We start from the raw sequence: 60,948 nt of genomic DNA on the forward strand, positions 1-60,948 counted from the left end.
CTGTCTCCAAAAGGTACTCCCAGCTCGTCATTCTTCAGCCGATGCAGCAGACCTTCCGCCTCTTCCCTACCAAGAGTACTCAGATGTATTCAGCAAGTCTGGCGCTGATGTCCTACCTCCTCACAGACCGTGGGATTGCCCTATCGACCTTATCCCAGGCAAAGAACCACCCAGAGGTAGAACTTATCCTCTCTCTCTTCCAGAGACTCAAGCCATGACCAATTACATCAAGGAAAATCTGGCAAAGGGATTCATCCGTCCTTCGACTTCTCCTGCTGGCGCAGGGTTCTTCTTCGTAAAGAAGAAGGATGGAGGCCTACGTCCCTGCATTGATTATCGCGGCCTCAATGACATTACAGTAAAGAACCGATATCCGTTGCCCCTCATCACCGAGCTGTTTGACCGTGTCAGTGGTGCAACCATCTTCACGAAACTCGACCTGAGTGGTGCATATAATCTCATCCGCATACAAGAGGGCGACGAGTGGAAGACGGCGTTTAATACCAGAGACGGCCACTATGAGTACCTCGTCATGCCCTTCGGGCTCAGCAATGCCCCAGCCGTGTTCCAGCACTATGTCAATGAGATTTTTCGGGACATTCTGTATCGTCATGTAGTTGTATATCTCAATGAAATTTTAATCTACGCCAATAACATCACAGAACATCGTTATTGGGTCAAAGAGGTTCTGTCCCAGCTGCGAGCAAATCATCTCTACTGTACACTGGAGAAGTGTGTCTTCGAGGTGAAGTCTATACCCTTCCTAGGGTACATTGTCTCCGGTTCTGGTCTTCAAATGGATCCAGGAAAACTACAGGCCATCCAAGATTGGCCAATTCCCTCTTCGCTGAAAGGTATTCAACGTTTCCTGGGTTTTGCCAATTATTACAGAAAATTCATTCGTAATTTCTCGTCTATTGTGGCTCCCATCACTGCCTTAACGAAAAAGGGGTCTAATCCAGCGAAGTGGCCGGCAGAAGCCATCGAAGCCTTCCATCTGTTGAAACAGTGGTTCACTTCCGCTCCTGTTTTAAGACAACCTGATACCACCTTGCCCTTTATTCTCGAGGTTGATGCCTCCTCCGTGGGTGTTGGGGCAGTCCTCTCGCAGAAAGCGCCCGATGGTCGTCTTCATCCCTGTGGGTTCTACTCCCGTAAGTTCCTGCCTGCAGAGCGTAACTATGCCATCGGTGACCAAGAGCTCCTCGCCATCAAGTTGGCATTAGAAGAATGGAGATATCTTCTAGAGGGCGCTGTTCATGAGATCACAATTATCACAGACCATAAGAATCTTCTGTATCTCAAGTCTGCTCAATGTTTAAATCCCCGTCAAAGCCAGATGGACACTTTTCTTTTCCAGGTTCCGTTTCAAGCTGTCGTTCTGTCCAGGGACACAAAACCAAAAAGCTGATGCCCTTTCCCGCTCATGGGAGCAAGAAAGTGAGTCTAAGTCCACACATCAACATTTTATTATTGATCCAGTGGCCTTCTCCGCAACGAGAGTTTCAAATCTCACGCCCCCTACAGGGAAAAGATATGTAAAGCCAGCTCTAAGAAAGAAGTTGCTCTGTTGGGCGCATTCTTCAAAATTCGCTGGCCATGCAGGCATTCAGAAAACTTACGAGTTTATCACCAGGTCCTACTGGTGGCCGTCCCTCAAACAGGATGTACAGGACTTTGTTTCCTCTTGTGCTAAATGTGCTCAGCACAAGACCAGTCGTCAGTTTCCTCCTGGGCAATTGATGCCACTGTCAGTGCCACATCGTCCTTGGACGCATATCTCTATGGACTTTGTAACTGATCTTCCAGAGTCTGACAGGTTCACCACCATCTGGGTGATTGTTGACCGGTTCACCAAGATGGCTCACTTCGTTCACCTCACCGGTCTTCCGTCAGCTTCCAAGCTGTCCCAGCTCTTCATCAAAGAGATATTCAAGCTTCATGGGCTGCATCTTGAAATCATCTCCGATAGAGGAGTCCAATTCGTAGCCAAGTTCTGGCGAAGCCTGTGCTCCCTGCTTCAAATCAAGTTTTCCACAGCCTACCACCCTCAAACCAATGGCCAAACGGAGAGGGTGAATCAGGACCTTGAAGCATTTCTCCACACATATGTCTCTTCTTCCCAAGATGACTGGGCTCAACTCCTTCCATGGGCATGAGTTCTGCCATAATAACCAATATCATTCTTCATCAAATGTCACTCCATTCCTTGCCAATTATGGGTTTCATCCTCGAGTTCCTGACTTCACTCTGCAACCTGTGTCCTCTGTTCCAGCGGTCGACACGACCATCCGGCAGTTCGTCAAATCCTGGAAGCTCATTCGTTCTTCACTTCTGAAGGCTTCAAGCAGGTACAAAAAATTTGCCGACAGGAAATGCAGAGCTGTGCCAGCCCTCCGTCCAGGAGATCGTGTCTGGTTGTCAACCAAGAATCTTCGATTGAGAGTGCCATCGATGAAGTTCGCTCCCCGATATATTGGTCCTTTCCCAGTTGAGCGAGTCGTCAATCCAGTAGCTTACAAGCTCAAGTTGCCGCCCTATTTGAAAGTGCCAGCTACATTCCACATTTCGCTGCTCAAGCCACTGGTTCTGAATCGCTTTCATTCCAAGCTCCCCAAGGCTCCTAAGGTTTGCACCCAGCGTGGAACAGAATATGAGGTCAGTAAAATCTTGGACTCTCGCATCCGATATGGTCGTCTGCAATATCTGATCGATTGGAAGGGCTACGGCCCCGAAGAGCGATCATGGACCAATGCCATCGATGTCCATGCTCCCAGACTCATCCGGGCGTTCCACTCCAAGTTTCCCCGCAAGCCTAAAAGGTGTCCTGGGGCCACCCTTAAAGGGGGGGGGGTGCTGTCACGATCCGAGCTGTCAGACAGACTTTCTTACCGGCTAAGTGCCTCCGCAGGTTCAGCTTGCGGTCCAGACGTCATCTCTGCCGGCCTCCTGTCTCCCAGTGACAGTCCCCAGTGCACGGCAATCCACCTGTCCGCCGCCATTGCTCCCAGTATCCAGCATGGTGTGCACAAACACACTTTCCCGCCATAGCAGACATGGGGGCTGCCATGTTCTTTCCAGTCACATGTCTGTGCTGTCCAATCCTGTTGGTTCTGATCTCCCTGTCATACTTCCTCGGCCAATCCTGGCCACCCAGTGGGGATAAGTATGCTGGGAGCTCTCAGAACCATTGCTAGTGCTTCAGTTGTCTCCAGTGTATGGTCAGCTGTCCTTGTCTCCGTGCAAGTGTATTTCTCTGCTGGTGTTGTTTTCCATGCTGCAGTGTGTTCCAGGTTGTTCCATCTCCTGTGAAGTCCAGGTTATTCCACCGACTGTGATCCTGCCTCTCAGCCCAGCGACCAAGCCTAGCTCCGGGACTCTGGTCCTTCCGATGCTCCAGCATCATCCACCATCGATGTTTCATCGCTAGTCCGATATTCCGGATCTCCTGCTTCCGTCCGTCATTCCGGACCCACAGTCATCTCCCGTCCGTCATTCCGGACCCACAGTCTCCTTCCATATCCGATACCCGAATCCAATGTTCCCACATCATCATCGATAGTCCGATATTCCGGATCTCCAAGCCAAGCTTCCGTCCGTCATTCCGGACCCACAGTCAAGCTCAAGTCTTCCGTCCGTCATTCCGGACCCACAGTCTTCACATCCGATGTTCCACCATCGATCCCACATCACATCACATCTGTAAAGTATTGCAATCTGCATGAACTCTGTTATTTCTCCTGCATACTTTACTGTCTGTTTATATTACAACCATCTGCAAATAAACTCCGGTTGTATTTTACCTCTGACTGCTTATTGGCTCTGGGTGCACTGTCGCGCCCTCCATGCGCAAGGGTCCTCTCCAACCTCACCGGTCCAGGTCCCCACCAGAGGTCTCAGTCTCGTCGACTGAGCCCCCCTGGTGTGACATTTGATATGATATGATGGGGGCAGAAAAGAGGATGATGAAGCCAAGTCATTGGCGTGTAGGCAGAGGCAAGTGGAGTTCTTGTAAATATTTAATTAAGGTGGATTGTCCGAGATGTCCTCCGTGGCAGAGCGGGAGAGCTCTTTAAGATAGGCAGCAGCGTCATTGGGGTCTGAAAAATCTTTGAAGGTAGAGCCATCGTATATTCTCAGTTTGGCGGGGTATAAGAGCTCAAATTTGCGGCCCTCTGATGCTAGAGCAGAACAAATCGGAGAAAAGCCTTTTCTGATTTTGGACAATTCGGCTGAGAAGTCCTGAAAGATAAATAATTTGTTTCCTTCCCAGGTGAGGTTTTTAACCTTGCGAGATGCAAACCATATTTCGACTTTGTGCAGATAATTAAGGCACTTAAACAAAGTGACTCGAGGACGTGGTCTGTTTGGGGTCGGCGGTGGGCCCACCCTGTGCACCCTCTCAATAACCATATCTTGGCATGCTGTTGTGATGCCTAGTAGCGAGGGGAGGGTGTTGCGGACAAATTGGGCCAGAGCGGGGCCCTTCACAGACTCAGGGAGCCCTACCAATCTAATGTTTGATCTGCACGACCGATTCTCCAGTTCATCAACTCTGTTTCAGAGCTGGTGATTTTCCTTAGTGAGTCGAATAATATCTACCTGGGATTTGGCTATATCATGGGAAGCTGCACCAATCTGGTTCTCTGCTATGGAGACTCTCTGTGACAGTTGCTTGATCTGTAGTGTAATTGTTGGATTATCAGCAACAGCTATACACTTACTTTGTATGTTGGAGGAATTACATTGAACTGACAGTAGATGGCGCAGTGTTACTATGAATACTTGTTAGTGTGTGAAGTAGTTCCTTCTGTATATTGTACTGTCCTCACTGGTTATGAGGTAATCATTTTTTTTTTCTCTCTCTTCTCTGCATCCTCCATCTTGCCATGATGTACATGGTTGCTTCTGCAGTTTATCCCAAGTAAACAGTTGATTCTCCCACAAATGTCTGAGTGCTGATACTTCTGCTGTGAGCTGATAATCATCTGCAACAGGTTATGGGCCCAGACACAGACCCAAGCACAGAAAGAAAAGACAGCACAACCTGGTGAAGAGACTCATACAAGGAATCTTCCAGAACTACTGATCTCCTGAACACAGTAAGGAATACATGTTATATGTATAAAGGAGGGAAGAGAAATGGCTGCTAGCTCAGAGTTGAAACTTACAGTGGCCAAACTGAACAATGATAATTACCAGCTATGGAAGTTTAAAGCGGAAATGTTATTATCCAGAGATGACTTGTGGGAGGTGATTATTACAGAGAGACCAGATAACAATAGTCAGGAATGGGACAAGAAAAACAGACAGGCGAGGGCCACCATTAGCCTGTTAGTGGAGGATGACCAGTTAATCCACATAAGACATGAGAACACTGCAAAAGGCATGTGGCATGCACTGCAAAAGCTGCATGAAAGATCCAGCCTTAACAGCAAGTTATTTCTGCTAAGGAAACTGTACAAGATGAGACTTAGCAAAGACAAAGATATGCAGGAGCATATAAATGCAATGCTGGAGGTGATTGCACAGCTAAGATCAGTTGGTGAGGACATTAAAGACAGTCACGTTGCAGCCTTACTGTTATGTAGTTTACCTGATTCATACACTGCACTGATTAATGCACTGGAGACAAGACCTGAGACTGACCTGACACTGGAATTTGTAAAGACCAGGTTAATTGATGAATATCAGAGAAGAAAGGAACTTGTGCAGGACTCCACGGATAGTGACAGTGGAAAAGCTCTTAAAGTTATAGATAAAAGGCCCTACAATAAGGAAACTAGAGCATGCTTCAGATGCAAGAAGCAGGGACATTTAAAGAAAGACTGCACAATATGGAAAGCAGAACAACAGAAACAATCACTTAAAGGGACTAAACAGAAGGTGAAAACCACAATCTGTGATCCATGTGCAGATAATTGGAATGGCACATTTAAAGTGACAAACAATCAGACATTGCAAGGGTGGTGCATTGACTCAGGAGCAACAAGCCACATGACAAGTGATAGAAGCTTTTTCACAGAGCTAGACTTAAATAACAAGGAAACAATCTATCTTGCAGACGGAAGCAAAATAAATGCAGAAGGAACTGGACATGGAATCCTAGTGTGTCCCGGTAAAAATGGTCACAACTTAGCCATACCAGTAAAAGATGTACTGTATGTTCCTGGTCTAGAAGGAGGATTGTTATCTGTAAAACGCATGACAGCTAAAGGACTCACTGTGAAATTCCAAGGTGACGAATGTGCTATTTTGGATGGAAACAGAGTGATAACCAATGCCAAAGCAGGTGAGCACTTATATCATCTCAACACAGTGAAGGAACAGGCGAGACTCTGCACAAAGGGACACAATGACTGTATCCACATGTGGCATAGACGTTTAGGCCACAGGCATCCGGAAAGTATAAAGGAACTGCAAAAGCGGAATCTAACAAAGGATCTTATAGTGTCCACTTGTCCAATTACTGTCAGATGTGAATGTTGCATCAAATCCAAAGCTACAAGGGCAACAATTCCTAAAGAAAGTGAGAACAGAGCTACACGACCACTCGACCTAGTACACACTGATGTGTGTGGACCCATGAAGCTGCCTACACCTGGGGGGAACAGGTACATAGTGACCTTTATAGATGACTACTCAAGATACACAGTCACCTACCTAATGAAGAACAAAAATGAAGTTTTCAGTAAACTGGAAGACTATGTAACAAAGGCAAGTAACAAGTTTCAGAGGAAACCACTTATTCTTCGAAGTGACAATGGAGGTGAATTCACAGGACATCAAATAGAAGATTACTTAAGACAACATGGGATAGAACACCATAAGACAGTCCCATACACACCTGAACAAAATGGCGTAGCAGAAAGAAAGAATAGAACCATAACAGAAATGATCAGATGCATGCTGACAGATTCTGGTCTACCCGAAAAATATTGGGGTGAAGCAGCAATGACAGCTACTTATTTACAAAACAGACTCTTTTCCAGAAAGGTGGAGAAAACTCCATATGAACTATGGCACGGTGAGAAACCAAGCATGAAACATATAAGAGTGTTTGGGTGCAGAGCATTTGTGTTTATTCCAGTGGAGAAACGTACCAAACTCCAAAACAGAGCAGTAGAAGGAATCCTTGTTGGGTATAGCGACAACTGCAAAGGATACAGAATCTTAGATCCCAAAACCGACAGAGTTACCGTCAGCAACAGTGTGACTTTCATTGAGGATCTGAATAATGACATAATGACATCACTGGAATTAACGCAAGAGAAAGCTGAAAATAAACAGCCTACATGTGTATCTCCTGAACAAATAGTTGAAGTCAATGCAAGCCAAAATACTCAAAGTGAACAGATACAACCAAACCCGGACACAGAATCAAGGCGTTCAACAAGAGAGAACAAAGGTAAACCCCCTGTACGTCTCTCATACAAGGCCAGCACAATTAGTGTATATGAACCCATATCATGGGAAGATATATCTCAGCTCCCAGAAAGAGAAGCCAGTGAATGGTTAAAAGCAGCAGAGGAAGAGATGAAATCCATGCACGACACCAAAACATGGACTCTAACAGAGCTGCCACCAGGAAGAAAGGCCATAGGATGTAAATGGACTTTCAAAGTTAAATGCAATACAGATGGCTCGGTTGAACGGTATAAAGCAAGGCTGGTAGCCAAAGGCTATTCTCAAAAATATGGAGAGGACTATGATGAGACATTCGCCCCAGTAGTCAAACATGCTACAATCAGGACTTTACTCACAGTAGCAGCTAATAAGAAAATGCAGGTGAAACATTTTGACGTGAAGACAGCATTTCTACATGGTGAGTTAACAGAGGACATTTACATGGAACAACCGCCAGGATTCAAAGATGAACAAAGACCAAACTTAGTATGCAAACTTCACAAAAGCATATATGGCCTAAAGCAAGCCGCCAGGGCGTGGAACGTCAAAATTAATGAAGTGCTTACAAATGAGAACTTTCAAAGAAGTAAGGCTGATCCATGTCTGTACATAAAGAGACTGACAGACAGATGGATGTTTATGCTCATTTATGTGGACGATCTCTTAATCTGTTTCGAACGAGAAGGGGATGAAACAGAAATACTACAGACCCTAAATCAGCACTTTGAGACCAAAGATCTTGGAAATGTGAAACATTACCTGGGCATACAGATTGAAAGGGAGGAAGATGGCAGCTTCCTTCTTAACCAAAAACACAAAATACAAGACATAATTGAAACGTTTGGATTGAAAGACGCAAAACCAGTAAAGTCTCCAATGGAAACCAACTACTTGAAGGAGATGAACAATGAACATACTTTACTACCAAATGATAACCACTACAGAAAAGCAGTAGGAAAATTGCTGTACCTTACCACTGCTACAAGGCCAGATATTGCAGCAGCAGTAGGAATACTATGCAGAAAAGTATCAACACCAAGTCAGATAGACTGGAATGCCGTAAAAAGAGTTATACGCTACCTGAAGGGTACATCACACTTTAAACTGAAGCTACCAGTAAGTGATGATTGTAGCCTGACTGGATACGTTGATGCTGACTGGGCCGGAGACCCCTGTGACAGAAAATCCACCAGTGGTTATCTGTTTCTACTTTCAGGGGGTGCCATTAGTTGGAATAGCAGAAAGCAACTGTCTGTAACGCTTTCATCGACAGAGGCAGAATATGTTGCTGCAGCGCAGTCAAGCCAAGAAGTTATATGGCTACGACAACTATTGACAGATCTGGGTCAACAACAATTAGGACCGACAAAGATCTTCGAGGACAATCAGGGATGTCTTGCACTTGCACAGACGGAAAGGGTTAACCCAAGAACAAAGCATATCGATGTGAAGTACCATTTTCTGAGAGATCTTCAGGAACAAGGACTTCTGGACTTACAGTACTGCCCAACCGAAGACATGACAGCAGATATCTTCACAAAGCCTCTGACTGTGGACAGACACATCAGGTTAACAAAGAAGCTTGGACTAACTGACTAAGCGTTAGCTGTTGAGAAGGGGTGTTGGATTATCAGCAACAGCTATACACTTACTTTGTATGTTGGAGGAATTACATTGAACTGACAGTAGATGGCGCAGTGTTACTATGAATACTTGTTAGTGTGTGAAGTAGTTCCTTCTGTATATTGTACTGTCCTCACTGGTTATGAGGTAATCATTTTTTTTTTCTCTCTCTTCTCTGCATCCTCCATCTTGCCATGATGTACATGGTTGCTTCTGCAGTTTATCCCAAGTAAACAGTTGATTCTCCCACAAATGTCTGAGTGCTGATACTTCTGCTGTGAGCTGATAATCATCTGCAACAGTAATTTCATCCACTGCTCTTGTCAGGAGCGGGGACATAGTGGCATTTATGGCCTCCACTACCTCTCTGAGCTAGCCCCCCCCCCCCCCCCCCCCCCCCCCCCCCGTTGGAGTACCTTCAACTGCTGTTTTCTTTGTAGCAGGGAGAGCAGGGGAGTCAGCGTCTCCGGGCGCCATATTGTCTGCCCCACGCCATCTGTCTGTTCGCAGCGGCGTTTGCTGTGCGGGCTGGGCGAGAAATTTCTCCATCTGGCCGCGTCTCCGGGTGCTGGGGAGGTTAGTGTCGCGGGCTGTGTGTTTTAGAAGCTCCAGGAGCCTTGTAATAGCGGCGGTAAGGGATACGGGAGCAGAGCTCAGTGCAGGAGCTCCGTCGCCATCAACCCGGAAGCGGAAGTCTATGTGTTATTTCTTTTTTGATTGACAGTCAAATGAAAATGTACTAAATGACTGATAAATAAATAATTAATGACTGCTCCGTATATTTTATAACAAGAAGTTCATTAAAAGTTATGTTTTAAAGAAATAACCAAACCATATAAATTTACCGAAAAAAAGAGTGCGCCCAAAAAGTCACATTTGTCTTTCTGTTTGCCTCCTGCAAACAAACCCCCTTCTACATTATAGATTGTAAGCTCCACTGGGGTAGGGACTGATGTGAATGTTCAAATATTCTCTGTAAAGCGCTGTGTAATATGCAGGGGCGTAACTAGAACTTTGGGGGCCCTATAGCAAAATCTTGAAAAGGGCCCCCCCCAACCCCAAATCACTGAAATGTCCCTTAGTAGGAGAGTGAGGAGCAAGATACAGAGAAGGGGGCTTTCATAGAAAAGGAGGAAATGAGGGATACAGCGAGAGAAATAGAGGAGTAAGAGAGAGGGAGAAAAGCGGACAGGAGGGGACATAAACAGATGGAGAGGACTAAAATGGACAGACAGAAAGGAGGAGACATAGAGAGAGAGATGGATGGGAGGTGTCCATGAGAGAGGAATGGATGGAGGGGGCACAGAGAAAGGGATGGCCAAGAGGGGGAACAGAGAGAGGGATGGGCACAATGGGGCAAAGAGATAGGGACGGACAGGAGGAGGCACAAAGAGAGGGATGGACAGAAGGGGGTACCGAGAGAGCAATGGACAGATGGGGCAACAAAGAGAGAGGGATGGACACATAGATAGGGACTACGGGAGGTGGCACAGAGAGAGAGGGATGGACAGGAAGGGGCACAAAGAGAGGGATGGACAGGAGGGGTCACAGAGAGGGATGGATGGGGGCACAAAGAGAGAGGGATGGACAGATGGGGCACAGAGAGAGAGAGAGAGAGAGAGAGAGAAAGACCCTGGGGTTTTAACTTTTTCATGCTCAGTTACTGCAGCTTACACAGCCCCTCACTACCAACTCTTATGATGCGCGTGGTGCGCACAGCAGCAGCCCTCCTACAGACCTGATCCTCCTGCGTGTCTCCCCAGGGCTGCCGAGAGAAATCCTGGGCCCCGGTACAACAGCGTCACGGGGCCCCTCTGGAGTGGCAAGCAACAGAAAAGTGGTGTGGCCATTAAAGCCATATAGGGGTGTGTACCACACCATATACCCTTTATGCAACACAATAGTAGACCCCTTATACTTGCCCCTTACACATTATGCTACACAGAATGAGCCAAAATTCACATGGAATGTCTTAAAATTCACATTATGCCACATGGATTGACACAAAATTCAAATTATTCCACAGATTGAGGCAAAATTCAGGGAGAGTGAGAGGAATGGTGGGGATGCAGGGAGAGAGATGGCGGGGACAAAGGTGCATAGAGCGGGATGCAGGGACAGAGACGGTGCTGACGAAGGGCCAGATGGTGGGGACAGAGATGGTGGGGACGCAGGGACAGAGACAAAGTAGGTCTAGAAGGTCATTTCTATGTAAGGGATGGCAACAGAAATCTTGGGGCCAGTACACCAATATCAGCAGGTTCCGGTGTAGGGTATGATGTGGGAGGCCCAGCGGCGAGCAGGTTCCGGTGTCGAGTATGATGTGGGAGGCCCGGCGGCAAGCAGGTTCCGGCACTGGTGGTCAGCGCTGCGGCCTGCGCAGCGTGACCTATGACCGAATCACACAGCGCAGGCCGCACGCCAGGTTGGGAACAGCTGGGCAGTGTCTGAGTGTGTGCTCAGATGCTGCCCGGCATTAGACTGCACATGCGAATGCGTGAGTTGGTTCATGGACACAGCTAACCCCATGCCCGCTCTCCTAGTCATTGGTCTCCAACCTTAATTAAGCGAGAGCTATTTGTGACAAGAAAAGAAAAAAAAGTCCCCGAGAGCTACTCAAATTTGAACAATGCCCCATATACTATGCCGCACACCGTAATGCCCCAGCGAAATATGCTGCACACTGTAATGCCCGATACATTATGCCACACACCGCCATTTCTCTGAAACATGATGCAGCACACCGCAATGCCTGATACTATGCTGCACACTGTAATGTCCCTGACACATTATGCCACATATTGCAATACCCCTCACACCTAATGCATACCTCCCAACTACGGCAGTGGAGAAAGGAATATATGTGCTTGCCGCAGGCACGCGTCAAAAATGTTTGGGCGCCGTTTTGTCGCTGTGAGGGCATGGCCAGTGTCTAATTCCCACAGGACCGTCCCAAAAAAATGGGATGTCACACAAAAATCAATACACACTGACTATGCCACACCACGTTGCTCCCCACAGTAAGGCTTCTAATACATTATAAATTACCTGCTTGTTGCCAAGGGAGTTAATGTCCGTTGCCAAGGGGTTAATATGCATTGCCAGGGGTTATTGCTTGTTGTCAAGGGTAGTTAATGTCCGTTGCCAGGGGTTCTTGCTCGTTGCCAAGAGGGGGGTTAATGTCCGTTGCTAGGGGTTCTTGCTCATTGCCAAGGGGTTAATATACATTGCCAGGGGTTATTGCTTGTTGCCACCGGGTTTATATTTGTTCCCAGGGGTTAATGCTCATTCCCAAGGGGGGTTAATGTACGTTGCCAGGGGTTCTTGCTCGTTGCCAAGGGGGGGTTAATGTCCATTGCCAGGGGTTCTTGCTCATTGCCAAGGGGTTATTAAATGTTGCCAAGGGGTTAATATTTTTTGCCAGGGGTTCTTGCTCGTTGCCAAGGGGGGTTTATTTCCATTGCCAGGGGTTCTAGCTCGTTGCCAAGGGGTAAACATGTGCCCGGCCACCCGCCCGTCAGCTGCTGCTGCCCCCTGCTTTACCCTGCCTTCCCCTGCGCACAGAGAGACAGACGCTAGAAGTCATTTTTCACTTCCAGCGTCTCTGACAGGGAGCACAGCCTGGCAGCGTGACCAGGAAGTGCAGAGCTGTGCTTCCTGTCAGACGCTAGAGGTGAACTATGACTTCTAGCGTCTGTCTCTCCATGTGCAGGGGAAGGACAGACAGGGGAAGGCAGGGGCAGCCGCAGCTGACGGGTGGGTGACCGGACACATGGGCGGGCGGGCGGACAGGTTCTTGTCCTCCCGACGCACCCGCAGCCCAAAAAATATATTTTAAAGTGTGTGTCCGGACCCGGGCCCCCATGGCAGGCCCGGGCCCAGGTATAATGTACCCGCCCTCTCGGCGGCCCTGTGTCTCCCACGAAGTGTCCTCCCCCGGCACTTGCAGAAGCCTCCAAGCCCCCAGATCAGACTCTAGCTGCAGCCTTTCCTTTCTCCATCTCCTGCTGAAGCCTCCGACCCCGCTGGACTGGCTCCCACAGCAGCAGCCTCCAACCTCCACGTGATGCCTTGCACAGACATACAGCAGTCGCCGTCTTGCAGGTTCATGCTATCCAGCACCTGCAGTAGCGCAGGCTGTGCTCAGCTAGCAGAAGCCAAGAAGCGCGCTGCTTGTGTTTGTGTACGACCGGCGCCGCTGAGAGGATTTTTAAAAATGAAATGAAGGGAAAAAATGTAAAGGGTGCAGGGGATTGCCTCGGGCCCCCCAACCCGCCGGGCCCCATAGCAGCAGCCCCTGCACCCTCTATAGTTACGCCACTGGTAATATGTATGCGTTATATAAGAAACTGTTAATAAATAATAAATAAATAATTGTCTGCAGTGTCCCATTCCTGGCTTAATACTGGTACTGGTACCCCGTCTCGCACGCTAATTAAATGGCCACCTGTGATGCCATCTCCCTGACTTAATTGTCACCCCCTCTGCGCTCGTTAAATGCCTGCCTGAGGTGCCACATCCATGGCTTAATACTGGTGCCCCTTCTCCAGCGCCAGTTAAATGCCCACCTGGATTGGTCCATCGCTGGCTTAATACTGGCGCTGGTCTTCAGTCTCCAGCACTAGTTAAATGTCCCCCTGCAGTGCCTAAGCCCTGGCTTAATTGCCATGCCCTCTGCGTTCGTCCAATGCCCACCTGAAGTGTCCCATCCGTGGCTTAATAATGGTGCCGGTGCCCCTTTTCCAGCGCTGGTTAAATGCCAGCCTTCAGTGCCCCATCTTTGGCTTAATTGCCACCCCCTCTGTGCTCGTCCAATGCCTGCCTGAAGTGCCCCATCCCTGGATTAATAGTGGCGCTGGTGCCCCTACTCCAGCACTGGTTAAAAGCCTGCCTGCAGTGGGATACGGTCTTTGGTCGACAGTCAAAAGGTCGACATGGGGTTTTCACTGTTTTTTTTGAGCCGACATGTGCCGACAGGCAGTATTTCATGCCCTACCATCCACTAGGGCTTGGTTGGAGAATAAAATAGTGTGCCGAAGCATAGCTAGTGAAGCAAATGATGCGAGGGGATGCAGTGCATTGAAAAACTGTGTCCATGTCGACTGTGTCAACGTCTGGGTAAAAAAAAAAACAGTGAAAAACCCCATGTTGACCTTTTGCCTGTCGACCAGTGGCGTAACTACAAATTTTGCCCCCCCTGCCCGAAAAAATTCTGGCACCCCCCCCCCCCTTTCCGCTAACTTTTCAGACAGACACCCGACAGGCAGTATTTCATGCCCTACCATCCACTAGGGCTTGGTTGGAGAATAAAATAGTGTGCCGAAGCATAGCTAGTGAAGCAAATGATGCGAGGGGATGCAGTGCATTGGAAACTGTGTCCATGTCGACTGTGTCAACGTCTGGGTAAAAAAAAAAACAGTGAAAAACCCCATGTTGACCTTTTGCCTGTCGACCAGTGGCGTAACTACAAATTTTGCCCCCCCTGCCCGAAAAAATTCTGGCACCCCCCCCCCCCCCCTTTCCGCTAACTTTTCAGACAGACACCCTATAATATATTTTTAATGACACCCCCGTTATGTCTTTACAAAGTGAACTCTTCAGGAGCTAGTCTACGCAGCAGCCCCAGTGCCAGCGTGTATAGTAAAGAGACCTCCACCAGCTCCTTAGTATCTCAGCAGCCCCAGTGCCTGCCCCGGTGTCTGCCAGTACAGAGCAAGCAGCGCCGCGGATACAGCCGCACGCATTGGGATCATTTTACCTTTACTAGTAGACTGCGGTGCTGGGAAGCAGCAAATTCTGCTGCTGAAGTCTCTCGTCTGCATGTGAGCAACATCCCACTGCGTTAGTGACCCTGCGCCCTGCACCCGGTGGAAAGGGGAGCGGAGTGCACCCAGTGGAAGAGGGAGCAGCATTCAAGGGCAGCAGGTCAGCAGACAGTAGACAGCAGACACAGGGGTGTTTCTCTAAGACAGAAATGCAGTAAAAATCCAGTTATCTGGGTTTTTACCGCATTTCTGTATGCTCTAACCTCCCTCCGCAGTGGCAGCGTTGCGGAGGGAATCGCCAGCAAAAGCTGGAGATTCCCTGAAGAAGCCTATGGGCTTCTTACCGCAGCGCTGTTTGAGGGATCCATCACGGATACTTCCCAGCATGCCCTGCGGCCGGCGTGTCACTCTGCACATGCGCAGATGGACTCCCGAGTCACAGACCCGGAAGTCCAGTGCCGGCACCACATCGCAAGGGACAGCTCTTATCGCAAGAGCTGTCCCTTGCGTTAATAACCGCATATGTTAGAATAACATATGCCGTTACTAATAATGTGGTGGCCGGTGGGGGGCGAACAGGGCTGCGGATGTTACAACATCCCGCCCACTGCCAGCAGACAGTGCTCTGACATCGTGCGACACCTAGTAGTCCACTGTGTGGGCAGCGACTGCAGCTGCTGTTGTGTGTGCTGTACAGTGGCAGACTGCTGCAGATCACACAGGAGCACCATGACCCTGCATCCCATTGGCACCGGCTCCCCCCGCCAATGCTAGGGCTGCGGAGCACTAATTACACCACTGCTGTCGACCAATTGCTTGTGTTGACCTGTCGACCGAAACCCATGTCAACCTAGACCCATGTCAACCTTTCCACATATCGACCTAATGGTGTCAACCTAACACTTGTCGACCAACTTGCTGTAGACCAAACGATCCCAACCCTCCACAGTGCCCTCTTCCTGGCTAAATACTGGCGCTGGGGCCCTGTCTCCAGTGCTAGTTAAATGCCCCCCTGCAGTGCCACATCCCTGGCTTAATACTGGTGCTGTTGCCCCATCTCCAGTGCTAGTTAAGTGCTTGCCTACTGTGCACCATCCCTGGCTTATTTGCTGGCCCCCTTGCACTCGTCCAATGCCCACCTGAAGTGCCCCATCCATAGCTTAATACTGGTGCTGCTGCTCCAGTGCTAGTTAAATATCTACCTGCAGTGCACCTTCCCTGGCTTAATTGCCATTCCCTCTACCCTCGTTCAATGACCCTTCTCCAGTGCTGAATAAATGCCTGCCTGCAGTGCCCTATCCCTGGCTTAATTTCTGAATGGGTGCCACCCCCTCTGCGCTCGTCCAATGCTCGCCTGCAGTGCCCCATCCCTGGATTAATTCTGGCCCTGGACTCCCGTCTCCAGCACTAGTTAAATGCTCGCCTGCAGTGCCCTCTCCCTGGCTAAATACTGGCGCTGCTCTCCCGTATCCAGTGCTAGTTAAATGTCTGCCTGCAGTGCCCTCTCCCTGGCTTTATACTGTTGCTGGTGCTCCATCATCAGCGCTAGTTAAATGCCCACCTGCATTGCCTTATATTTGACTTATTTGCTGCCCCTATGCGCTTGTCCAATGCCCACCTGAAAATACCTTAAAATATGCCTCCAATGCCCCTTCCCTGGCTTAATTGCCATCCCCTCTGCGCTCATCCAATGCCCGCTAGAAGTGCCCCATCCCTGGCTTAATACTGGCGCTGGTGTCCCTTCTCCCGAGCTGGATAAATGCCCTATCCCTTGCTTAATTTCTGGATGGGTGCCACCCCCTCTGCGCTTGTCCAATGCTCATCTGCAGTGCCCCATCCCTGGCATTATACTGGCGATGGTTCCCCATCTCCAGCACTAGCTAAATGGCCACCTGTGGTGCCCTCTCCCTGGCTTAATACTGGCGCTGGTGCCCCGTCTCCAGTGCTAGTTAAATGCTTGCCTGCAGTGCCCCATTCCTGGCCTAATAATGGCACTGGTGCCCCATCTCCAGCACTAGTTAAATGGCCACCTACTTTGCCCTCTCCCTGGTTTAATTGCTGGGTGGGTACCACCCCCTCTGCGCTCGACCATGTTATGTTTGTACTATGCAAAACCAACCTGAACACACACTACTATGTCTCGAAGAGATCTCCCATCCACATACTGCTCATTCCATTAAAGCTTGTAATTACCAGTGCACTGAAATGTGGGGAATACCACAAAAAAAAAACAGATTTGCCTCCAATAGTGAAATACCATTTTATTCAATAAAATACAGTTAAAAATCCAAGATGGGTGCATACAATGGACTCTCACCAGAATTTTTCTGTCCACAAAACTGCAGACAAAAACAGCGATATATGGTATTTCACTATTGGAGGCAAATCTCTGTTTTCTCCACATGGTGATTTATTCGCAAGGGACAGATGACTGTGGTTTGGAGTTGATCCCTCCCTCCCATTGAGCACAGATTGTCTACTTAAAATAAGTGGACAACAACAGAGGGCACGGTTCCGCACTTAGGGACTTCACGTGTTTTGTCCATATGAAAATAGGGTAACACATCGGGGGACATTTACCAAAATGGATTCGTAGAAAAAAGGTGTATTCGTAGGGAGAAATACACCTTTTTTTTACGAATTTGTATTTTCGGGATTTACAATCCCAAAAATACAACAATTCGTAGTCCTAAAGATGGAACATTCGTATTTGTAGTTACAAATACGAATTCCCTACACCATCGATAGGATACGACAGAAATCACCATTCAAAAGAATGGTGGTTTCTGATTTACTAAGCAGCCGTACTGACAATACGGCTGCTTAGTGGTGTGAAACACCCACGCAAATACGACAGGAAAATAGAACACCATTTTCCTGTTCTATTTGCGTTTTAGCCTGCACGGATCAGTCAGATCCGTGCAGGCTACAGTGTAAAAAAATAGAAAAATAAATAAATAAATAAAAAAACGGCGTGGGGTCCCCCCCACAGCTGTAACCAGCACCAGGCTGAAGGAGCCGGGGCCGGTAATTAAAAATCAGGGAACCCGACAAATAGGGGTTCCCCGATTTTTAACAACCAGCCCCAGGCTCCTGCTCTGGGGCTGGTTCCCAAAATACGGGGGACAAAATGACTAGGGGTCCCCCGTATTTTAAGAACCAGCCCCAGGCAAAACCAGCCAGCAGGCTAATGCCACAGCCGGGGGGAGACTTTTTATGCAAGTCCCCCCGGCCAAAGCATTAACACTACCGACCAGTCAGCCTGGCCAGGGGCCCTGGGGGAGTGGGGACCCCCCCAATAAAGGGGTCCCCCCCCTCCAGGACTTACCTGACCAGGCTGAAGCCTGGTGCTGTCCTCGATGCCCCTGGGCGGTGGGCATCGAGCTGATAGTTGTGTAAAAAATAGAAGAAACCATTGTTTTTTACTGTGGCACTACAAGTGCCAGCAAGCCTCCCCAGCAAGCTGGGACTTGGAGAACCACAAGTCCCAGCCTGCTGGGCATTAAAGGGCCCGCTGGCACTTGCAGTTCTACAGTAAAAAAAATAGTTAAATAAAACACACTGACACACATTTTAAATAAAAGTTTAATACATACAAAACACACATACTGATACTTACCTAGCTTGATCCCGTTGGTAGGTCGCTGGCTCCGGTGTCGGCGGCTCCGTGTCGGCGGCTCCGTTGTCGGCGGCTCCGTGTCGGCGGCTCCGGGGTCGTCGGCGTCCTGTCCGAAGATAATCCATGTTGGACCTGTGGAAGGAAATCCTACTCACCCAGGTCCTGCATGGATGGTCTTCGTTCTTCATCCGTCGACATCCCGGTCTTCTGACAGCTGCTGGCGACTTCCAGCAGCTGTCGGCATCTTCCGCGACGCTCCCCGGCTTTCAGAGCCGGAGAGAGAACCTTCCTGGTCGGCGTCTGGGCTCAGAATGAATTCTGGCCAATCAGGAGCCGCCTAGCCGCCTAGCGGCCAATCAGGAAAGGTCTTTCCTGATTGGCCGCTAGGCGGCTAGGCGGCTCCTGATTGGCCAGAATTCATTCTGAGCCCAGACGCCGACCAGGAAGGTTCTCTCTCCGGCTCTGAAAGCCGGGGAGCGTCGCGGAAGATGCCGACAGCTGCTGGAAGTCGCCAGCAGCTGTCAGAAGACCGGGATGTCGACGGATGAAGAACGAAGACCATCCATGCAGGACCTGGGTGAGTAGGATTTCCTTCCACAGGTCCAACATGGATTATCTTCGGACAGGACGCCGACGACCCCGGAGCCGCCGACACGGAGCCGCCGACAACGGAGCCGCCGACACGGAGCCGCCGACACCGGAGCCAGCGACCTACCAACGGGATCAAGCTAGGTAAGTATCAGTATGTGTGTTTTGTATGTATTAAACTTTTATTTAAAATGTGTGTCAGTGTGTTTTATTTAACTATTTTTTTTACTGTAGAACTGCAAGTGCCAGCGGGCCCTTTAATGCCCAGCAGGCTGGGACTTGTGGTTCTCCAAGTCCCAGCTTGCTGGGGAGGCTTGCTGGCACTTGTAGTGCCACAGTAAAAAACAATGGTTTCTTCTATTTTTTACACAACTATCAGCTCGATGCCCACCGCCCAGGGGCATCGAGGACAGCACCAGGCTTCAGCCTGGTCAGGTAAGTCCTGGAGGGGGGGGACCCCTTTATTGGGGGGGTCCCCACTCCCCCAGGGCCCCTGGCCAGGCTGACTGGTCGGTAGTGTTAATGCTTTGGCCGGGGGGACTTGCATAAAAAGTCTCCCCCCGGCTGTGGCATTAGCCTGCTGGCTGGTTTTGCCTGGGGCTGGTTCTTAAAATACGGGGGACCCCTAGTCATTTTGTCCCCCGTATTTTGGGAACCAGCCCCAGAGCAGGAGCCTGGGGCTGGTTGTTAAAAATCGGGGAACCCCTATTTGTCGGGTTCCCTGATTTTTAATTACCGGCTCCAGGCTCTGTCAGCCTGGTGCTGGTTTCGGCTGTGGGGGGGACCCCACGCCGGTTTTTTTTTTTATTTATTTATTTTTCTATTTTTTTTTACACATTGCAGCCTGCACGGATCTGACTGATCCGTGCAGACTGCTAGAAATAATTCGTATTAGCGGCCGTATATACGGCCGCTAATACGAATTCCTACGACATCGGTGGGTTACAAAGCAGTCGTATATGACTGCTTTGTAAATCCCCCTCCGGAACACGACTTTGCATACGACTTAAACAGTCGTATGCAGTCGTAGGGAAAATACCAATACGAAAAACTAGGTTTTTCATATTGGTAAATTTCCCCCATCATGTATGGTTTCTTTCTCTTTTATGTACATTGAGAGACGTCAATAGAAACTGTACTGGATAAACCAATCGAGAGCGAAGAGCGCCTGAAAAAACTGTCAGTATATTCTTTTGAATCTATGTTTCTGTATATGTGGTGACATATCAACTGTACAGTGTCAGGCAGCACTTAGCGCATTCATTTATTCCTAAAAAACACATAACCCATTACCCTAACCCCAATACTCTAATCCTATAGCCAGGGGCGAATTTAGGGGTCAGGCCGCCCCTAGGCACAACATTTTTGTGCCCCCCCTCTCCCCCTTTTTTATTGTAATCATATATGTATATACATTGTTATTTATATATTTCATACAAATTTAACTGTAGCCCACCTTAATATTTTGTTAAGCACTGTGGACTGCTCACTGCACGGAGGACCCGGAGGGAGGGAGGCACTTATTAGTACAGTGATTAGCACAGTGTCTCCGTCAGTCTCTCTCCGGCTCACACACTGTGACTGAGCGCATGGAGGATCTGCGCGCCGCTCAGCTGCTGGATACACAGCAGCCAATAGACTGTATGTGTGTAGAGTAGCCAATGGGCGGGAGCCGGCAGCAGTGAGCCTGAGCCATTTCTGGACGTGCAGGGGGACCGTCGGACCCAGCCACTAAGTGGTGATGTAATGTGCATGGCAGAGTGGGTGGGAAGTGGTGGGTGACGAGCGGCGCTGCCACCGACATATGATAATTCATGTCTGCGGCGCTCGTCACTCGCCGCTGTCCACCCACTGTGCCATTTAACAGAATGTCAGCCTGCCTGCCGCCCTTAATTGGTGCCGCCCTGAGGCCGGTGCCTCACGGGCCTAGGCACAAATCCGGCCCTGCCTATAGCGTAGACTGGGTGGGCCGTGTGGTTCTTACCTGCTGTGAAACTCTATGTTTCTGTGCAACCTTTCCATTGTTAATGTTTCCCACACCAACATCCTTGCTATGGGATCTTAACCTAATTCTGCTTATGTAAAATAATGATAAAAGTTTAAATAAAGATGAAACAAAAATCACTGCTAAATACAACTCTGTTAAAACAATGGTAAAATACACAGTTCTTTTTCATTGCTGTAGCATGGTAGCATGGAGGAAGTTGTAGTGATGTCATCTGCAGTCACCAAAGGAAAGAAATCTGGCAAAGGTTTAAAAATTCTATACTGTATGTTGTCTAAATGACACCAATGATATTAATATGGGCAGATTTGTAACCCCTTAATGGGCATATGACTAACTGCACATGGAAAGTAAAGAAACCAAGAATTAGTTTTGAAAAGAGGCATTAATTTGCCAATGTATTATAATATAGCATGTTTAGTCCGGCCTGAAGTGGATTGGGATAGAATGGCAAGTATTTATGCCAGTACTCAACTAGGCTACTGTTAGGAGCTGCACGGGCAGCGCCTCCGCTCGCCCGGCAGTCTCCTCTGTAGTTCTTCCGGCGGTTGCCGGGTTACCGCGACGCCGTCGCGTCATCAGCCGGGAGCTTCCGGCAGGCAGTCAGGCTGCCGGCGTACAACCCCTTCCTCCCCTGCCGCAGCGGTTGCCAAGGCGACGGGGGACGCCTGGCGGCCGCAGGGAGGAAGGGGTGTGCATGACGCCGCACGCAGCGTCAGGGTAGCGCTTGGCGCGCTATTTAAACTTGGTTGCTGGGGCACTCAGACGCCGGCTATAGCTCTTGATTTGGCGTCCTGAGTGTTTCCGGTTCCAGGCTCCTGCCCACTCGTGGTTCCTGTTTCCAGTACCTGTTCCTGGCTGCCTCCAGGATCCTTGCTTGTGTCTGCCTGCCGATCTCTTGGTTTTCAGATAAGTTGGGAGATTCCCACTCCTTGCCTCCCTTATTGTCATTTATCTTTTGTCTCATCATATTGTGTATTGTTACACCCGTCAGCAGTTCTTATTGTGTCAGCATATTGTGTATTGTTACACCCGTCAGCAGTTCTTATTGTGTCAGCATATTGTGTATTGTTACACCCGTCAGCAGTTCTTATTGTGTCAGCATATTGTGTATTGTTACACCCGTCAGCAGTTCTTATTGTGTCAGCATACTGTGTATTGTTACTCTTGCTTAGCATCTGGGTACACCTCGTGTACAGTGATACCGGTCAGCTTGGCCACGGTACATTGTCTTGCCTGTTGCCCACAGCATTAGCACCGCGGGTCCCAGCTCAGTCCGCTATCCACTGACACCCCCTCCGTGGGGCAGGGTGGTTCTCGCCTCCTTGGTTGTTAGATAGATTTCCCCTTGTTTACCTCTGGCCTTGGCGGCTGCGTTGTCACTAGTAAGACCAGGTGGCATCGAGGTGGGAGCCTGACTAACGGGCTCCCACGAACGCGGCTATTATTGGTGAAGGTTAGCTTAGCACGCATCCGCCAACTCCAAGGGGTGACAACGGAGTTAGGGTGGGCGAGATCTCCCTGTTCCTAACATTATAGCCGGCCACATACTTCACCCAACTTCCAGTCAGCCATCATGGATCCGGCCCAGCAGGCTGCTAATCACGCTCTGGCGGGGCAGATGCATACTCTTACTCAAGAGCTTCAGAAATTGACCCTCCGGGTAAACTCACAAGAGGAACGGGTACAAGGGGTCGTATCCTCATCTAGAAACCCTGAACCCAAGCTGAGTCTCCCGGACCGGTTTTCCGGGGAACGTTCCCAGTTTTTTAACTTTAGAGAGTCGTGTAAACTTTATTTCAAACTCCGCCCGGCCTCCTCCGGTGTGGAATCCCAGCATGTGGGAATGGTCATCTCCCTGTTACAAGGGGACCCTCAGACCTGGGCGTTTGGCCTTCCCGCAGGGTCCGAGGCCCTTACCTCTGTGAATGCTTTTTTTTTCTGCCATGGGGTTGCTTTACGACGACCCAGACCGTGCTGCCTCAGCTGAAGCCAACCTGAGGGCACTACGGCAGGGTCAGAGTAACGCAGAGGCTTATTGTACCCAATTCAGGAGGTGGGCCATTGACTCTGGTTGGAATGACCCAGCACTCCGTAGCCAGTTTCGCATCGGTTTATCTGAAACGTTAAAAGATGCATTGGTTCACTACCCTACCCCGACCTCCCTTGATGAAATTATGGAGTTAGCCATAAAGGTAGATCGGAGGTTCCGGGAACGCCAGAGGGAGAGGGTCTCTGGGGTATATCCCTCCACATCACTGGGGGAGACCTCGGAGGTTGCCTGTGACGAACCCATGCAAATTGGGGCTACACGTTTATCTGCCGCAGAAAAGAATCGTAGGAGGTTGAAGGGTCTCTGTCTGTATTGTGGAGGTCAGGGTCACCGTGCAGTGGTCTGTCCGTTGAAGGCGGGAAAAAGACAGGGCCTAGGTGGGTTTGGGGAAACTCACTTGGGCCTATCTTGTTTTTCTCCCCTAGACTCAATCATTATTCAGGTTTCTGTCACCTATAATAACTGCACTGTCGCTACCACTGCCTTTGTTGATTGCGGTGCAGCCGGCAATTTTATTGACAGGGGGGCTGGTTTGCTCGTTGGGGCTCAAACCCATTTCCCTGGTCAATTCCTTGTCAGTTTGTGGCCTGGATGGTCAGCCACTCGCCAACGGCAGTGTTACCGCATGCACCCCTTCTCTCCAGCTTTCGGTGGGGGCTCTTCATTCAGAAGAGATTTCTTTTCTGTTGTTTCACTGTCCGCTCACGCCACTCGTCCTGGGGTTACCATGGCTTAGGAAGCACAATCCCAGTATCGACTGGACCACAGGAGAAATCATACGTTGGGGCTCTTCCTGTTCTGATCATTGTCTCTCTCTTCCTCTTCGTCTTGTCCTTCCCGTTTTTACTTCTTTACCCGTACCCTACAGAGACTTTGCCGATGTATTTTCCAAGAAGGAAGTTGATACGTTGCCCCCTCACCGTCCCTTTGATTGTGCTATAGACTTAGTTCCCAATGCCAGATTGCCCAAGGGACGTCTATATGCCCTCTCAGAACCTGAATCCCAGGCCATGGATTCATACATAAAAGAGAGTCTCGAAAAGGGATTCATTCGTCCTTCTAAATCACCTGTAGGTGCAGGGGTTTTTTTTGTTGAAAAAAAAGATGGATCTTTGCGTCCCTGCATAGACTATAGGGCCTTGAACAAAATTACTGTAAAAAATTCCTATCCGTTACCACTCATCTCTGTTTTGTTCGATCAAATCCGGGAAGCGGTGGTGTTGTCCAAGATTGACCTTAGAGGAGCATATAACCTCATCAGGATTAGAAAGGGAGATGAGTGGAAGACAGCCTTTAACACACATTCAGGTCACTACGAATATCTTGTGATGCTGTTCGGCTTGGCCAACGCTCCTGCAGTTTTTCAGGATTTCATCAATGAAGTACTCCGGCCGTACCTGGGGGTATTTGCTGTGGTTTACTTAGATGACATTTTGATTTTTTCCAAGTCACTTTCTGAACATCGGCAACACGTCCGCCTGATCCTTCAGAAGTTGCGTGAAAATCAATTATACGCCAAACTCGAAAAGTGTGAATTCGAAATTGCCCAAGTCTCTTTTTTGGGTTATGTCATCTCTCCAAAGGGTTTTTCCATGGACCCCAGCAAGGTTCAAGCCATCATGTCCTGGGCTCGTCCTAACAATCTCAAGGCCATCTAAAGATTCTTAGGATTCTCCAATTATTATCGGAGATTCATCCGGTCCTTTTCTGACATTGTTGCCCCCATTGTGGAACTTACTCGCAAGGGAGCCAATCCTGAAGTTTGGTCCCCACAGGCCGTTGAGTCCTTTCATCAGTTAAAAAAGGCCTTCTGCTCAGCTCCTGTCTTACATCACCCAGATCCCAGAATTCCTTTCATTGTGGAGGTTGACGCCTCGGATGAAGGGGCTGGAGCTGTCCTTTCTCAGAAGGACATTCGTGATCAGAAAATTCATCCTTGCGCCTTCTTCTCCCGTAAGTTTTCCTCAGCCGAAAGGAACTATGATGTCGGGAATCGCGAATTGTTGGCCATTAAGTGGGCCTTTGAGGAGTGGCGTCATTGGTTAGAAGGAGCCAAACACATCATCACTGTGATTACCGACCATAAAAACTTAGCCTACATCGAGTCTGCTAAACGATTAAACCCACAACAAGCCCGGTGGGCGTTGTTCTTTACCAGGTTTCAATTCATCATTACATTCAGACCCGGCCCCAAAAATGGCAAAGCTGATGCATTATCTCGTAGTTTCCAGACTTGTCAGAGTGCTGGACTCAAAGATACACCCATTGTCCCGTCTTCTGTCATTTTTGCGGGTCTGACTCAGGACTTGGCCTCCCGTGTCCTGGCTTCCCAGCCTTCTGCTCCTCAGGGGACTCCACATAATAGACTGTTTATTCCTAAACACCTCAGAAAATTGGTCCTCAAAGACTTTCATTCCAGTAGGGTCACTGGACACCCTGGCGTTACCAAGACCCTTGAGCACTTGTCTAGGGCGGTTTGGTGGCCCACCATAAAACAGGATGTTGCTCTGTTTATCTCTTCTTGTCCGGTATGTGCTCGACAGAAATCTCCCAGATCATCACCAGTGGGTACTCTCCTGCCGTTGTTCATTCCAGAAAGGCCATGGTCCCATATTTCTATGGACTTCATTGTCGATCTTCCTTCTTCTTCCCGTTTTACCACCATTTGGGTCACGGTCGACCGCTTTAGCAAGATGGCACATTTTATTCCCTTGCGTAAACTCCCCACTGCTAAAGAGTTGGCACAGCTCTTTATCTCGCATATTTTCAGACTCCATGGCCTTCCCTTGGATATAGTTTCTGATAGGGGATCTCAGTTTGTGGCCAGGTTCTGGAGAAGTTTTTGTTCCGGTTTAGGAATACAGGTCAGTCTTTCCTCCGGGCATCACCCACAGTCCAACGGGCAGACCGAAAGGGTCAATCAGGCACTGGAGCAATATTTACGCTGCTTCGTCTCCAAATGTCAGAGCAATTGGGCCGAACTGGTACCGTTAGCAGAATTTGCTTATAACAACTCTTATCATGCGGCCTCCAAGAGCTCGCCCTTTTTGTGTAATTTCGGGTTCCATCCCAAGTGCAACTCCTTCTTTGTTCCAAGGGATTCCTCTCGGCCGCCCTTCTCCACAGTGTCCTTCCTTAGGAAGTCTTGGCAAAAGGTTCATTTGGCACTGAGGCAATCTTCAGCACGTTCAAAAAATTTTTTTGACAAACATAGGAGACCATGTTTTTTCCGAGTGGGGCAAAAGGTATGGTTGTCTACTCGCCACATTAAGCTTCGCCAGAGATGTCCAAAATTAGGGCCCAGGTTCATCGGTCCATTTTTGATCACTGCTCAAGTCAATCCGGTGGCATTTAGGTTGCAGCTTCCCAGAGCACTGCGGATCAATAATGTCTTCCATTGTTCTCTTCTTAAACCAGCCTCGATGGCTTCCCAATCAGGGCCTGCTCCTAACCGCAAACCAGTCCTCATTCAAGGGCACAAAGAATTCATAGTAGAACAGATATTAGATTCCAAGGTTGTTCGGGGTCAACTGAAATTTTTGGTCCATTGGAAGGGGTTCGGAGAAGAGGAGAGGTCTTGGGTGCCTGAGCGATTGTTACATGCGCCCAGGCTCAAAGCAGAGTTCTTTAAGACCTTCCCGTTCAAACCTGGTTCTAAGGGTTCGGTGACCCCTCCTCAAGGGGGGGGTACTGTTAGGAGCTGCACGGGCAGCGCCTCCGCTCGCCCGGCAGTCTCCTCTGTAGTTCTTCCGGCGGTTGCCGGGTTACCGCAACGCCGTCGCGTCATCAGCCGGGAGCTTCCGGCAGGCAGTCAGGCTGCCGGCGTACAACCCCTTCCTCCCCTGCCGCAGCGGTTGCCAAGGCGACGGGGGACGCCTGGCGGCCGCAGGGAGGAAGGGGTGTGCATGACGCCGCACTCAGCGTCAGGGTAGCGCTTGGCGCGCTATTTAAACTTGGTTGCTGGGGCACTCAGACGCCGGCTATAGCTCTTGATTTGGCGTCCTGAGTGTTTCCGGTTCCAGGCTCCTGCCCACTCGTGGTTCCTGTTTCCAGTACCTGTTCCTGGCTGCCTCCAGGATCCTTGCTTGTGTCTGCCTGCCGATCTCTTGGTTTTCAGATAAGTTGGGAGATTCCCACTCCTTGCCTCCCTTATTGTCATTTATCTTTTGTCTCATCATATTGTGTATTGTTACACCCGTCAGCAGTTCTTATTGTGTCAGCATATTGTGTATTGTTACACCCGTCAGCAGTTCTTATTGTGTCAGCATATTGTGTATTGTTACACCCGTCAGCAGTTCTTATTGTGTCAGCATATTGTGTATTGTTACACCCGTCAGCAGTTCTTATTGTGTCAGCATATTGTGTATTGTTACACCTGTCAGCAGGTCTGATTGTGTCAGCATACTGTGTATTGTTACTCTTGCTTAGCATCTGGGTACACCTCGTGTACAGTGATACCGGTCAGCTTGGCCACGGTACATTGTCTTGCCTGTTGCCCACAGCATTAGCACCGCGGGTCCCAGCTCAGTCCGCTATCCACTGACACCCCCTCCGTGGGGCAGGGTGGTTCTCGCCTCCTTGATTGTTAGATAGATTTCCCCTTGTTTACCTCTGGCCTTGGCGGCTGCGTTGTCACTAGTAAGACCAGGTGGCATCGAGGTGGGAGCCTGACTAACGGGCTCCCACGAACGCGGCTATTATTGGTGAAGGTTAGCTTAGCACGCATCCGCCAACTCCAAGGGGTGACAACGGAGTTAGGGTGGGCGAGATCTCCCTGTTCCTAACAGCTACGAGGATAGACTGAGCAAATGGGGACTGGTTACACTAGAGAAGATACGTTTAAGGGGGGACATGCTCAATATGTACAAATATATCAAGGGTCAATATAAGGAACGGTCAAGCACCCTTTTTACTGCAAGAAAGGAATCTAGGACACATGGGCACGTGTTTAGATTAGAAGAAAGAAGATTTTGTTCCCTTAAAAGGAAAGATTTCTTTACGGTCAGGGCAGTCAAACTATGGAACTCTCTTCCTGGAGAAGTGGTGTTGGCAGACACAAAAATACGTTTAAAATAAGGTTGGACAAACATTTATTGGTTAAAAACATCCAGGGGAACGAACAATAATCATAATCTGTCTTTAAAAATATCAGAATATACTATATAACAACTAACAAGGGATAAGCTATTAAAACCTAGGTTGAACTTGATGGACGCAAGTCTTTATTCAGCCTTACCTACTATGTAACTATTTGCTTACCAACAAAAATAGGCTGGGGCCAGCCCTGTATTACAAAAGCCTTACATAAGGTAGAATAAACAGACTGGAGACCGGTCAAGTCTCTGGTCTGTTAATTCTCTGTCACTGAGTGCCGCACCTTATGGGAAGGTTTACGTGTGCTGCTATAAAAGCATCAGCTCTTTTGTTGTTGTTGATCTGAGTTCCAGACCCATGCTATTGCATGTGTATATATATTATAATATATGTGTATGATGTGTAAGTGGCATTACAGCTTGTAGAGTATAGTCTAAGGGGAATTACGGTGTGTGGTGTATAGTGTATGGCATTACGTTGTGTGGCATATAGTGTAATGGGCATTATGAGGGGGCGCCAGAAACTTTTTTTTGTCTGGGGGGAGCAAAATTTATAGTTACGCCGCTGCTAGGGTCATGTGTTAGAAGTTCTTCTAGTGTAATGTTTGAGGAGTCATCCTATTGCCATTTCTGGTGAAATAATCCTAGTGTCCTGTCTAAGGAGTCATCCTAGTGTCATGTCTGAGGAGTCATCCCAGTGTCATGTCTGAGGAGTCATCCCAGTGTCGTGTCTGAGGAGTCATCCCAGTGTCGTGTCTGAGGAGTCATCCCAGTGTCGTGTCTGAGGAGTCATCCCAGTGTCGTGTCTGAGGAGTCATCCCAGTGTCGTGTCTGAGGAGTCATCCCAGTGTCGTGTCTGAGGAGTCATCCCAGTGTCGTGTCGTGTCTGGCATTTTAAGCAGCAAGTTCTCCATTGCATCAATCCACTCTACTCTTCTCATGCAAACTGGCATGACAAGAGGGGCTGTTGTGAATGATGATGTGAATGCAGAAAAGAGGGTACTTGTGTATTATCTGGGCACCCGATTTTTTTCATCGCACGTTAAAAAAATTGCATCGCATTGCATACAATCATATCGCATGCGATGCGACGCGATTGGACCAGATTTTTAATCGAACAGGCACCCAGATGCCTGATTCCTATGTTAAATGCCCCCCAGACCCGATTTTTGACTGTACACCCACCCTGATGGGTGATTACTATGTTAAATGGCCCCCCATTGTTATCGCCACCCCACTATCAACGCCAACCCGAAGTGTGGCGAGCCCGCGAGGGGCGGCGGTACGCGTCCTCCGACCTTTTCATACCCCCACTATCCTTGTCGGCGCGGAGTTGTTTTTATATAGTGTGGCGAGCACAGCGAGCCACCGAGCCCGAAGCGTGCCGAACGCAGCTAGCCCAGCGTGGGGACGCCGAATACATATGAAGTAATACGCATCCGCTCGCCATGCTTCGGGCTCGGTGGCTCGCCACACTATATAAAATCAACTCCACGCCGACGTGGATAGTGGGGGTATGAAACACACTCAACATGCTTCGGGTTGGCGTTGATACTGGGGTAGCGTTAACAATGGGGTGGCATTTCTCATAGTAATCACCCATCAGGGTGGGTGTACAATAAAAAATCCGGTCTCGGGGTGCATTTAACATTGTAATCAGGCATCAGGGTGCCTGTACAATGTTATATCGGGTATAATTGCGTCGCATCGCATGCCACTAGTTAAGGCATGCGATGCGACGCAATATTATAATTGTACACTCCTCCTGGGTAAGGCTCAAAATCAGGTCCAATCGCATCGCATGCCTTAAGTAGTGGCATGCGATGCGATATATCAGGCGCCCAGATAATACACAAGTACCGAAAAGGGGTACAAGGACATCAGTTAAGGTGTGCGGTTTCTAAGCCTCAGTAGGCAAAGAACTAGCTTCTGCATAAATGTGGAGGGCCTTTTTATATTTAGGATTTATGGAGTCAACTTGCACCAAGTATAGGACTAGTGCAAGGGAGAGCTGATGGCTACTTTTCTAAAGTGGATGGATAGTAGCAGCAGTGTAGTCTCATGTTGAGATTATTTTGTACAGAAGAAGAACTGCATTTCTATCTTTTTATTATTTTTTATTTTTAATGGATAGGAGGTTGATTCTAGGTATCGATTTAGATTCTTTTAGGGCTTCCTCCAGTAGCTCATCTGGATATCCTCTATCTTTGAAATGGTTGATCATGATTTCAGACTGGTTTTCAAAATCCTGATCAGTCGTACAATTTCATCTCAATCTGAGAATTTGGTTCTTTTCACAAAAAAAAAAAAATCAAACTACTGTGTATGTCCATTTGAGATTGCTGTGGGAACCAGAGGGATAGCTAACTACCCTGATACAGGGTTTGAAGTTTCCTCTCCCTCTGTTTCTCACAGATAATATTCTATGGAAGACTAAAATTAAATCAAATTTATTTAAATTTATATATATTTGTTGCTAGGCACATTATTATTTATCTATTGATTCATTCTTCAACTGCTCTAGAAGTCCTATAGTAAATAGGAATGTCCTTAGATTTTGCGAACACCAAGATATATGTGTTCATATACTGGTTGTAGGACTTGTATTGCCTCTGTGTTAGACACAATTTTGTATAAATAGATTCAGATCTCTAATCAATTCATTTTGAATTTTGTCAGAATGTAATGTTTGATAAAATTCTTTATATATGAATACCTGCTGTCTCTGTAGATAGACCATTGTTATGACCCATGCTCTCTTATTCTCTGTGTTTTTTTGTTGTTTTTTTCTTTCTGTTTTCTGCTCTCTCTAATTTTATACAAATCTGCTGATAGCTATTGAAATTGATACCTCCTTAATAAAATTTAATTAATTAGTTAATTTCGATCGCTCCTGATCAAAATTATTGTATTGGATTTATAATTGGGAATTTGTATAAAGAGGACGCGCTGTAATGTATTTGTATGTCTTTTTAATCTTTAACGATATTAATTTGTGAATGAGTAATATTAATTGTATTATTGACCTATTATGCAATTAACCCTGGCTTATAAATACGAAGCACTGGCAATGGTTGAAAAAGTCTCCAGTCCGTGGGAGACGAAACGCGTTGCCCATTTCCGCCAGTGCCATTTGCAGACTTGACATTGATTTCCGCCCATACCCTCAGAGATTGGAGCCGCGTCTACATCCGCCCTTACCATCGGCGTGGACGCCGGGTCCATCCTCACACAGGAAGCCGCCGACAACGTGCATCCCTTCGGCATACAGCCTGTACAAGCAACCCACAGAGGTGCCGCTTCATCTCCTCAAAAACCAGTGAGTGTTACCATACCCGTAATTACTTAACGGGACACCTACAACTTGGGCTTACCACTAACTGTGTCTACCTGCCCATTAACACGCTGGATACAGCAAACCTGCTATACAAGCCATCACCTGCATGAACTTTTTGCGTGTCAGCCTACTCGCTAACCCAGGTTTCTATCTTGGCTTACTAATCCATTTGCTGCTTTAAAAACCTCTTCTAACCGTGTGCATACTAACCGGCTTCTCTCTGAGGGAATTCTCCCAATTACTCTATTGACTTTGCAATATCATTCTTGCTGGGACGCCAGCACAAATTTCATAGATAGGAATCATACCAAGTCTGCCCCTTTTTTTATATATATACAGTAATTTACTGATTCATTTATGAGTGTTATATATTAATGTATATGTGTATGTTTATGTGTCATTTACATTCCAATTTCTGTTTTTGTACCCACCTGAATATTTAAACTTATTTTTTGTCTATATAAAACAATATTCCTTTTAATCACAGCGTGTCCTCTTTCATTGTGCTTGGTGTGCTATATACCCTAGACCAACCAATTTTTATTGTCCTGACTGACAGCGCAGTGGGTAACCCCAACACAAACTATTGACATGCATGAAAGCCTGAGTCAGACATAAGATGTACAGGCTTTGAGGACTGGGAAAGATCTAACAAGGACCACTAAGTCAAAAGCTACACCTAAAGTGTCAATTACAGATGTAGTTCCAAATTTACTTAGCATTAATTTGGTGCAGTCAGAAACCTCCTAGACTTTTGTCCTGTCTACCCATTTTATAATGATGAGGTGTACTGCATGAGGTGTACTGCATGATTTATAGACCATTCAATTAAAATAATTATGTTCCACCCATATATGGGAAAGATCCCATCACCAAACCCTCACCTTGAGAAAAAAAGCAGTCTAGCTTTGAAACGTCATATGTGATGTTTTAATATACATTTACTATTTCTAAGACCTCTGAGTGAGTATTTGTGGAAGTTTATATATATTTGGGCAGGTTTCATCCAATTGTGAAGCATTGGGCCGAGTGAAATTGGATAAAAAGTGACAAATTGTATGTGTTTTACCTCCGATTTAGAGGTCCGATGAGAGCTGGAGATTGCAAGGAGTGTCAAGAAGATTTATCGGATCCGGCAGCCCTTGCTGGGATTCCATACGATACATCGTATGCAAAAGTTTGCAAATAATGTATTGTATATGATTCTGTCGCCCGGGAAGCTGCCGGGGTGGTTCAAGAAAGACCATATGCGACCTCACCACCTTAGAGAAGTCTCATAGTGTATTTGTATTAACAATCATGAACTGCTATTTCAATTCTCCCGTTACATAATGAATCATGTGTTGTGATGTTGGGTAGGGGATATTATGTTTGGGATTCTTTAACTAGCATTCAGGCAGCTGCTGAGATTCCAATGCCAATCTAACTACATCCCATTTTGTAAAGTTGTGAAAGTTGTATTTAAGGGAGTTTCAAATATATTACCTTAAATAAAACCAGAATATTGCCAGAAAATATGGTATATTTTATTTTCAAATTATTGATGTTAACAATTTTAACCAATTACTTATTATATTTTTACAAATAAAACCAATTTTAGAGGTGTTTCTTCATCATCCAAAGAATATTAAATATCCCATAAAGGCATCAGAGATCGTGGTATAAAACGAGAGCATAAAAGAATAGCTAGACTTGGACATGCTGCAATACAACGTCGCCATCTATCTGCAGAGTGTTAATCTGCTGGAGGTTCGTCACTCGGTGATTGAAAGTGCACACATGGTGACCATTCACAGTCACTTTGAATCCGTGGCGTTCACAAATAATTTCAAGCTGTGAAAGAGGAGACATTATTAAAGACATACAATGAAACGCCTATCTAGATTGCACAGACACAATACATATACCATCATAGATAACATTGTTACCTTGTGCCCCTTACCGCTACTACTGTTACTACCAGTCCTAACTGCGTGTTAATTCCCCCCCTCAAACACACACACCTACACAGTCACCCATGGAAAGCATTGTAAAAATATTTAAGCAATAAAATTTTGCATGACAAATATTAAAAATAAAAAAGGCGAGGACAAACACTCAGCAGAAAGAGGTTTACACCAGGATTTCCCAAACTCAGTCCTCGTAGCACTACGACAGTTCAGGTTTTAAGGATCATGGGGGAGATTCTCTATGCAAGAAATGCGGTAAAAACCCCGGGTTTTTACCGCATTTGGGATGCTGTAACGCAAGAGCTGTCCTTTGCTATCATTATCGCATATGTTAGAACATATGCGATAATTATAAATGCGATGGGCGGTGAAGGGGGGCGGAGATTCTTAGAGAATCTCCCCCCATATCTGATCAAATCAATATGGCTGAAGTACTGCGACGTCTGTGTTGGAGCATGGATATCCTTAAAATCTGGACTGGCTGGGTGCCTCCAATAATTCTAAATAAAAGGTATATAAGCGGTCAGCATATGTGTATAAGTGTGATTCATGGTTATTGTGACTTGATGGTCTACATGCATATAAGAGACAGATTCAGCTCTATGGACATCCATTGGGAGTGCATTACATACATCAGTTGCTGTAAGAGAATCATTGTATCAAATGCCAATTATGTCATAGCATCCTATGAAACAAAACACAAGATAGATATTCTGACTTGAAGGCAATTGTTTTTTAAAGACAGTTTATATGGTTCTGGGCGACAGATGTATCAAGTTTCAAAAGTGATAAAGTCGAGAGTGATAAACAACCAGCCAATCAGCACCTACCTGTCATTTTTCAAACACAGTCTGTAATAAGGCAGGTAGTAGCTGATTGGCTGGTTATTTATCACTCTCCATTTTATCACTTTTTGAAGCTTGATACATCTGGCCCTGGGAGAGCATCCCCTAAACCACAGGTTCTAAAACTCGGCAATCAGGACCCCACACAGTGCATGTTTTGCAGGTTAAAGAAGATCAAGTGAAATAATTAGCTCGACATGTGGATCTTTTAAAATGTGTCAATGAGTAATGAGTGCCCCTGTGCACCTGCCGGGTGACCTGGAAAATGTGAACTGTGTGGGGTCCTGAGTCCCTTGCGATTATGATTATATGATATGACTAGACTTTTATGATTAACTCACCGCAAAGTTTTGCCCTGGTGCAAAACCAATTCCACTGCCAGACAGCTGGCGTTCCTCTTTACCCCAACTGTTGTTCAACTGACTATTCCGTACAAGAGCATTCTCATCAAATCTTGGATTAAAATGAAAGGCTATTCCACCGCCGAATTTCAGATTCACTTGAAATCTGTAGAGAAGTTTTGGAATCATGTTAAAATGTATGAAGACAAAACATTTCTCGTATACATTTGAAAAAGACAAGCAAATATCTTTAGACTATCAAACCACAACAGGTAGCTTTTAGGATTTTAAAATTACCAAAACCTAGGACTGAAATGAGGAAAAGGGGGGACTGGACTACACACCCTATTTTTAACCCTTTGCGTGCCAACATATCTGCGAGTGATGTGCAAAATATCCACTACAAATGGCAGTGTCGCTCACATTTGTTATATAAATTCAAATAGACAAATAATAAAAGTATACGCACATTTGTAAGCGCTCCGTGTGTACCCATATAAATTAAATGGATATCACCAGGTTTAATGACTTCAAGCATGATAAGTTCACAAGATATTGTCCACCGTTTTTCAGGTATATAACCACAACATGAAAAAAAGAGTCTCCCAATACGCACACTTTATTTCAAGTGTAGTGAGGGAGACATGGAAAAAGAACAAAAATAGTGCAAATATCTTCTGAGATAAAAAGTTATTAAATATAAAGTTCCACTTCCAATATGGAGACAAATAAAACAGCACAGTGTCACTCCTAATGAAGGAAAGCATCTCTGAAACGCGTTGAGTGTGCTTGCCAGCACACCATTCCTTACTGAGGACTGTGACTGCTTTCCTGGGTATCCTGGTTGGAGTTAGCTTCAGTTCCAGACATAGGTGCCGATTCTGTGGGTGCTTGAGTGCCCGAGCACCCACGGAAATTGATGAGCACCCACCCGCTCAGCAGCGGCCCACCCGCCCATGTCCCTTTGCACTCACCCTCCCTCATCACTGGCACAGGTACTGTGTGGGCATTTAGTACCTGCACTGTGGGGGCATTTATGTATTTGGCACTATGGGGGCATTTATGTATTTGGCACTGTTGCCATAATTTGAATATTGGAGACAAATGTGCTCCGTAATATAAATCAGTATTATTTTGTGGCCACACCCCTTTTCCATGAAGCCACTCCCCTATATTTTTGGCTTGAGCACCCACCAGCAAAAACATAAATCGGCACCTATGAGACTGGACGTTCTTTGTTGCACACTAGCAAGCTGCATGGCTGTTTTTTTTGCGCACTAGTTCTGGGATACCCGTTTTTTCTATATAAACTCAAATAAAAAAATGTTCTGGAAAAAATATATTTCCTAAATTAGGTAAACATTACAGGTCGTTATAATGAATATAAATGTTTGTTTGCCAATTTTCACACCTATTTTGACAAATGCACTTGGCACTCAAACATACTTAAACATACTAAGAGGTGTTGGCATTCTGATGCTGCTAGCACCAGATAGGAAAATAAATGATGCAGGCACCCAATTTAAGCACCAAGAATAATGAAATTAATTTGAATACACAATTACATATAACATGGAGTATAATTGAAGATTTACACACATTTGGCCAAAACATAGGCCCATCCAACAACGTTAAAGTAGCCTGTAGTATGTGGAAATAGCCGCAGTTGCACACAGAATATATACAAGTCACACATCCGGCTGTGCTTTAGGAGAGGATGAGGCCTGTGTGCAGCCTCCTCTGTTTGGTCCCCTTATTCTCTCCTGTAGTCCCAGCTGCAGCGTCGCACTAGTGCATAGCGCACTAGAGGGCTCTGAATTTACTGCACATGCGCACAATTCTGAAAAAATAATGGCACCATGGGGATTTCTTCAGCAATTGCAGCAGTGATACTGCCTCCATCGCGGGACTCCAGAGGGGTAAATATTAAAAAATTTGCAGTGTGGGTCCCCCAGGGACACATCATTTTAATCAGCAATGTTTGCTTGTGCATCCTATTCACATAACAATGCATGAAAATACAGGTTTTTCAGGGGGAAGCTGGTAGCTCTCATATGCCCTGTGTGTCATGAATCATTGCATATAGAGGCTAGAGGAGGAAGGTCGCATCTGTATGTAACAGCCTTAGAGTCTGTCTGTATAGTGGCAATCCTTCACAGGGCAAACCGACCTGATCTTTAAAAACACTGGCAGATTCGCAGAGATTCCCGAACCCTTGGCTTAATACAGAAATGTTTACTTACATCTCAGTAATCTCTAGTGGGGTGTCTTGCACACAGTAGCCCCGAGTCGCAGCCTGATTGACAGGCTTCTGGTGTTTGGGGGCACCAGAGCTGGACAGTATTTCTAAAAATGGGTCCATATGCCCTATTTTCTGGGAGTGGTGAGATCAGTGTCTGTGTTTTCAGATACAAAATTCCTGAACCCATGAGCAGCCTGGCGATCCTGTATAACCTGAATGTGCTTATGTAACTTATTGGGTACTTTCCTGTATCGGAAAACTTTAATAAATGAAATTCATATATTTGGACACTATGTACTTCACTCTGTGCAGACGCTTTGATTGATGCGTCAGTTTATGGAGCACCGATTTCTGCACTGTTACAGCTGAAAAGTGTAAAAGAAAGAAAGGACTGTACAGCCATCCTTGCCCCCCAATTTTTTAAATGCCAAAAGAAGATTTTTATTATGGGCCTTTTAAATATCCATCTAGATAAGTGACAAATGGTTCTAAGAGGAAATTATATTTTATATATTTTTTATATTTTTAGAATTAAAAATAAAAAGTTATATGCATAGAAGCTGTCATTCATCTTTATGTACACACTTCCCACAAAGCAGAACAGCACCACCTCCTGTGTCATAAAGGGAAGTGCAGGACCTCATTCTTGACCTCTATGAAATGCACCAATGCTGGTTTTAGTTTGAAACAGAATGTATACGAAGTGATGTAAGGCAACGCTTGTTATGCACAAATATGGTGAACACCTAAATAATAACTTCTGAAAATAATGTTCTCAATTTTTACCTCTTTGGATGGCCAGGGATAGATCCTCGGATGACAATCACCTTGTTAGGAAATAAGCCTCCATGGATGCTAGTCTGGTATGGGATTGCCTAAAGACAAAATCTATTATTGTATTTATTTGTTTTCATGAACTGGAAAAAACCCGAAAGAAAACCTAGAGATATACAGCAGAATCTCAAGCATACAAGTCAGACCAAGTACGTAATAGTACTGCAATCCAAACCCAAAGAATATAGGGCAGTGGTTCCCAATCTGTGTGCTGTGGCACCCCGGGGTGCCTTTGGGGTCTTGAAGGTGTGCCCTGCATTGGTGATTCATGACCAATTCAAAACATTTTATGACCAATGATATAGGCAAATTGTGGCCAAAGAGGAGTAAATCATGTCCATTACCACATACCTGACTCTAAGGATGAGATATAAACACAATTTACTTAATTTTATATTTTGTTTGGATTTTATCAATGAGAAACTTTTGGACTAGGGGTGTCTTGAAAACATTTCTGATACTCAGGGGAGCCGTTACTATCACCTGACTCCCTACTGAGAACACAGGCAGTGACATCTCACTCAGTACACATCGCTGATGCAGCACCAAATAGTCTTGGCGAATTACACACTCAAAAACAGCGCTGGGAACACCTATGGGAACGCCCAGGACTTCAGCAGCCACCGCCTCTTTGGCAGACGGTGAAGGAAATAAAAGTCAGTTCAGACTGAACTTTATTTCTTAAAGCAGGAGAAATAATTTGATGATTGCTCCCCTCGCTTGGTACTGAGGGGATTTGGCAGCAGGGGGGGGGGGGGGGGGGCACACATTCGGCAGGGTGCCGTTTCAGTGCTCGGTAAGCAGCAAACTTCGCTGCTTACCGAGTCAACAAGAATTAGTCCCGTGATCAGCTGAAGTTGCCTACTGAGTCTATGTTTTATCTTATTATCTCACAGTGAAAAGAAAATATTGAAAGGGTTTTACTATAAGTCATTTTGCAGGTTTTAGACTTGCACATAAGGGAATTAGGAAAAATATTACTTTATTATGGTAAGATTACGTTTCAAATAAAAAAAAAAACACATATTAAAAATGTAATACTGGTCACTAGCCAGAAAATGTAAAAATGTGGATGGGATTAGTTACCTGACACCAGAGAGGCCTCTAAATTTATTTAGTCTTTGATTATTGATCTTGACCATAGCCTGTTTTTTTAATAACAATTATTTAATAGAATTATGCCCCAAACCAAGTCTAATGTTGGCCATACACTACAAGAACAACTTTCATTCAACCATCCAAGTAGTTGTTAAGTTGGACTGAAAATCTGCTACTGTATGGGAGCAAATGGCACTCAGCTACTTGAGACAAACCCAGAAAATGGACAAAAACATTCAAATTGTTTAAATCAAACAGATTCAACTACAGCACATTGGGGGTTATTTTGGTTCACTCTTTCTGACAAGTTCCTTCTTAGATGGACAAAACAATGTGCACTGCAGGGGGGCAGATGTAAAATGTGCAGAGAGAATTAGATTTGGGTGAGTTATTTTGTTTCTGTGCAGGGAAAATACAGACTGCTTTATTTTTACACTGCAATATAGATCTCACTTTGAAGGCAAAGTACATGTAACAAACTCATTAACTAAACTAATAACTAAATGATTAAAGGTTAATCTGTTCACTATCACTTATTGAAATGTTAACAGAAAAAAATGAAAGTTGTGGAACAATAATGGGCACTCACTCAACTGTCTTAACTAAAGTGTAAGGCAAATTAAAATTTAACATGCCACACATACTTACATAATTTGCTGCTTGATATTGGCCAGGTGGAAACTGGTTTGGCTGCAATCAAAAATAAATCTATAAAAGAAAGGCTATCGGCTACAGCAAACACAAACAAACACACACACACCTACTTGTCATCAAGAAACAGATACACCGATATAAAGATTTCGGTACTTATGTAATATCTGGGCTCCCGTTTTTCTTATGACACCGCGTCCGCTCGCCACGCTTCGGGCTCGGTGGCTCGCTGCGCTCCCCACACTATATAAAATCAGCTCCATGCGTAGTTGGATAGTAGGGGTATGAAAAAATGGGGTGCATTTAACATGGGAGCCCAGATAATACATAAGTACCAAGATTTCTGTATTATTGTTGAACATGTGACTGTTGCTTAATAATAAATTATAAAAATGTGTCAGAACAGGTAATCCTTTTCCAACATTTGTCCCTTGCTCTGCTAGGTTTGTAATGCAGAGGCAGAACTCTGGGAGGCAATGGAGTCATCTGCCGCTGGGCTCCTGCTCCCAATGGGGCACCTCTTCTACCCTGCATGTTTGAATCACTTAAGTGAAAGCTGTCTATAAGGATTCTGTGGCTGACTTCTCCTCTTAACAGGACTAGAAGTTACACTCTCGTAATTTTCAACATCATATACATAACATATTTTTATATAAAGTGTAGGGGGAGGGCACCAATTTGTATCTTGCCTCTGTTGTAATGTACATGTAAAAACGACTGTATAGCAACCTAAATGACAAAGCAGAAAAACCCACACCAAAAAGAAACAAAACCTGAAAAAGGAGGAATAACAGATTGACTTTATCAACTGATTGGCTAAACCTCATGTGCAAATTAAAGAAGGCCAATACAGATTTTTCTGCCTGTTGCAGTAAGGGTTGTATGACAGATTATTTGATTAACATAGCAACTGTGTAGTATAATCTTACAATATATCCACCACCAAGATAATCCTGTGGAGGGAATGCTGGCTGAAAGAAAGAAAACAGAAAACAGGAACAAAATTTGTATTAAAGAAATTCTCAAATCTGTTTTAAATTTAATAAGACAGAAGAATGCATGTAAGCGTTTAGAATGCAGAGAGTTGGGCTCATGTAGAGTTGGACGCAATTTAAATAAGACATGCAGGTGTAAATTGCACCATTCAGAACATATGCGTTGGTGGCAGCTTGTCGCTGTACATTGGACTTTAGAGTCTGATTCAGACCCGCTTGTTGTGGGACAAATTAGGCCCCACCCCCATTGGTCGAGTTTGAGCGTGCAAACCCTGGGGGCGAATGGCTTCAGTGAGTTTCACACTCGCCAGGACGTTCACTCCAGGAGGGGTGGGAAGGGGGCAGGCAGGGGAGAAAGCAGGGAAATGCCCATATGGCCATGCCTATAAAAATGCTGGTCGCACCCCTGCAGACACAGGCGTGTTAATGCCTGCTTTGGCCGGGCCCCGATCTTAGAGAACAGTAAGTCCTGTCTTACTTTTCATTCCAAACACAGGAAAAAAATAATTACCAAATGATTTATCCTTTGTACGGCCGAATGCGAGGGGATGTGTTATTCCCCTGGCATGCCAGTGAGGCGGTTCGATCTGTGTGTTGGGGGGGGGAGGGGTAGGGGGGGGGCAGGGCAGTGTTTACCTGTTTGCTATCCTGCGAACATACACAGCCTAGTGAACAGGTCTGAATCAGCCGCATATGTTAGTACATATGCGCTGGCATCACGGCGGCCAGGCAGCGAAGGGCGGTGATGTATATTAGTACATCCCGCCCAAAGAAAGATATTTTTATGTTTCCAGCGCCAGCAAAGGGACACCAGTGTCCAGGGGGGGGGGAGTTGGGAGTCCCCCCCCCATAACCCTTGAATAGATGCAGTGCGCATGCACACAGTGTCCAAAATGGCGGTGTAGTCTCGCGGGAGCATGGTGAGTACAGACCACGCCCCCCAAAATTTTGGGATGCGCCTTCTCCACGCAACGGCGTCCCTCCTCAATGTTTGGAGGTATGTTACTATTTCTGCTCTATTTATTCCCTATTTGAGGTATAGAGGGTTATCATAGGGGTGTTCTTTACAGCTTCTGTATTAGGCATTGTGAATATTCCATCTGATCCACCTATGCAATTACATAAATGTTGACGTCTGTATGAACTTTTTGTGACCATTTAGTAACGTTAACAGCTTGCATTGAATTCCGTCCATTTCTACATGAGCCGAATAGTGCCCCAGTAAGCTCATCACCACATTTCAGTCACCAAATTAGCATTTTCTTATATATTGTGACATTAACTGGTGTTTTCTAAGAATAAGTCAAACCTGCTGCAGTGTCAGAAATCCTTTTACCTTCTACTCCTTAAAGCCTGGGGCTGCTCAATGCAGCCTTCTTTCCAGTGACTCAGGGGTAGATTTATTAAGCTTGATGAAGTGATAAAGTGTCTGGTTTTATCACCGATCAGCTCCTACCTGTCATTTTTCAAACCAAGCCTGTAACTTCACAGTTAGGAGCTGATTGGCTGGCTGTTTATCACTCTCCATTTAATCACTTTTAAAGCTTGATACATCTGGCCCTTTATCTCTTCACCAAGCTTAATAAATCTACCCCTCTGGGAGAAGTAGGAGCAGGAGCAAAAGGATCAGTTAGAAACATCAGAATGGGGTAATAAATACAATGGATCCGCAGTCCAGGAAAAACCTTATGACACAAGTCTATGCTAATCACGACATGTTATCCACTCTATGCAAAGAAGCAGCGGTCACATACTCACATTAAGTTCCACACAAGGATGTGGACTACCAGCTTATACCACATGTAGCTTATCTCACTGGCCCAATGGAAACACTGAGTGAAGGAGCAGAGGGTCACTGAAGTGACAACTGTGGTTTCTAACTAACCCTTTCGCTGACACTCCTCCCTCTGTGGCTACTTTGAATTGGGGGACTTAATATTTAGCTCACTCCAAATTACAGAAATGTTGGAGATGTGGGAAAACCTACTGCATTGGTTTGGGGGAGCATCCCCACTGAAGGAAAGCAGCATGTGGGCAATACAGTATGTAGCAATAAAGCAGTGATACTATACTTTGCAGGCAGGGGTTACACAAGAATAAAAGATACATTCTTTTAATTCTCGAAAACAATGTGACACTCACAAATGGCTACTCTTAAACTTATTTACCTATGTATAGAAAACTAAGCACATTCATGGTGGAGCTCACTGCTGCATGCGGGATAACATAAGCTCATCCTGTACAGTAGAAAGTTTAGACATTTTGTACAAATGTACTGTCAATTATGACTAATTGCAAACTGTTATGTGAAGAATCAAACTTACATTGTACATTTGTGCACCTCCAAAATTCTGAGGAGGGAAGCCACCCTAAAAACACAAACATTGATATGTTGTTGACAGACATTTTAAACGTGCTAATTTACCCCTTTCACACTCTTCGTAGCTCTTAACCGGTATATTGCCAATTTTTTTAGCCTTTAAAAACGGTTACCGAGCTGCAGTGTGAAAGCACCAGTCTGTATTTACCGGTTACAAATACCCGGTATTTGAGTCCTACACGGTTCAGAGACGGTTTTTATGCAGTGTGAACGGCTCTGAACCAGTATATAGGACTCAGGCAGTAGCTATGAGAGCACAGTGCATATGTAATGAGCCACTCATTACATATGCACATACGTAATGTGCAGTGCATATGTAATGAGCCGCTCATTACATATGCACTACGCTGTCTTATAGCTACTGTCTGTCCTGCTTTCACACTGCAAACCTGCTTGAGACCCAGTATTTATGTGCGGTGTGAAAGGGGTTTAAATCCGGTTTAAATACCATTTCAAAATACCGGGTCTCAAACGTTTAGGCAATGTGAAAGCAGCATAAGTCTAGAGTAGTAGTTCATATTTTCCATTGGAGTAATGGAAATGTATTTAATAGACTAACAAAATGTAACAATATAGTACAGACATTGTAGTGCTTACCCCTTGACCTTGTATGTCGATGCTTGCAAGACTAACACAGCCATTTACAACTAAGGTGTTGACTCTATGGATGGGAAGTCTGTGATGATACTCCAAAAAGTGATTTCTATTCACAGAAACCTAGAAGAAATGTAAGACAGCATACAATTTGTATCTTTGTATCCAAAGGTTGCCTGAGTGCAGCGACCAGTCAGTATGCATGAGCCTATACTCTGAGCCCTCCATACACTCCAAGGTATCTTTAGTCACAACATGAAGTCAGCCGAATCAGATCAGAAAAGCTCAATAGCCATCTAGAAAGTTTTTTAGCCATTGAGATTGTGAACAGCATCATACACCAACTGATAATTGCTTATGGTTTGCATAATTATCTTGCATTGAATGACCAGGGTTAAATATTAAAGTGGTTCAATGTAGTTTACAGTAAAGTACAGTAAAGCATCCTATATAAAACCTGTATCTCTAAGTGCACATACCAATGTACGCTAATTCCCTAAACATACCTAACAGTGGATATTGTTTAGCATATAAAAGGGCAATGAGAAAATAGGGACCAGTCACATACAGTAAATTGTGGATCATGAATTTACTTGTTTTGGTTTTTTAAAGGTTTCTTTTTTCTTTAGTGGCAGAGTATAACATACTGACAAGGTTTGCATTACACAAAACTGTGTTCCTGATGACGGGGTTCTAATCCCGTAACGCCGTAGGATCGAATAAAGGACATTTCTTCTATTATTGCAAGCCTGTTTGAGTGCCGCTGCCCACTACTGATCTTTATTAAGACCCGGAAGGTGAACAGACGGCACTCATGATTTTTGCAGTAATAGGAAGCAAATGCTGAACTTCCACATTATCAGGAATTCCTGATGACGGTTTTCAATAAAGCTCACACATGGAAGAGTTCAATTGCTTCTTACTACTGCAAAGTCCGTGAGTGCTGCATGTTCCCCTTCTGCTACATTTACCGAGGGAACGCACCTGGCTAATTATTATACAATTTTAAAACTGCACATGCCGAGTGATTTGCAAATCACAAAATAACATATTTCTATTATTAAACCTAAAATGCTATTTAATTTTAAAGCTAAAGATTTGATGTCTTCATAAAAGAGCAATAATTGTAATTCTGAAATGAACAAAAATAAATTGGGCAGTGTACTTGCTTGCATGGATCACCTACTTTGTATTCATGGCCTGAAACAAGGATCCGGATTTCAAAAGGATGCCCTCTATGAAAGGGGAGCTCCCGCTTGTTTTCTTCCTTCCCCCAGTTTTGGCGTTCCTTGGTGTTGCAGACAACAATTCCACCATCAAAACGTGGATTAAAATGGAAAGCGATATCATCATTTCCTGACGCCCCACACTGGAAATTCACTGCAAACCTAGGAATTGGTCAGATGGAAATAAAATATCAGGAAATGCACAGGCAGTGTACACTATGCTGGTGAGATTACCATGGTGTGATAGTGGGAGGGTGTTGCATGAAGAACTGTAGTATTGTGCTTTGGGACACTCATACTCACAAATACCAATCCAGGTTAAAAAATAACTAGCTGTCAATATCAAGAGGAAGCTATTTTATTATGAAAACACATCTTAATGTGCAAATAACAAGGAACCTGGAATTTTGTATCCTTTAACCTTTTCAGTGGTATGCCTGGAAATTTTCCTGGCTGAGCTGCGCTGAAGGAGCCGGCTCTCCCGGAAAATTTCTGGGCATGCCACTGATAAGTAGGTGTGCCTCCAGCTGTGCACCACTGGCGCAACACCTACAGGCACAAGCGTCCCTCACGTCGCTTGCCCCCCACCGCCCTATACCTCCCTGGTGTATGCGGATCACCAGGGTTCCCCTGCGGCTGGCCCTTTCTGACACCAGGCCCTGCTCGGGAACTTCAGGGCTGCTCGGGAGCCCTCGGGCACCTTAAAACACAGGTTTGCACAGCTGTGAATTTGCACACCGGGCTATTGTGGATAGACTGTGCATGCGTATGGCCAGTGGTATATGTGCGCAAGGCCATCCTACAATAAAATCCTGCTCGTTTTTTGATCACTGGCCGTACTCAAGGTGATTGACAGGAAGACGGAGTTTGTGGGTTTTAACAGGACGATTTCTGGGAGCGTGCCCAGGGGTCTTAGGGAAAGCCATGTGACGTCAGCTAAGGATCCGAGCAGTCTGTTTCTATTGCAGCTGCCAAGTACGTCTGGGACTCTCATTCACACTACAACAGGGGTTCTCAAACTATTTACTCTGGGACCCCTCAGACAATAAATATTATTAGAGGACCCCAGCAAGTTACCACAGAATGGCCACAACATGTGTGGTCAGTAAAGTGAAGTGACCGCTTTTGTGACAGGGAGGCAGTAGGTAAAGAGGGAATGGAAAAGGGGGAGAGGGAGATAGAAAAGGTAAGTAGAGGGTGTTTACTTAATGAGTTATCCCCTGTCCCCCCCTCAACAGTTCGTCTGATGGTCAGCAACATGGAGTCGTGACCCCGTGCTGAGGTGGTCGGGACCCACAGTTTGAGAACCGCTGCGCTAAAACTTCAGGAAATTCCCAGATAGGTGGCTTTTCCAGTGTCTGAATTTGGTGCATACAGGTTTAGTATCCCTTATCCAAAATGCTTGAGAAAGAAGCATTTTGGATAACGGATTATTCCGTATTTCGGAATATTTATATATTTAAATGAGGTATGTTGAGGCATCTTACATTTATGTTTTATAACTACATCAAACACATGAAATACACACAAATATATTTTTTTTCTGCATAAGACAAGGTTTTAAAACATCTATCTGTGGCACTGAATTTGAATGCCAAGCAATCATTTTCTATATCTGAAACCGAGGAATGGTAATACTGATAGTGGGAGCACCTTACTAAGAAAAATAATTACCCTAGTACTGTAAGTAGCACGCTTTAAACCAAAATGTATTTAAATAGTAACTGAAACCACACATTTACCATTACATGAATAATATGGTTGAGTATCCCATATCCGAATATTCGTTATCCGAATTATTCCAAAAACCATACACTCCAGAAAGTGAAAAAATATTTTTTTTTGCTAAAAACTCACTGGGGACATTTGTAGCAGCACTACTGAGGACATATGTAACTGGCACTATATATGTGCAAGACAATGATTGCTTGGCATTCAAATTCAATATCTGAGATAGTACACAAATTTTGTTTCATGTTTTGAAACCTTGTTTTTTGAACAAATAAAATATATTTGTGTGCATTTTATGTGGTTGATGTGTTTATACAGCATAAATGCAAGATACTTCAAAATACATCATTGAAATATTAAAATATTCTGAAATACGGAATAATCCGTTATCCAAAATTCTCCTGGTCCGAGTATTTTGGATAAGGGATACTCAACCTGTATATATAACGGTCATCTTCAAATACAGGTTGAGTATCCATTATCCAAATATCCGTTATCCAAATTATTCTGAAAACCATATTTTCCAGAATGTACTTTTTTGTTGTTGCTAAAAACCTACTGGCTACATCTGTAACTGGCTCTACTGAGGACAGGATATGTAACTGGCACTAAATATGTGCAAGAAAATTATTGCTTGGCATTCAAATTCAGTGCCTGAGTTAAGCTGTGTACACATGAGGCGATATGATTGCTGGTGATATATTGCTAGCAATATATCGCCAGCAATCATATTGCTCAGTGTCTCTTTTTCATCAGCGATGAAAAGGAGACACTGCTACAGTCACGGAGCAGGGGGGAGCGACGCGAATGGAGGATGGAGGGAGCAGTGTCACGGGGCGAGGGGGAGAGAGACCCGAAGGGAATCCTTCTGCCGCTGATCTCCCCGGTGCTGACCTCCTGCTCAGCCGGGGGAAGCCGCTGGTCGCAGGAGCATGCTCCTGCGACCAGTAGGGAGTACACACGGGAGCGTGCAGCTGGCGATTTATCGCCAGCAGCACTCCAAATCACTGGCAATATGGTCGCTCAGCAACCATATTGCCAGCGATTTCAGCCAATAACGCTGCTGTGTCTACACACCTTTAGTACACAAACTTTGTTTACAGGTTTTTAAACCTTGTTACATGCACAAATAAAACATATTTGTGTATATTTCATGTGGTTGATGTGTTTATACAACATAAAAGCAAGATAACTCAAGATACATCATTCAAATATAAAAATATTCCAAAATACGGAATAATCCGTTATCCAAAATTCTTCTGGTCCCAAGCATTTTACATAAGGGATACACAACTTACAGCACTTTTACAGTGAATTAATGGTTATAATAGTATGTTTAATAGGACAGAGGTATTTATCAAGGAACGCATTACACTTACACAACGTAAATGATGACTTATGAAGCAACACGAACACTCCATCTATTGGCTGCCAATGCACAAAACAGTTGAATCCCCCTCCATAGAGTGAGGAGCAACAATAGATTTTTATATAGGATGTTATAATACGTTAGTAGAATTTCATATAGTACAAAAATAAGTCCTCTTTATTGTATTATGGGTTGCAAACATGTTTTACTATGATACTGTATAGTATTCTTACAGTACAGATAAATTGACAAGGTTATATTCAAACTGAGGCTTTTTATATCCACCGTAGATTATCTTCCTAAGCAACATATAACATTGTTAGTCTATAAAAGTTATATAGGGGTTAATTATAAAGGTATGTATATATGATTGCTTAAATCTAACTTTCAAAATTGTTCTACTGAAACATGACACAACTGTTACTGTGATATCATTTGTTTGGTATTTCTTTTTGCATTATGACTTTATGATGTATATTATGCTTAGGACTTTACTGTGTTAGAGATGATTTACTAACATGTTCATGTTTGCAGCCTTTGAACCAATAAATTGGTGCATACATTTGCACTGTAAAGAGACCGTTTTTTAACTATAGCAGCACTGGTTCTATAGATGATAGGTCTAATATCCATGCTTCCAGTTATACACCCTGCATATCAGTTGAGCATTTAAAACTGTGCTTTATCATTATATGTACATACCGATCGCCTGAAGGGAGTACAGTGCCATTGATAACAACCAGTGTCCCATCACTGAGGCCATTGTGTAAATGGGTGCTGAATGGAACTTGCTGAAAGAAAGGAGATCATTGTGACTAAAGGATATTCATATATAAATTGTATTCTAAAGGAATGGCATATATAAATAAGAATATATATTGTATGTGTGTGTCTAATTTACAGATTGCTTTGCTGATTAAATATACATACAGAGCCAGTAGCGCACGCAGGGGGGGTTTCTGAGTACCCAGAAACACCCCAGGAGTCTAAGGGCCCTAGCTGAGGGTCCCCTCTTTCCATGGGTGCAAGAATTTTAAAAATCGGCCCTTGGGAACCGGAGATATCTGACTTCAAAGCAGTGGTCCCCATCCAAGCCTGTTAATTGCTCTTCCCAGTCAGATATTTCAGGTTCTGTCTGACTTGGAGTTTTTCTGAGGGTAGATTCCAAAATCTGGGACTCTCCCCCTTTGATGGACACTGGTAGCTTGTCTCTACTGTTCCCACAACCAGAGATATCAGCCTTCCAGCAGCTGGTTACTGCTCCAGCTCCACACACCTGGTATGTAGTTTTATATTCTCGTTGGCAGATTGCTCTGCCTCCTGAACTCTGATCCCCTAGTCCCCAATACCATTTGGTAGGGGGGATTCTCTAGTTTTGAATTCCATTAAAATCTATTTCTGGGAACTGGAGATATCCGCAGTCAAGCAAGCTGTCATCCCACCAGAAAATTATGAATAATAAGCCCACTCCACTATACACCCCTCCTCTGCATATTAAACATCCTCTACCACCCTGGAAGTTATGTATCAGGGCCCCTTCATTCAGCCCAATGCCCCCTTCTCCCACCCCATCTCCCACCATCTGTGCAGTAAAGGGGTAATTAGTGGAAATTACTGATCCAGGCCCTACATGCTGAGCGGTTGATATAATACCCCCTACCACCCGGCGGAAATCAAAGCTTCCCCCACCCCTACCGCTGGAGGATTGGTAGGTGCCCCAATACATTGCTACGCCCAGGGGTCTACACTGCTGTTGACGCCCCTGTATGTATATATATGTATGTATATGTATATGTGTGTGTGTGTGTGTATATGTATGTATATATATATATATATATATTTTTATTATTATTATTATTATTATTAATATACATTTGGTCTATCTATAATACTTTAACTGACCCGGCATATACTGAGTCACTAAAGTGTCCATCTCCGTGCTTTGCTCTGCCCCTCTGGAAACCCCCTTCTGAAAATCCTGCGTTTGCCCCTGAAAGCATCAAACTAGTGCTAATGTGCTGTGGCTATTGCTCAGCTGGCTCACTGGGCATGCGTGAGATTTGGTGTCTTACAGGATCTCACTTGCAACCTGTCAGCTGTCGATATCAGTAGCTACAGGTGTTGGAATGGTTAGAGCTACTAACTGTTCATACATTGCCCCCGCTATTGGTGTGCTATATTGTAAATAGCAGCACCGATAATAACAGGGATGCATAGCGCCCTAGTACCCTGGTCACCTTGCATGCTTCTCCTACTTCATAGAGTGCATGGGGAAAATTGGTATTGGCGCAGATAACAGTGCAGAAACTGCATCCCACTAACTGTATAATGAGCAGTCATACATTTCCCCTCTGTGCCTAGGGACTGTAGGGTGGTTTGATGCTCTTGCAGGGGTGCCGCGGGTTGGTGAATCAGGACCAAATGAAATTATTTATGGTTAAAGTGATAGGCAAAACCAGTGCTAGTGGCTGCCAAATTTAAACAATGTGGACAATCAGAAGCACAACTGTCCACCACCACATATACACCACCACATAACTGATTTTAAAGATAAATTATTATGTAATTATTTTTTTATATTTATTCCTGAAGTTCTCATTTGTTTTAGTGGCCATCTAATTCTAGCAGGTTTTCTACATGTACAGTAGAAGAGTTTAAACTTTAGTATGCTCTCCCCACAGCTACCAAGGTGCCCAAGTTAATTAGATATTTTTCCACAGCTACACATTGTTCCCAATATATATATATATATATATATATATATATATATATATATAAATCAGCGTGATTCTGGCACTCACTGCATACGCGGTATACTTCTCCCGGTGCCCTCCGTACAGTTGCTCAAATCATGAAGTAACTGAATGTAGACGGTGATGCGGCGGCACTCGGACAATAAATACACAAAGAAACGGCCTGATTTGGCAAATCAGGCCGTTTCTTTGTGTATTTATTGTCCGAGTGCCGCCGCATCACTGTCTATATATATATATATATATATATATATATATATATATGAGAAGTATAGAGTGCGCTATGTGATATCCACCACCCTTTACATACAATTTTATGGCAGACCAAATAATTAAAATTTCAAAAAGAGTTTTTATTTCTCAGACAAAGGTTTCATGGTTCAGTTCATCCAACAATGGAGTACCCGACACGTTTCGTCATAAATGACTTCATCAGGGGAAAGTTTTTTCTAAACCTTTGAATACAGGTTAAAGGTTGGATCCTATTAAAGGATAACTCTTGTGTCAGTAAATGGACACTTTTTTCCAGCAGAAAAACGGATTTCAAAGGAAATATAAAATGTTTCCAACAATGATTTGGATATTCCAACAGGTAATAAGCAGTGACCTGGATCACTAGAAGGATCCTGTGTCACCAGTGTCTGAGCTGCTAGAACTTACCCACTGTGGTGTGTTTTGTTCTGGAAATCTGAGTGAGTGCCGCAGTATGCGTCCAACTTGATTATTGTTTGTGCTGAACCCTGGTAATATTAAACTGGATAGACACGGGGTTCCGGTTTGTGGATAACTATATATATCATCTATATATATGTCTAGTGTCCACGTGTTACCGAAACACTGCCATCTGTTGGAAGCAAGTGAATCTACATCTAGCTTTCTAAGCACTTGCTTTCAGCGGGCTTACTAGTGTATATATTTAAATATTTTACATTTATAAAAGTTTAGTATTTACATAATGATAATTTGCATTGCTATCAGGTATAGATGGCTATAACATATCAGGTAGACCTTTTTGCACTGGTCAAACCTATGACCAGATTTAGCTATCTGCCAGAAACATTATTTTGCAATATTAAACATTGCAAAGTTACCAAAGGCCTGACCCCACTGTGCAGGGGGGCTGGGTGGGATTGCAACATGAACATTTCACATTGCAATGCGGAACAGCCCAATGCTAGCAGTCAACCCTGGCGTGTACAGTATCCGTCACATGACTGTAAATAGAACCAGATGTACAGTATAGCACACTCGCATCCAAACTGCTGGAGAGAGCCCATGCGAAAAGACGGCTATGTAACACACATTCGCTAACATGTCGCCACACGGGAGCATTATTACAGTGTGTGAGCCCTGGCCACACAGCTCTGTGCCGAGCATCACAGTCAGTGTAAGTTGCTGCAGGCAGGATGCGGGACGGGTAGAAGTTTGCAGCAGAGTGAAACAAATCGCCAGGGGTGCGGGGCGGCTCCTACTCACCGGGTTGTAGATGGGTCCGTGTGACATGCTGCTGCTGGGGAGATAGCGCTCAGGGCAGACGGTCCAGGCAGCTAGGCTGCTGCTTCAATCTCCGGATGCTTTTATTAACGGTACGTGAGATCCCTCCCAGCCAGCGCCCAGCCTACTACCCCTACACACATACAGTATGGGCAGAGCAGCGGTATGGTGTGTGGGACTGTGGGGGCGGCATGCCCGCAGCTGGAGGTGCACAAATATTTCATCTGACAATAAATAGACTATATACGTGTTTTTTTTGAATGTATTCTTCACATAAATGTTTATTGTTGCCTGTACTAGTAATGCAGGTAATATGTGAGGGCCACTTGCTGCAGGCATGGTTTGTGGTGAGGTTAGTAATGTAGAAGTGCTTTAGCTTCATGCAGCCCTGTAATTACCCACCCAGTGGTGCTCCTCACATCCAGTTCTGGGACACAAGTTTCCCATATCTGCTTGCAGAGGCACAGGTGCTTTAAGGCCCATACACAGTAGACAATATTGGTCACAATATCGTTCAGAAAGGGCTGTGTACGCTGTGCAACGCTAACGATGCGTGTCGTTAATGACCCCGTCCCTCATCCAAGCACGTTTGGATGAGGGAGGACATCGTCAACGACGACCATGCTGCAGCATGACCATGGTTAGCCCACCCCGCAGTCAGCTCCATTGTCTAAGGCAGGGGTGGGGATCCTTTTTTTGCCAAGGGCCAATTGTATGGTGGAAAAATCCTTTGGGGGCCATATGTAAAAATTTCTCTTACAAATTGTCCTGCTGCAGCCGTCCCACGCTCCGGCGGCTGCCGCTGAATAGGACTGTCAGTCTCCGGTTGCTGTTAATTAAGAGGAAACTCGCAAGAACTACCGACCTCTCGCAAGAAGTCCCCTGTACTTGACTCCCGGCAAAGCCACCGGGTGGGTAGGAGGGCCAATCAGACCTGCTACGGGGGCCGCATACGGCCCCTGGGCCTGAGGTTCCCCACCACTGGTCTAAGGTATCAGCAAGTGTGTATGCACTTGCCGATACCAGTCCCTCACACCCATAGGCTAATCTAGGGGGTGGACCGGACCACCCATTAGCTCATTTTGTAGCTGAGGGATGGGGCTTTCCAACGAGCCCAGCCCCGTGTCTCTAGCCCCCTGGGAACCGGAGATACTGCCAGGCAAATCTGGAACGTTTTCTCTATAGGGTAACATGGGACCCGCTAATTCCGACCCCCACCCAGTTCAATGGCTGCCAGTTCCCCCTCCGGCATCACTGAAGCTCGAGGTTGATCTCAGTCGAACCCAAATCGCTGGGCCTTCAATCTGATACCAGGCTGGATCCATATGGGTTAATTGGTTCCAGGGATATTGAGGTTAAACCGTTTTTATTTTATTTTTTTCATTTTTTAAATGTAATTTCATGACTGTTTATGTTCTTTGAGGGCAGATTTCTCTGGAACCAAACAGCCCAGTTTCACGGGTCCAAAATCATTTGAAGCCAAATTAAAAGTTCTTCAATATGATACTGGTCTCATGTAAATGGGTCAGTTGGTTCCGAAGATATAGCTGGTTGGTTAAAGGGGGGTAGGGAGAGGTGAGTGGATATCTCTCCCCCTCACACCAGAAAATGCAGGGACTAGGTTGGTGTATAAGGTGTCAGCCTGGGAATGTCCCTGCATGATCCTGGGACCATATTCCCGGGTAAATCCCTGCATTTTCTGTTGTGAAAGGGGTACTATTTCAAACAGCCGTGACCTGCAGTGCTCTGAATACAGCCGGGTAGCTCCCTGCTCTCTGCCCAGCTGTCAATGACTGTCACCCCTGCAGCTTCTTCTTCCCGCTTTCACCTCAGCCCACCCCCCCTTTAACCATGTGGTGCCGGTGCCCGGCGTGCTCCCCCGACATCACGCACAACAACAGTGCGCGCAATATTTCAAATGTCCACTCGGCTAGAGGGAACACCAGGAGGGGAGTGGGAGCGTGCTCTGCGATGCGCTCTGCTCCTCTCCCCATAGAAGCAGCTGCACCCCTCTCCATCTCTCCCTGCAGCAGCAGCGAAGGCTCACATAAAAATTTACAGTAAGTGGCACTTTTGGGGGCATTGCTTAAGGGACGCTACAAGTGGCGGTATGTGGGGGCATTACGCATAATGTGTGGCTCAATGTGTAAGGGGCATTACGGTGTGCAGTATCATGTGTAAGGGGCATTATGTGTGCAGCATCATGTGTAAGGGGCATTATGTGTGCAGCATCATGTGTAAGGGACATTATGTGTGCAGCCTCATGTGTAATGGGTACTATGGTGCGCAGCATCATGTGTAATGGGTACTATGGTGTGCGGCATCATGTGTAATTGGTACTATGGTGTGCGGCATCATGTGTAATGGGTACTATGGTGTGCGGCATCATGTGTAATGGGTACTATGGTGCGATCAAGCAAGAACCCCCTAGCAATGAGCACGTAGGTAAGCAGCACTTATGTGGCAAATATGTAATGGGCATTACGGTTTGTTATATAGAATGTAATGGGCATCATGATGTGTGGCACAATGTGTAATGGGCATTATGGTGTGTGGCCTTATGTGTAATTGGCATTATGGAGTGTGGCTTTATGTGTAATGGGTATTACGGAGTTTTCTAAAATGTGTAATGGGCATTACTGTGTATGGTGTAAAGTGTAATACCACACCCCTTTTTTGTGAGGACACGCCTCCTTCAAATGAGGCCACACCCCCTTTTTGGCACGCGGCTACGCCGCGCAAAGGTCCCCCTGCTATTATGTCTAGATCGGGGACCACCCATTACCATAATTCTAGATTCGCCTATGCTCACACCAAAGGCATAACTAGACCTTTGTGGGCCCCATAGCAACATTTTGAAAGGGGGCCCCCTGCACTCCATGAAAACGAGGTGGGAGGGAGGAAGATTGGGGGTTAGCTGAAGGGAGAGGGGTTTAGGGTAGGCACTTACTAGGGATTCTGGCTTCCTGTAAGTCAAGCTGCAAGTGGATTGCATTCTATATGCATTTTCAGTCACTTTTTCCTCTTGCGCCTGCGCAATATATAAAATACGCAAGCGGCGTAGTCTGATAATCACTCAATTAGAGTATATGCAGATTAGCAATGCATGCTGAATTAGCCCATAGAGTGTAAGATCAATGCGCGTTCCAAGGTCCTTCATACCCGCGGTAGTTCCGCCACTGCCTCACACCCCCCCCCCCCCGCGCTTGGTCCAGCCGCCGCCAATATCACCGTCGGTGGGACCGTCATAATGTGTATGGCGCTTTACTGACACATTATTTAAGATCTGCAGGTGAATGAAACGATTTAGCATGTAGGGCAGTGGTTCCCAAACTGTGTGCCGTGGCACCCTGGGGTAGCGTGGAGCACTTGCAGGGGTGCCCTGGGTTGGTGGTCCAAGACCAATTCAAATTTTTTATGGTCAATGTAATAGAAAAATGTAGCTAGTGCTTTTAGCTTCCAATCATAAAATATGTGAACGAAGAGAAGCCAATCCTGTCCCTCACTACAGTACATTACTGAAGCAGGATGACATTGGGCGGGATTCTCTAACATTTTCGCCCCCCCCCCCCCCCCCTCAGTTTGGGAATCACTGAGCTGGGTATACTCTATATAATCACTGAGCTGATTTGGCAATAATTGGGTGATCGACCTGATTTATCGTGTAGTGTGTAAGCATGAACATTTTGTCCAAACACCTATAAAACAATTAAAAAAATGGCTATTTTCTATTATCTGATTGATCGGCCTTGACAGCAAATATCGACCAACGGGTTCAATATCGTGCAGCGTGTGCTTTCTCAATCTGTCCATATATTCTGAGGTGTATCCAAATGATCTCATCCTCCTCATCTTCCTACAACCCAATCTGAAATATTAAAGAAATAAAATCACTTAATGTATAGCAGATATTAGCACCTTCCATTGGCAGAAATATTGTCCCACTTGCCACGTAAACCCAAAAATAATCCATAGATTGTACCAATCCTTATGGTGCCCACCCAATGGGTGATTCTCAGATGCGTATTGAACTTTTTAGTTCAAAATGCATCGCTTGTAGTTCACATCACAATGCGCGTTTTAAGGTCCTTCATACCACAAGCCAAAAAAAGTATGTGCTGCCAGTACTTTTTGTACTAGATTGCATCGCATCTAGTTCAAATCACACACTGTTGTAGCGTATCGCATGCGATTTGAACTAGATGCGATCTAGTACAAAACGTACATAGCACATAACACACCGTGTATGGGCACCTTAAGGGAAATATGCAGTTAGCCACTACTCCAACCAGCGACAGAGGTATCGGGCCGCCACTGTCCTACGTGGCAACCTTTGGTGTTGCACTTTATTCATAGGGGAAATGCAAACAAAAATCTCAAACTCCCATTTTTGGGCTTTGGACCCACTTCCCATACCGCATCCCGGGGCTTTGGCGAAGTGGGTAATGCCTGCCGGAGGAAGGTAAGTATACTCCATCAGGATGTCGGCGGCGGTATACTTGCCATCGACATCCTATGTGCCAGTCATCTGAATGTATTCCCTAAGCACATGGAAACACAAATCAGATAAGATTATACTATTGAAAAACTAGTCAATTTGGCTGGTTTTAGAAGTTTAGATGTTTTTCTTTTTTGAAAATATTTTAATGAAAGCTCAGAGAACATGTGAATTACAGTGGTCACAATGAAAAACAACAAAGTATGGTGACAAAGTGTACATAGAATCTGGGCAACATAAATTTGATAATTACTTTCTATCTGCTAAGATTAAAAGCTGCTTTTATTTACATCACCTACTGCCTCTCCAGGGGGTAGATTCTCTAAGGTAAAAATGCGGTATTGGGGTTTTTACCGCATTTCGGGATGCTCTAAGCATCCCCCGCCGCCAATGGGCTTCTAACGCGAACCCACCGCCGCCCCGCATCGCCCCCTCACCTGTGTCCGGGCAGCACAGAGCTGTGCTGCCCGGACCTGTGACCTCCTCCCTGCACTGATCCTCTTCTGGGTGCAGGGAGGAGGAGAGCCCGGCGCAGCAGCAGCAGCGCCGGGTGTGGGAGGGAGGGGGGAGCCACCGGGACCTGCTGGGACCCGGCGACTCTCACCGCAAAGGACAGCTCTTAACGCAAGAGCCGTCCTTTGCTATAATTATCGCATATGTTAGAACATATGCGATAATTATGATTGCGAAGGTGGGCAGAGCTGGGCGGCGAGTTTTAGAGAATCTCCCCTCTGGTCACCCACTGGCTCTTCCGGTCACTTAGTGACTCTCCCCATAATCTTCTCTGTTGACTATTGCCTTTTCCTGCCACCCTTTCCTGTCACTCACTTCCTCTCCATCTTCTACTAACTCCTTGCCACCTCTTTTGCCTGTCACCCACTGACTCTCCTTGTCACACCTTCTATGTAACCCACTGCCTCCCCTGTGACCCATTTCTTGGCATCAAATACTGTCATCATCTCCCAATATCTCCCTCATCACCCACTGCCTCTCCAATGTGTCACTATTTCCCATTCACCCTCTCTCTCCTGTCACCCTCTGCCTCTCCAAGGTATACACCTTTTTCTGAGATATAAATATGGTATTCCCTTTGAGGCCATGCACCTTGTTGCCAGGCCACACCCATTTTCCATGCCTTTGATGTGTGCAAAAACCTCCCACTAGATGGGTAGATAAAAAACAAATTGGCTAAAATTATGCTTGAGCTAATATTCTGTTTTAGCTCAACATTTTTAGAATCATCCCTTCCCCCTATCCAATCCATGGAACACTATTTGGACAAAAGTATTTGGCCATACCTGTTAATTATTGAATTACGGTGTTTCTATCATACCCGTTGCCACAGGTGTATAAAGTCAAGCACATAGCCATGCAGTCTCCATTTGCAAACATTTGTGATACAAAATGGGTCATTCTGAAGAGCTCAATGACTTCAAGCGTAGTGGTATTGTGATAAGATGCCACCTTTGCAATAAAACATGAAATGTAATCCCTGATGGATATACCACGGTCAACTTTATGCCAACTGTGATGTTTGGCAGTGGAGGGATAATAGTGTGGAGCTGTTTTTCAGGGTTTTCTCTATGCCCTGTATCTCCAGGGAAGGACAATCTTAATGCTTCAGCATACAATGCTATGCTTCCAAATTATTGGCAACAGTTTGGAAGAATGTAAACTCCAAATTAATTGTAGAGGATTGAGATCATTTAATGGAAAATAATATCCCCATCCTCTGCATGCCTCATCACAAAACATTGATGTGTTTAGTATGCTCTCTAATGTGCTTTTCTTAAAATACATACTATATATACATATATATATATATATATATATATACACACACATACACATACATACTATATATGAGGACTGGGGCTTTCCAACGAGCCCAGCCTCGCGCCGCTAGCCCCTCGAGAACCGCAGATACCGCCGGGCAAATCTGGAATGTTTTCCCCATAGGATAACATGGGACCCACTAATTCCAACCCCCACCCAGGTCCCCCAGAGAATCTGAGCGGCTGATAGATTTGGTGTGAGCAATATAGGTTTGAAGAGCTTGCAATACATCAAGAGACTTTTCTTTAGAAGACAAAGATGAGGCATTGAAAGCTGAAACCACAATTTCTTGATTAATGTAGAATTTGGGCAATACCTTTGGTAGATGGGAAGGTCTTGTATGCAGAACTGCTCTATCGTGTTGGAAAACCAGGAATGGAGAGCGACAGGATAATGCTTGCAAATCCGAAACTCTCCTGGCAGAGACAATTTCCAGGAGAAAGACCACCTTACCAGTGAGCCATTTCAAGTCCACTGAGGCTAAAGGCTCAAAGATCTTACCACCAAAAGATCCCAAGGAGCAATTGGAGGAGTATATGGTGTCTGAATTCTAAGTACCCCTTAAAAGGAAGTATGCACATCTGTCAAAAATGTGATTTGACTCTGAAATCATATTGATAATGCAGAGACCTGCACTCTAAGGGATGCGAAACCCAATCACAAATCCATACCATGTGGTAGGAAAGCCAAAAGTCTAGCTGTACTAAAGACTTTAGTGTTGTAACCTCTGGAGTTACACCGGGAAAAATAATATATTCTAACTCTATAATAGATCCTAGCTGAGGCTGGTTTATGACCATTGGATCATGGTTTTGGCCACCTTTCCTGAAAAACCTTTCTCTCTCAAGAGCCACGCCGTCAAAGACAGCTGACCCAGATCTGGATGCAGACAAGGGCCTTGGCTGAGCAAATAATGACGTAGTGGTAGAAGAAACTGAGACTCCGCCGACAGTCATAGAATATCTGCAAACCAATATCTCCTTGGCCACAGTGGGGCAATTAGGAGAAGGTTTCCTCCTTCCTGTTTTAGTTTTCTGAGAACCGGAGGAAGGAGTGCCACTGGAGGAAAGACAAGGAAGATGGAACTTCCACGGTATGGATAGAGCGTCTGTGAATGCCACTCGAGGGTCCCAGGACCTGGCCCCGAACAACGGTACCTTGTGGTTGTGGCGGGATGTCATGAGGTCTACATCTGGTTTGCCCCACTGCTGGACAATTAAGTGAAACACCTCAGGATGAAGAGACCACTCCCCTGGGTGTATATCCTGTCGACTTAAGAAGTCCTGGTAATATCTGTTTCCTTGCATGTTTATAGGAGTGTCATTGCTGGAAGTGACGTCGGGCACCGCTTGATACGTCACCACCGGAGGTGGCGCTCCATTTCTCTATGTGGTCCCGAATTCTTGGAATCTCCACATTGTGATTGACAGTCTGCGTAAGAGACACTGTCCCACATCGCAGACTGTTAAATAAACTTGAAAGCTTGGGATTGGATTCTAAGATAGTTGAATGGATAAGAGCGTGGTTGCAGGACAGAAAACAGAGAGTTGTAGTAAACGGAGTACAGTCAAAGGAGGGAAAGGTTACAAGTGGAGTACTCCAGGGATCTGTACTTGGACCCGTGCTTTTTAATATCTTTATTGGTGATATTGCAAATGGAATTGAGGGTAAAATGTGCCTTTTTGCAGATGACACAAAGGTATGCAACAGGGTAGACACACAAGGAGGGGTAAAACAAATGATTGAGGATCTAGGTAGATTAGAGAAATGGTCAAGAGAATGGCAACTACAGTTTAATGCCAAAAAATGCAGAATCATGCACTTGGGTCTGAGAAATCCAAAAGCTAAATATAGTATAAATGGCACTATAATGGAAACTACTGAGGAAGAGAGGGATCTAGGTGTCACTATTTCAGGGGACTTAAAAGCAGGTAGGCATTGTAACAAAGCAATGAAGAAGGCAAGTCAGATGTTTGGTTGCATAGGGAGAGGTATCAGCAGTAGAAAGAAAGAAGTAATAATGCCACTGTATAGGTCATTGGTATGACTTCACCTAGAGTATTGTGTTCAGTTCTGGAGGCCATATATCCAGAAGGATATAAATACATTAGAGACTGTACAAAGAAGAGCAACTAAAATGGTGCATGGCCTACATCACAAAACGTACCAGGAAAGACTAAAAGATCTTACTATGTATACTTTAGAGCAGAGAAGGGAAAGGGGGGACATGATAGAAACTTTCAAATATATCAAGGGTTTTAACAAGGTACAGGTGGGAGACATTCTTCACAGGAAGAGGAGCAACAGAACACGAGGACATGCACTGAAACTAGAGGGAGGAAGATTCAGGGGAAATGAGAGGAAGAATTACTTCACAGAAAGAGTAGTAGATAAGTGGAATAGCCTACCATCAGAGGTGGTAGACGCAAATACAGTAGTACAATTTAAACATGCTTGGGATAAGCATATTGATATCCTTACAAAAAAATAAGGATCAAATATGGTTTGAGGTAACATGTTTAAAAAAAAGGGGCAGACTAGATGGGCCAAGTGGTTCTTATCTGCCGTCAAATTCTATGTTTCTATGTTTCAAATTCTATGTTAAGAGACGTTCAGGCAGTC

General features: G+C 45.5%; 1 protein-coding gene across 1 annotated transcript; it reads right to left on the reverse strand.

The window, feature by feature from the left end:
* Positions 1-32,994: 32,994 nt before the first annotated feature.
* LGALS9 (galectin 9) lies at positions 32,995-52,110 on the reverse strand. Its single transcript, XM_083174167.1, has 10 exons — positions 51,975-52,110; positions 48,448-48,536; positions 44,606-44,807; positions 43,423-43,542; positions 42,770-42,814; positions 40,380-40,421; positions 39,448-39,489; positions 37,654-37,742; positions 34,626-34,791; positions 32,995-33,323 (listed from the first exon to the last, which is right to left on the reverse strand). The coding sequence occupies exons 1-10, from the start codon at positions 51,999-52,001 to the stop codon at positions 33,177-33,179; spliced, it is 969 nt and encodes a 322-aa protein (XP_083030293.1). The 5' UTR covers positions 52,002-52,110; the 3' UTR covers positions 32,995-33,176.
* Between the last annotated feature and the right edge of the window lie 8,838 nt (positions 52,111-60,948).

This window comes from Crinia signifera, chromosome 2 (genome assembly GCF_055691185.1).
Source record: "Crinia signifera chromosome 2, ASM5569118v1, whole genome shotgun sequence".
NCBI classification, from domain to species: domain Eukaryota; kingdom Metazoa; phylum Chordata; class Amphibia; order Anura; family Myobatrachidae; genus Crinia; species Crinia signifera.

Coding starts and splice junctions, on each gene's coding strand:
- LGALS9 (XM_083174167.1), bottom strand. CDS start 52,001: ATGTCACACGGACCCATCTACAACCCG. Junction 48,537..51,974: donor ACGGACCCATCTACAACCCG/GTGAGTAGGAGC, acceptor CCTTTCTTTCAG/CAAGTTCCATTCAGCACCCA. Junction 33,324..34,625: donor CACCAGGGCAAAACTTTGCG/GTGAGTTAATCA, acceptor CCTCTTTCACAG/CTTGAAATTATTTGTGAACG.